The 72089-nt window shown below is 43.3% G+C and overlaps 1 protein-coding gene across 1 annotated transcript; it reads right to left on the bottom strand.

Moving 5' to 3' along the window:
* Positions 1-34954: 34954 nt before the first annotated feature.
* Positions 34955-55157, bottom strand: TNFSF15 (TNF superfamily member 15). Its single transcript, XM_082843003.1, has 4 exons — positions 54918-55157; positions 40393-40435; positions 39391-39438; positions 34955-35954 (listed from the first exon to the last, which is right to left on the bottom strand). The coding sequence occupies exons 1-4, from the start codon at positions 55140-55142 to the stop codon at positions 35500-35502; spliced, it is 771 nt and encodes a 256-aa protein (XP_082699129.1). The 5' UTR covers positions 55143-55157; the 3' UTR covers positions 34955-35499.
* Positions 55158-72089: the final 16932 nt, after the last annotated feature.

The following is a 72089-nucleotide window of genomic DNA, read 5'->3' as shown; positions in this document are numbered from 1 at the left end:
TTGGTGTATTTCTCCTTGGATTTATCCTGTATGGGACTCTCAGTGCTTCCTGGACTTGATTAACTATTTCCTTTCCCATATTAGGGAAGTTTTCAACTATAATCTCTTCAAATATTTTCTCAGTCCCTTTCTTTTTCTCTTCTTCTTCTGGAACCCGTATAATTCGAATGTTGGTGCGTTTAGTGTTGTCCCAGAGGTCTCTGAGGCTGTCTTCAGTTCTTTTCATTCTTTTTTCTTTATTCTGCTCTGCATTAGTTATTTCCACTATTTTATCTTCCAGGTCACTTATCCGTTCTTCTGCCTTAGTTATTCTGCTATTGATCCCATCTAGAGTATTTTTCATTTCATTTATTGTGGTGTTCATCATTGTTTGTTTGCTCTTTAGTTCTTCTAGGTCCTTGTTAAATGTTTCTTGCATTTTCTCTATTCTGTTTCCAAGATTTTGGATCATCTTTACTATCATTATTCTGAATTCTTTTTCAGGTAGACTGCCTATTTCCTCTTCATTTGTTAGGTCTGGTGGGTTTTTATCTTGCTCCTTCATCTGCTGTGTGTTTTTCTGTCTTCTCATTTTACTTATCTTACTGTGTTTGGGGTCACCTTTTTGCAGGCTGCAGGTTCGTTGTTCCTGTTGTTTTCGGTGTCTGTCCCCAGTGGCTAAGGTTGGTTCAGTGGGTTGTGTAGGCTTCCTGGTGGAGGGGACTAGTGCCTGTGTTCTGGTGGATGAGGATGGATCTTGTCTTTCTGGTGGGCAGGTCCACGTCTGGTGGTGTGTTTTGGGATGTCTGTGGACTTATTACGATTTTGGGAAGCCTGTCTGCTAATGGGTGGGGTTGTGTTCCTGTCTTGCTAGTTGTTTGGCATAGGATGTCCAGCAGTGTAGTTTGCTGGTCATTGAGTGAAGCTGGGTGCTGGTGTTGAGATGGAGATTAAATGTCCTCTGTGGCGATTTGCTGACTGTGATCTACAAGGCCCTGCATAACAGGACCCCACCTGCCTTTAACCACGCCCCTCCAGGGATTCTCAGGGACTTTGCACTGGCTGTCCTTGTGCTCATAATGTTCCTCCCAGAATTTTTTGTGCCTCACTCCCTCCTATCAGTCTCAGCTCAAAAGTCACCTTCTTGGAGAGGCTTCCCCCAACCGTAGCAAGCCTGAACCCTACCCCTGCTCCCATCACTCTCTCCATTGTTCCTGTTGTCCACTCAGAGCATGTACCACTATCCAAAATCATATTTGTTTGTTTCAACCCAATTAAGAAATGGGCAGGAGAACTGAATAGACATTTTTCCAAAGAGGACCTCCAGATGGCCAACAGGCACATGAAAAGAAGCTCAACATCGTTAATCAGAGATGCAAGTTAAAACCACAATGAGATACCAGCTCACACCTGTCAGAATGGCTGTCATCAAAAAGAACACAAATAATAAACATTGGCGAAGATGTGGAGAAAAAGGAGCCGTTGTATATTGTTGCTGGGAATGTAAATTAGTGTAGCCACTGGGGAAAACAGTATGGAGGTTTCACAAAAAAACTAAAAATAGAGCTACCATATGACCCAGCAATTCCACTCCTGAGTATATATTAAAAAAAAAACCAAAACACTAATTCAAAAAGATACATGCACCCCAGTGTTATTAGCAGAGTTATTTACAATTGCTAAGATAAGGAAGTAACCTAAATGACCATTGACAGATGAATGGATAAAGAAGATGTGGGGTGTGTGTGTGTGTGTGTGTGTGTATGTGTGTGTGTGTGTATGTGTGTGTGTGTGTGTATGTATGTATATGTATATACACGCACAGTAGAATACTATTCAGCCATAAAAGTAATAAAATTTTGCTATTTGCACCAACATGGATGGACGTGGAGGATGTTATGCTAAGTGAAATAAGTCAGACAGAGAAAGACAAACATGGTGTGATACCACTTATATGTGGAATCTAAAAAATACAACAAATTAGTGAGCATAATGAAAAAGAAGCAGATTCACAGATATAGAGAACAAACTAGTGGTTACCGGTGGGGAGAAGGAAGGGGGAAGGGGCAATATAGAGGTAAGGGGTTAAGAGGAACAAACTATTAGGTATAAAATAAGCTACAGGGCTTCCCTGGTGGTGCAGTGGTTGAGAGTCCACCTGCCGATGCAGGGGACACGGGTTTGTGCCCCGGTCCGGGAAGATCCCACATCCCGCAGAGCGGCTGGGCCCGTGAGCCATGGCTGCTGAGCCTGCGCGTCCAGAGCCTGTGCTCCACACGGGAGAGGCCACAACAGTGAGAGGCCTGCGTACCGCCAAAAAAAGGAAAAAAAAAAAGCTACAAGGGAGAAAATGGCAGCCTGCAGGGGACCTCATGAGGAGGAATAGTCTCTGGAGCTTCTGCCTTTAGTGTCTTTGTCCTCACAGTGAGTCACAGGCACCCCTACCTCCCCAGGAGACCCTCCAAGACCTGCAGGTCCTATGGGAACTTGTCTTCCTGGTGGAACAGTCAATAGAGCCTGCAGACACTTCATGAAATCCATTTCTTGACCAAGGGCCCTGTCTGTAGGGATCAATGAACCCCCAGAGTTTTGGAGGCTCTCATCCATGAGCCAAGCACTTGGAATGGAAGCCATGTGACTGACAGGGTCTTGGTGCTCCGTCCAGGTGTCAGCCCTGTGTCTCTGAGGTCAGAGAGCCGAGTTCAGGACATTGGTCCACCAGAGACCTCCCGGCTCCAAGTAATATTAAACGGCAGAAGATCTCCCAGAGATCTCCATCTCAGTGCTAAGACCCAGCTCCACTCAACGACCAGCAAGCTATAGTGCTGGCCACCCTATGCCAAACAACTAGCAAGACAGGAACACAACCCCACCCATTATCAGAGGGGCTGCCTAAAATCATAATAAGGTCACACACACCCCAAAACACACCATCGGACGTGGTTCTGCCCACCAGAAAGACAGGATCCATCCTCATCCACCAGAACACAGGCAGCAGTCCCCTCCACCAGGAAGCCTACACAACCCACTGAACCAGCCTTAGACACTGGGGTCAGACACTGAAAACAACAGGAACTACGAACCAGCAGCGTGCGAAAAGGAGACCCCAAACACAGTAAGTTAAGCAAAATGAGAAGACAGAGAAATGCACAACAGATGAAGGAGCAAGGTAAAAACCCACTAGACCTAACAAATGAAGAGGAAATAGGCAGTCTACCTGAAAAAGAATTCAGAGTAATGAGAGTAAAGATGATCCAAAATCTTGGAAATAGAATGGGGAAAATACAAGAAACGTTCAACAAGGACCTAGAAGAACTAAAGAGCAAACAAACAATGATGAACAACACAATACATGATATTAAAAATTCTCTAAAAGGAATCAGTAGCAGAATACCTGAGGCAAAAGAATGGATAAGTGACCTCGAAGGTAAAATAGTCAAAATAACTACCGTGAGCAGAAGAAAGAAAAAAGAACGAATAGACTTGAGGACAGTCTCAGAGACCTCTGAGAGAACATTAAACACACCAACATTTGAATTATAGGGGTTCCAGAAGAAGAAGAGAAAACAGAAAGAGACTGAAAAAATATTTGAAGAGATTATAGTTGGAAACTTCCCTAATACGGGAAAGGAAATAGTTAATCAAGTCCAGGAAGCGCAGAGAGTCTCATACAGAAAAATCCAAGGAGAAACACGCCAAGACACATATTAATCAAAGTATCAAAAATTAAATACAAAGAAAAAATATTAGAAGCAGCAAGGGAAAAACAACAAATAACATAGAAGAGAATCCCTGTACGGCTAACAGCTGATCTTTCAGCAGAAACTCTTGTTAGCCAGAAGGGAGTGGCAGGACATATTTAGCAGCACCCTGGACGCCAGTAGCCCTTCCCGGTTATCTCCATACACCGCCAAATTCCACTGCGAGAAAAACCACGCAGTTGAGAACCACAAACTACGCAGATTGACAGAGGGTCCCCAAGGCATTAAGCCCAGCTGCCCACAACAGTGAGTAATTCAGTGACATAGTCTTTATTGGCTTTTCTCCCGTCCCTCCTTTCTATAATACTTCATGGGGTCACCTTCCAAATAAACTTCTCACCTAAAAACTTTGCCTTAGGTTTGCTTTCAGGGGAACCCAAACTCAGATATTAGATTAACAGGTAGTCTTTAATTACATAAAAGATCCCAACCTATGGAAATTTATGTCACTAACCTCCTAAAAGTAAAATAAGACTCACATGTGATTCTAAGACCTTCAGATAAACCCTCATGGCTCACTGGAGACCTGGAGACCACACTTCCAGAACCACGGCCTGGATGGCGACACTGTGCAAGAGGAAACTTGCTTGAGTTCTCTCACTTCCATCAGGAGGGTGAGTCATGCCACATACCATGAATGGAGGACATCTAGGATTTTACGGGGTCAGGAGCAGTGGCTCTCAACGCATCTTTGACTTTTCTGAACCAGGATTACTGAGAGTGAGGTCTGAAACTGTGTATTTTTAATAAAATATTCTTTGGTAGTCCTGATGTATGGAACGTCACATCCATTCCAACCTGCCCATTCACAGGTGCGGGTTCTGAGTGAGGCTGATGGGGCAAGCAACTCACTCAAGGACCCACAGAAAAGATGAAGCTGAAGAATCAGCACTAAATCCCAAATCTGGACATCGAGGCCCAGCACGTGGCAGCTGTGTTGCAGCTGTGGACTCCCTGCTATCACTGCTCCATTCCAAGGGACTGGGGCTGGTAAGGTGAGAGGTGGAGAAAGACGGCAGGAAGGTCCTGACTGCTGCCCTGCTCTGGAAGCTGCCCTTAGCAAGAACCCAGATGTTCTTTGATTCATGCCAGTGGTTTGCACAGAAAGTTCCTGCTCAGGAAACGAAGGTCATAAAAGCACAGTGCTAGGAGGCAATCCTTCACCCAGAGACCTGTTCCCCTGCCAAAATTCTGGACTCTACTTCCGTCTCCATTTCATAGCATTAAATACAGGTAATTTTTCACCTTCTTTGATCTTACCATCCAGGTATACTCTTTGCTCTTTAAAACTTGACTTCATAAAAAACATTTCCTTTCTTCTTTCCTTAGGTGAACCAGGCCAAAATAATTATAGAGTAGAAAGAGAATAAAGATGCATTAACAAAACTAATCTAGAACAGTACCAAGGGATACACCAAGGAAAGGAGAAAACACCCACTGCGACCAAATTATAAAGGGAAAATAATGACAGCTAGTTTTTATTGAGATACTAAGTAGATACATCTTATCTACTTGTCAGAACAACTTCATGACACAAGTTATTATTGTTATCATTCCTATTTTATAAATGAAGAAAACGGATCCCATAGAGAATAATTCACAAGCTCAAGACCATACAACCCACCAGGGAGATGAATCAAGAAGGTCAAGTTTCAGAACCTTACTTTCTTCAGAATTTCAGATATGCTTTCCTGAATACTCAGACTCTTTTCTAAGTCCCTGCACAGATCCTGTTCCACTGGGACACATTACAAGCATAGTTCTTTCTAGATGCAGTTCAACCCTTTGGCTCTATAAACTGGGTGTCCTTTTTCTAGGAAGGAGCCAGAAAAATGTCATAATTGAGGCTTATATTTTTCCAAAGATGCAGCTAGAAGGGCTCAACAGATTAAAGCACACCTTTCTTCAAACAGATATGGAAGCTGAGGCCCAGAGGGTGCAAGAGGTTTGTTCAAGGTCACAGAGCAGACCAGTGCCAGAGGCAGCTCAAAGTTCACTGTCTCCTGGTACCCAATCCAGCTGCATGAGGAAGAGCAGAGAGAGAGAGAGTAAGCAGTAGAGCCAAGTGGCCTCTCGCATATTTTGTGGCTCTGTGACCTCCCAGAACTTGGAGTCCATGATTTCATAAATGGAAATATACACACACTTTCTCAGTAAAACTAAATTGATTTCCTGTGGGATCAAATGGCACGCACTTTGCATTTACTCATAAAGTTCTCAGGAACAATGAGAGCCCTGGTGTGATTTGTTTCTCTGCTTCCTCCCAAAGGTTCCAGTTAAGTGGAACCGGGAGGATAATTTCCCACGTGGCCTCAGTGGGATGCTTTTGACTTTTGCTGTGACCTGAACAGACACTGACAGCCCAAAGCAACCATAAATGTTCTTTTATTTTTCTTCAAAGCAAGTGATGTAACTCCCCTGCCTCCACCCCACCGATAAACACACCCCTAGTTCACAGTGCTGTGTTCTTGGCCTGTTGAAACTAGAAAAACACTGTTAATGGAGCCAGATGTGATTTTCCTAGCTGATTCTGGGATTATGGGAAATATGGTGCCACTGAAGGAATAATTATGGACCCCAAAACTCTCCTAATTTAATTCCAATTATTATTAGTCCATCTTTATTTTTATCATTTTGTTGTTATTAACTAGGTCACTGTGGGTAGGGCCTCAGCAGTAGTATTTTTTTTAAGTTTCCCAGTGTGCACCATCAGGGTTGGAACCATTGGTAATGAGATGAGTTACATTTCCCAAACTTGCATATAATTAAAAAAAAGAAAATCACCTTGTATACCTAATAAAAATTCAGAACGCTAGGCCCCTGTCCAGATCAGCACATCTTGGATGAAGCTCTGGAATCCGTGTCCTTAACAAGTACTTCCAGATAACTATGCCATTTGGGAAAGTTTCAGATCTGCCAAGTTTGGGAACACTGAGTGATGGCACAGATTTGTAAGTACACCCAAGAGAGACATCTGATGACCAGCAGCTTAGAAGACATAAGGAGGTTTCCATCAACTACAGAAGCAAACCCAGTCCTAGACCAGGAGTGCCCCTCCATAAGACTCTTCCATGAGGCAAGCCCCTTTCCTTCCCTACATGCCGACAGTGAGCAATGATTCACCTCCACAACCCAGCCTGGCCCCTTCCTCTCAACTGAACTCTCTTAAGCCTGCCTATCCTTCTGGGTTTAAGTCCAGTCCCAGAATCCCTTATTATACCAACCCACACTGATTTCTCCCTTCTCTGAGCTCCTACATCATGACAACTGCCAATGATGACATCGTAACTGTATTCATCCTGATTTGCTTAAAGATTCCACACAGGTGTCTTGCCTCCCTAGATTATAAATCCTTTGGGGGCTCTTCTAAGACTAGAGTAGACCCTGGGTATCACTGACAAAGGGAAAGCTGCATGAATGAATGCCAAAGTTAAGCTTTGGGGGGGTAGGCTATCTTGCTCCCCACTATATCCTCAATGCTTCACCCAGCACCTGGCACACAGAAAGCGTTCAACAGATAGCCACTGTATACGTGAACAATTAAATGAATATATTTCAAGCTTTAAATATTTCAGCACATACACAGAGTTGAAATCATGATCTTAGAATCTAACCTAAATATAACTCATGACTTGGATCTGTTCTAGTCTCTTTATACCCGTGGTTCTCACACTTTGTGGTCTCAGAACCCTTTTCCATTCCTAAAATGATTGACGATCTTAAAGAGCTTCTGTTTATGTGGGTTACACCTATTGATATGCACTGTGTTACGAATTAAAACTGATCACTTGAGAATATTTATTTTAAAATAACAGTAATAAACCCATTACATGTTAATGGGTTAACACAAACACCATTTTTATGAAAAATATTTTTCAAAAACAAAAATAACTTAATGAGAAAAATGGCAGTGGTTTCTGGTTTTTTTTACATTTTAGAAATTTCTTTGATGTTTGGCTTAATAAAAGTAATTTATATTGAATGGCTTCGAAATGACTATTTATCTCCTTAGTGGTCAGTAAAAATATAGCTCAGAGTTCACTTCGGGGTGCAAGTTCAGAAATTCAACTGCCTGAATTTAAATCCTGCTTCCTCCACTGACTAGCTTTGTGACTTAAAGCAAGTTACTTAAACTCCCTTGCCTCAGTTTCCCATATCTATGATGAAAATGATCACTGTACCTATCTCTTAAAAGTGTTATGAGGATTAAATTAATTCACATATGTAGAGTGATTAAAATAGTGCATAACGTATAGCAAATTGTCAATAACTACCGGTTATTATGTATCTATTAAAGTTTCGTGAAAGGAACTAGAAAAGTAAATTTCTACAATTGATCCCACTCCCCATAATTTAGCATGACTTATAAAGACCTGTTTGTAGTTGTAATTTCCAGGCTGAATTCACTTAAACTAGCCGTATGCTAAAAGGATCGATTGATTGAAGTACCGTCATGGAGCCGTCTGCTGACGAATCGAACATGAGGCTTGAAAATCCACACCACAAACAGACTGTGGGAAACACCTCCTCTTCCAAAAGTGTTCTTGCAGGCAGTGGTCATCAGCCTTGCTCCAGCAAGTGCTAAATGGCAACTAAATTTAAGTTCACCCCTAGGGTAACTGCACGCCAAGAGGAATTGTTAATGTCAAGCATTTCCTGAGCACTGACAGATTCAGCAAGCTCACACTGAACACCACTCCACATAAACTCTAGGAGGCGATGCGGACTGGTGGAAAGCCCCACACGTGTGGGAAAGTGATGCAGGTAAGATGTCCTACACACTCAGACACACACAGTAAAAATGCTTATGAAAGAGGAAGGAGAAGGTCATTCGTCTTGAGGAATCTGGGAAGACTTGGCTTAGGTGGTAGCTCTGAGGTGGGTGCTGAAAAATGGGTGAGATTTCACCAAAAGGACATGATAGAAAGGGAAACGGCGCTGGCAGAAAGCAGGATTAGGCACGGTAAACTGATATAATAACAGCACAAGGCAACAGTGAAGAGGGATTATTTGGAATTGAATGGAACAGGTCTTATAGGCTACGCTTAGAAGTCTGGACTTTACTGAATAAGCAAAAGGTCAGCCTTAAGGGCAGAAAGCCGTGTCATCCACACCTTGGTGTTTCTTCACTGAGATACTGCAGGACGGAGGAAAAGGAAGGCACTAGAGGAGAGGAAAACAATTATGAGGCCATGGCAACAGTCCAAAGGCACATATACCTTCCTTCTATAGGGTGGGAGTGGGACAGGCCAGACGCCTTTCCTTATTTGGCACAGGTCCCGGTGCCCAGGTGGGCGTTGCCCAGGTGGGCATTGCGCAGGTGGGCTCAGGAATTCCATAACCATGGCAACATGGTGGCGAGGTCGAGGAGGGAGATTAACAGTCCAAAGGGAGAAGTGGTTGGGGCATTTTCAATTGAAACAGGATATTTATTCTAAAAGAAGAATACAGTAGACTGGGGACTAACTAGATGGTGGTGGGAAACTATTCTGTGCTAGACCAGGGATGTGTGCATTATAAAGGTAAGAATTTTTGAAACAGCTCCAAGAAGGTAAATTTGGAAGGTATACGGGACTGCGGAAAAGAAAGAAGTCAGCATTGCCTGACTCAGAGTGAAGGAATGGGGAAGGAAATAATACTCCCACTAGAAAAAAAATAAACAAAAAACTCTTACAAATCAATAAGAAAAATGAACATACCAGTAGAAAAACAGGCCATAGATATGAACAGGCTAATTATAAAAGAAAAAATAAAAATGGCTAAGAAATATGGAAGAAATGCCTAACTGAATAAAAAAGTAAACATAAACAAAAATATAAGATATCACTTTTTGCCTCTAAGATTGGCAAAAAATATAAAGATTGGTAAGGCAAACACTTGGTTGCCTACCCAACAGCATCCTTCCTTGCCAACAGAACTCTGGATCTGTTGAGTTATCCAGACTCTTCAGACTGCCTTTATTTTCCTAGATCCCAGCCAAGCCCCATCCAAGTAAGGAAGAACTTTGCTATAGTATGAGCCGAAACTGGTGATTCCATTCACTTTATCAGTGACTGACTTGGGAAGGGACATATGTTCCAATTCTGGCTAATGATATTTGACAGAAATGTCGTGGTCCAAACGCAGGTTGGAAAAGAATTTCCAGACACGAGGCAGAATGTAAACAAGACAGAATTCATTAGAGGGAAGGGTGACTGCCAGAACAGCAGGCCGACTTCCTAGTAGTCTGGGAGAGTCGAGCCCGAACATGTGATATCGATCAGCTTTCACAGCCAGAAAACAAAGGAATGGTCCAAGGTGAAAATTCTGTTTACTGACTGGTCGAGGCACATGTACCTTCCTTCTATAGGGTGGGAGTGGGACAGGCCAGATGCCTTTCTTTATTTCGGAGAGGTCCCATTGCCCAGGTGGGCTCAGGAATTTCATAACCATGGCAACATGGTGGGGAGGGCAGGGAGGGCGATTAAGAGTCCGGTAGGGGAATCGGGAAGATGGTGGAAGAGTAAGACGCGGAGACCACCTTCCTCCCCACAGATACACCAGAAATACATCTACACGTGGAACAACTCCTACAGAACACCTAGTGACTCTGGCAGAAGACCCAGACCTCCCAAAAGGCAAGAAACTCCCCACGTACCTGGGTAGGGCAAAAGAAAAAAGAATAAACAGAGACAAAACAATAGGGACGGGACCCGCACCAGTGGGAGGGAGCTGTGAAGGAAGAAAGGTTTCCACACACTAGGAAGCCCCTTCGCGGGAGGAGACTGCGGGTGGCGGAGGGGGGAAGCTTCAGAGCCGTGGAGTAGAGCAAGGCAACAGGGGTGCGGAGGGCAAAGCGGAGAGATTCCCGCACAGAGGATCAGGGCCGACCAGAACTCACCAGTCTGAGAGGCTTGTCTGCTCACCCGCCGGGGCGGGCGGGACCTGGAGTTGAGGCTCGGGCTTCGGTAGGAGCGCTGGGAGAGGACTGGGGTTGGAGGCGTGAACACAGCCTGCAGGGGGTTAGTGCGCCACGGCTAGCCGGGAGGGAGTCCGGGGAAAAGTCTGGACCTGCCGAAGAGGCAAGAGACTTTTTCTTCCCTCCTTGTTTCCTGGTGCGCAAGGAGAGGGGACTGGGAGCGCTGCTTAAAGGAGCTCCAGAGACAGGCGCGAGTCGCCGCTAACAGCACGGGCCCCAGAGATGGGCATGAGACGCTAAGGCTGCAGCTGCTGCCGCCACCAAAAAGCCTGTGTGCGAGCACAGGTCACTATCCACACCTCCCTTACGGGGAGCCTGTGCAGCCCGCCACTGCCAGGGTCCCGGGAGCCAGGGACAACTTCCCGGGGAGAACGCACAGCGTGCCTCAGGCTGGTGCAACATCACGCCGGCGCAACATCACGCTGGCCTCTGCCGCCGCAGGCTCGCCCTGCCCTCCGTGCCCCTCCCTCCCCGCGGCCTGAGTGAGCCAGAGCTCCCGAATCAGCGGCTCCTGTAACCCCGTCCTGTCTGAGCGAAGAACAGACGCCCTCCAGCGACCTACACACAGAGGCGGGGGCACATCCAAAGCTGAACCCCCGGGAGCTGTGAGAACAAAGAAGAGGAAGGGAAATCTCTCCCAGCAGCCTCAGAAGCAGCGGATTAAAGCTCCACAATCAACTTGATGTACCTGCATCTATGGAATACCTGAATAGACAACGGATCATCCCAAATTGAAGAGGTAGACTTTGAGAGAAGATTTATTATTTTTTCCCCTTTTCCTCTTTTTGAAAGTGTGTATGTGGATGCCTCTGTGTGAGATTTTGTCTGTATAGCTTTGCTTTCACCATTTGTCCTAGGGTTCTATCCGTCCATTTTTGTTTTTTTTTTTAATTTTTTTCTTAATAATGATTTTTTATTTTAATAACTTTATTTTATTTTATCTGACCTTCTTTTCTTTTCCTTCCTTCCTTCCTCCCTCCCTCCTTTTTTTCCTTTCTTTCTTTCTCTCTCTCTCTCTCTCCCTCCCTCCCTCCCTCTCTCTCTCTCTTTCTTTCTTCCTTTCTACTTTTTCTCCCTTTTATTCTGAGCCGTGTAGACGAAAGGCTCTTGGTGCTACAGCCAGGAGTCAGTGCTGTGCCTCTGAGGTAGGAGAGACAACTTCACGACACTGGTCCACAAGAGACCTCCCAGCTCCACATAATATCAAACGGCAAAAATCTCCCAGAGATGTCCATCTCAACACCAGCACCCAGCTTCACTCAACGACCAGCAAGCTACAGTACTGGACACCCTATGGCAAACAACTAGCAAGACAGGAACACAACCCCACCCATTAGCAGAGAGGCTGCCTAAAATCATAATAAGTCCAGAGACACCCCAAAACACACCACCAGATGTGGACCTGTCCACCAGAAAGACAAGATCCAGCCTCATCCACGAGAACACAGGCACTAGTCCCCTCCACCAGGAAGCCTACACAACCCACTGAACCAACCTTAGCCACCGGGGACAGACACCAAAAACAACGGGAACAACGAACCTGCAGCCTGCAAAAAGGAGACCCCAAACACAGTAAGATAAGCAAAATGAGAAGACAGAAAAACACACAGCAGATGAAGGAGCAAGGCAAAAACCCACCAGACCTAACAAATGAAGAGGAAATAGGCAGTCTACCTGAAAAAGAATTCAGAATAATGATAGTAAAGATGATCCAAAATCTTGGAAACAGAATAGAGAAAACGCAAGAAACATTTAACAAGGACCTAGAAGAACTAAAGATGAAACAAACAATGATAAACAACACAATAAATGAAATTAAAAATACTCTAGATGGGATCAATAGCAGAATAACTGAGGCAGAAGAACGGATAAGTGACCCGGAAGATAAAATAGTGGAAATAACTACTGCAGAGCAGAATAAAGAAAAAAGAATGAAAAGAACTGAGGACAGTCTCAGAGACCTCTGGGACAACACTAAACGCACCAACATTCGAATTACAGGGGTTCCAGAAGAAGAAGAAAAAAAGAAAGGAACTGAGAAAATATTTGAAGAGATTATAGTTGAAAACTTCCCTAATATGGGAAAGGAAATAGTTAATCAAGTCCAGGAAGCACAGAGAGTCCCATACAGGATAAATCCAAGGAGAAACACACCAAGACACATACTAATCAAACTGTCAAAAATTAAATACAAAGAAAACATTTTAAAAGCAGCAAGGGAAAAACAACAAATAACACACAGGGGAATCCCCATAAGGTTAACAGCTGATCTTTCAGCAGAAACTCTGCAAGCCAGAAGGGACAGGCAGGACATTTTTAAAGTGATGAAGGAGAAAAACCTACAACCAAGATTACTCTACCCAGCCAGGATCTCATGCAGATTCAGTGGAGAAATTAAAACCTTTACAGACAAGCAAAAGCTAAGAGAATTTAGCACCACCAAACCAGCTTTACAACAAATGCTAAGGGAACTTTTCTAGGCAGGAAACACAAGAGAAGGAAAAGACCTACAACAACAAACCCAAAACGATTAAGAAAATGGTAATAAGAACATACATATTGAAAACTACCTTAAATGTAAATGGATTAAATGCTCCAACCAAAAGACATAGACGGGCTGAATGGATACAAAAGCAGACTCATATATATGCTGTCTACAAGAGACCCACTTCAGACCTAGGGGCACATACAGACTGAAAGTGAGGGCATAGAAAAAGATATTCCATGCAAATGGAAACCAAAAGAAAGCTGGAGTAGCAATTCTCATATCAGACAAAATAGACTTTAAAATAAAGTATTACAAGAGACAAAGAAGGACACTACATAATGATCAAGGGATCAATCCAAGAAGAAGCTATAACAATTGTAAATATTTATGCACCCAACCTAGGAGTACCTCAATACATAAGACAAAGGCTAACAGCCAAAAGAGGGGAAATCGACAGTAACAAAATCATAGTAGGGGACTTTAATACCCCCCTTTCACCAATGGAAAGATCATCCAAAATGAAAATAAATAAGGAAACACAAGCTTTAAATGATACATTAAACACGATGGACTTAATTGATATTTATAGGACATTCCATCCAAAAACAGCAGAATACACTTTCTTCTCAAGTGCTCATGGAACATTCTCCAGGATAGATCATATCTTGGGTCACAAATGAAGCCTTGGTAAACTTAAGAAAATTGAAATTGTATCAAGTATCTTTTCCGACCACAGCGCTATGAGACTAGATATTAATTACAGGAAAAAATTCTGTAAAAATACAAACACATGGAGGCTAAACAATACACTACTAAATAACCAAGAGGTCACTGAAGAAATCAAAAAATACCTAGAAACAAATGACAATGAAAACATGACGACCCAAAACCTGAGAGATGCAGCAAAAGCAGTTCTAAGAGGGAAGTTTATAGCAATACAATCCTACGTCAAGAAACAAGAAACATCTCAAATAAACAACCTAACTTTACACCTAAAGCAATTAGAGAAAGAAGAACATAAAAAACCCAAAGTTAGCGGAAGGAAAGAAATCATAAAGATCAGATCAGAAATAAATAAAAAGGGAATGAAGGAAACAATAGCAAGGATTAATAAAACTAAAAGCTGGTTCTTTGAGAAGATAAACAAAATTCATAAACCATTAGCCAGACTTATCAAGAAAAAAAGGGAGAAGACTGAAATCAATAGAATTAGTAATGAAAAAGGAGAAGTAACAACTAACACTACAGAAATACAAAGGATCATGAGAGATTACTACAAGCAACTCTATGCCAATAAAATGGACAACCTGGAAGAAATGGACAAATTCTTAGAAAGGCACAACCTGCCAAGACTGAATCAGGAAGAAATAGAATATATGAACAGACCAATCACAAGCACTGAAATTGAAACTGTGATTAAAACTCTTCCAACAAACAAAAGCCCAGGACCAGATGGCTTCACAGACGAATTCTATCAAACATTTAGAGAAGAGCTATCACCTATCCTTCTCAAACTCTTCCAAAATATAGCAGAGGGAGGAACATTCCCAAACTCATTCTACAAGGCCACCATCACCCTGATACCAAAACCAGACAAAGATGTCACAAGGAAAGAAAATTACAGGCCAATATCACTGATGAACATAGATGCAAAAATCCTCAACAAAATACTAGCAAACAGAATCCAACAGCACATTAAAAGGATCATACCCCATGATCAAGTGGGGTTTATTCCAGGAATGCAAGGATTCTTCAATATATGCAAATCAATCAACGTGATACACCATATTAAGAAATTGAAGAAGAAAAACCATATGATCATCTCAATAGATGCAGAGAAAGCTTTTGACAAAATCCAACACCCATTTATGATAAAAACCCTGCAGAAAGTAGGCATAGAGGGAACTTTCCTCAACATTATAAAGGCCATATATGAGAAACCCACAGCCAACATCGTCCTCAATGGTGAAAAACTGAAAGCATTTCCACTAAGATCAGGAACAAGACAAGGTTGCCCACTCTCACCACTCTTATTCAACATAGTTTTGGAAGTTTTAGCCACAGCAATCAGAGAAGAAAAGGAAATAAAAGGAATCCAAATCGGAAAAGAAGACGTTAAGCTGTCACTCTTTGCAGATGACATGATCCTATACATAGAGAATCCAAAAGATGCTACCAGAAAACTACTAGAGCTAATCAATGAATTTGGTAAAGTAGCAGGATACAAAATTAATGCACAGAAATCTCTTGCATTCCTATACACTAATGATGAAAAATCTGAAAGGGAAATTAAGGAAACACGCTCATTTACCATTGCAACAAAAAGAATAAAATACCTAGGAATAAACGTACCTAAGGAGACTAAAGACCTGTATGCAGAAAACTATTAGACACTGATGAAATAAATTAAAAATGACACAGGCAGATGGAGAGATATACCTTGTTCTTGGATTGGAAGAATCAACATTGTGAAAATGACTCTACTACCCAAAGCAATCTACAGATCCAATGCAATCCCTATCAAAATACCACTGGCATTTTTCACAGAACTAGAACAAAAAATTTCACAATTTTTATGGAAACACAAAAGACCCTGTATAGTCAAAGCAATCTTGAGAACGAAAAACAGAGCTGGAGGAATCAGGCTCCCTGACTTTAGACTATACTATAAAGCTACAGTAATCAAGACAGTATGATACTGGTACAAAAACAGAAATATAGATCAATGGAACATTGTAGAAAGCCCAGAGGTAAACCCACGCACATATGGTCACCTTATTTTTGATAAAGGAGGCAAGAACATACAATGGAAAAAAGACAGCCTCTTCAATAAGTGGTGCTGCACAAACTGGACAGCTATATGTAAAAGAATGAAATTAGAACACTCCCTAACACCATACACAAAAATCCACCCAAAATGGATTAAAGACCTAAATGTAATGCTAGATACTATAAATCTCTTAGAGGAAAACATAGGCAGAACACTCTATGACACAAATCACAGCAAGATCCTATTTGACCCACCTCCTAGAGAAATGGAAATAAAAACAAGAATAAACAAATGGGACCTAGTGAAACTTAGAAGATTTTGCACATTAAAGGAAACCATAAACAAGTTGAAAAGACAACCCTCAGAATGGTGGAAAATATTTGCAAATGAAGCAACTGACAAAGGATTAATCTCCAAAATGTACAAGCAGCTCATGCAGCTCAATATCAAGAAAACAAATAACCCAATCCAGAAATGGGCAGAAGACCTAAGTAGACATTTCTCCAAAGAAGATATACAGATTGCCAACAAACACATTAAAGGATGCTCAACATCACTAATCATTAGAGAAATGCAAATCAAATCTACAGTGAGGTATCACCTCACACCAGTCAGAATGGCCATCATTAGAAAATCTACAAACAATAAATGCTGGAGAGGCTGTGGAGAGAAGGGGACCCTCTTGCACTGTTGGTGGGAATGTAAATTGATACAGCCACTATGGAGAACAGTATGGAGGTTCCTTGAAAACCTAAAAATAGACCTACCATACGATCCAGCAATCCCAGTACTGGGCATATACCCTGAGAAAACCATAATTCGGGAAGCGTCATGTACCATAATGTTCATTGCAGCTCTATTTACAGTAGCCAGGACATGGAAGCAATCTAAGTGTCCACTGACAGATGAATGGATAAAGGAGGTTTGGTACATGTATACAATGGAATATTACTCTGCCATAAAAAGAAACGAAATTGAGTTATTTGCAGTGAGGTGGATGGACCTACAGTCTGTCATACAGAGTGAAGTAAGTCAGAGAAAAACAAATACAGTATGCTAACACATATATATGGATTCTCAAAAAAAAAAAAATAAAAGTGGTCCTGAAGAGCCTAGGGCAGCACAGGAATGAAGACACAGACCTAGAGAATGGACTTGAGGACACAGGGAGGGGGAAGGGTAAGCTGGGATGAAGTGAGAGAGTGGCATGGACATATATACACTAGAATAGATAGCTAGTGGGAAGCAGCCGCATAGCACAGGGAGATCAGCTGGGTGCTTTGTGACCACCTAGAGGGGTGGGATAGGGAGGGTGGGAGGGAGACGCAAGATGGAGGAGATATGTGGATATATGTATATGTATAGCTGATTCACTTTTTTATCTAGCAGAAAGTAATACACCATTGTAAAGCAATTATACTACAATAAAGATTAAAAAAAAATTGCCTTCTACGTAATAAAAAAATTAACTCATCATTGGTGAGTGATTTATCGTTGCTTGGCTAACATATGAGCCAATTGGAACTTACTTTTATTGTGGCTTCATTTTCGTTTCTCATTTTTGTGAGGACATTGTGCTGTGAGGACATTTGTTATTTCTAAATTTTCTAGTTCTTCTGACCATTGCTAGCTCACGCATGGGGAATATTGTTACAAATGCTTAGTCTTGTGATGTTGACATATATTGTATTCTTTTCATACAGTTATAGTGCCATTGTATAATAAACACACTATATTGCCATCTATTTGGCAAAAAAATAATCCTCCACTGTATCTTAAAGCGAGACCTCGGAAGTCCACTTGTTTTTTTTTTAACATGACAGATTTGCATTGGTAATATTAGGAAAAGCTGCATTACAGGTATAAGTATGAAACTCAAAATGCTCTAAGTTATGACTGCATTACTGTGATTTACAGTTTACTGCACAGCCGTTAGAGGTGATGGGAGTGGCAAATACCGGTTCTGTTGGTCTGCTGTGCCATTATTGTGCAAAAGCAGCCATAGATGCTGCCTAAGCAAATGAGCATAGCTGTGTTCTATGCAGTGAGTGTTTTTATGGACAGTGAAATTTGAATTTCATATAACTTCCCACATGTTGTGAAATGTTATTACACTGTTGATTTATTTTCAGCTATGCAACATTAAAAAATTTTTATCTTTATCAAGCCATTTTACCTTGTGGGCTGTACAGAAGTAGACAGCAAGCCAGATATGACCTGCTTGTTGTAGCTTGACGAGCTCTACTTTAAAGTCAATTGTCTTTTTTTTTTGGCGTATAATTGCTTTACAATGTTGTGTTAGTTTCTGCATCACAGTGAAGTGAATCAGCCATATGCATACACACGTCCCCTCTCTCTTGGACCTCCCTCCCACCCATCCACCCAACTAGACCATCACAGAACACGGAACTGTCAATGGTCTTTTAAAAAATTAACAAATAAGGGAAAATTTCTTTTATATTCCCTCTTATATTTGCCATTTCTGGTGTTTTCATTTCTTTGCATAGATCTTTGTTTCCTGTGGTTTCATCTTCCACAAACCCGAAGAAATTCCTTTAATATTTCTTTCAGTGCAGATCTACTACTGATAAATTCTCAGTTTCAGTATATTTTAAATGGTTTATTTTGCCTTCATTATTCCCACCCCCCCCCGTTTTATTTTGATGTGGACCATTTTTACAGTCTCTACTGAATTTGTTACAGTACCGCTCCTGTTCTATGCCTTGGTTTCTTGGGTGTGAGGCACGTGGAATCCCAGCTCCCTGACCTGGGATCCACCCTCCTGCCCTGTCCCCACACTGGAAGGTGAAGTCTCAACCACTGGACTGCCAGAGAAGTCCCCATTATGCCCTTTTAAGTATTTTTATTTTCACAAAGACAAAAGAAAAAAGCAGTACACCAAATAATGACAATATTAATAACATTTTAAGGAAATTAGAAGCAATTTGTAGTTCTATTATGTAATCACTCATTTATATTCCATCTTGGCCGTCATAATATCCAATACTATTAATTTCCAATTAGCATTCACACTGCTTATTAGATACATTTTTCTCCTTTCTTTAGTTCCAACATGATGCTGGTACATTTGTTTATGTGATAATGCACATGTCAAGAGGTGTGTGTAAATAGGTGTATGTGTGTGGTATGTGCATGCATGTTTTGGTCCTCTACCCACAAGTTTACGAATGTCAAGAAAATCTGGAGTTCCTCTTTTCTGGATCTTCTTTTGTGTTACACCCTCTCAGTTGTCTCCATCTTCATCAAGGCTTCGTGGAAGCTAAGGTCTGCTTTAATTCCAAAACATTATATTCCTCTGCTCTCAATTTAACTCTTTTTTAAATAACTATCAACCAGTTGAAGTTATTCAGTTAGATGAAAATTCAAATTCTTAAGGTTACCAAAATAAAATTCATGTGTGCTTAAAATTCAGCACATGGAACTCTCCATTAAGGAGAAGAAAGTGCAGAAGAAAGTGCAGTGGCTTTAAAGACTTTTTTTGGTGATCAAGTTTAAGCTGAAATATTTTTGTATGTTTCATAGTTTTCATATACCTCAGGAATAGAATTAACATTTTTTGTAGAATGTTTATACTTCAATTTCAACTTAAAATTTTATCTTACAGACTGGCTATAATTAAAAACTAAAAAACTACTTAGTGTAAATATTTAAAGATGTATAATATATGCATTCCTGCCTTTCAGGAAGCTATTTTCCAGTTGAATATTCATTCAACACATTTTTGTTACATAGTCACTATAGTTAGGACGCTGTGTTAACTGCTGGGATTCTTCAGTGAAACGGCAGATATTCTACCTTATAAGCACTTAAAAATAAACTATGCAAGGTGACATGAAGGAAACAAAAGAGATGCAGGGCTACATGTAGAGTTTCAGGGAACTCTTCACTAAGGTAATCAATGAATGGGACGACTTTGAATAATGACTGATAAAAACATGGGTGAGAGGGATGGTCTCTGTGGGTCATCTGAGACAACAGTAGATTCATTTCAGGTTACTTGTAGCCATATGGAATCTAGTTTCCTTTCGTTCAGTCTTAGAAGCGTTCCTATGTGTGGCTGCTGAACTGGAGCTATTGCCTATTGCTACAGCTGAGCTGTATTACCTGCTGAAATGTTAGTTCATCAGTGCCCTGAAAGAGCTGCTGCTGGGAACTGTGGTCCAAAAGACCTAGGGTAGCTTCTGAAGAGTCCACTGGTACCTGAATGCCAAGACTGTCAACTATAAAAAGTCCAGATCAACTTGTTCCAGGTGTCCAGATTCTGTGTTTCAGCATTTGAAAATTCTTCAACTAGGGCTTTACTACCTATAGAATTAGGAAGAGGCCACAGTTCATCTGGGGGGTTAGTACTGGGGCCCAGATGCTCAACTACTTCAGTTGAGAGACTTGATGACTTCTAGGAGTACACTTAAATCTTTGCAATTAACCTCCATTCCATTTGATAGATTTTTAAAATTTATTTATTTTTTGTTTTTGTTTTAAATTTTTAATTTATTTTTTTACAGTAGGTCCTTGTTGGTTATCTGTTCTAAATATAGCAGTGTGTACATGTCAGTCCCAAACTCCCAATCTGTCCCTCTCCCCGACCCCCAGAATCATTATCATCATCTCCTTTTTTAAGATCTCTGTCCCCAACTCCATCACTTTCTCCATGGCTCCTATTGCCCATATAGAGCATGTGTACTATCCAAATTGTGTTTTTAAAAGATTCTCCACTCCCACCCTACTAGAATGTTAGCTTCTTTTTTTTTTTTTTTTTTTTTTTTTGCTGTACGCGGGCCTCTCACTGTTGCGGCCTCTCCCGTTGTGGAGCGCAGGCTCAGTGGCCATGGCTCACGGGCCTAACCGCTCCGTGGCATGTGGGATCTTCCCGGACCGGGGCACGAACCCGTGTCCCCTGCATCGGCAGGCGGACTCTCAACCACTGTGCCACCAGGGAAGCCCTAGAATGTTAGCTTCTTGAGAGCAGAGACCATGCCTATGTTGTTAATGGTTATAGTCAGGACACATAGAACACTGTCTGGTACAAGGTAAGCACTCAACAAATACTGGGTGAATGAATGAGCTGAATGCATTGGCCTCCTAAAACGATATCAAGCCCATATGTCCTTTCTGTTGATATGTTGTCAATCACAGGAAATTCACCCTAGTGAAATTCTCTGGAGTATTTTAAAAAGGGAATCCTAGTTACTCAGTTCACACAATGCTTTCTGATCGCAGAGGCAGTATCACATTTACTGCATTGTTTCCATGAAAAAAACCCTGTCCAGATTTTCTCTGTACCATAAACTGGAACACTGAATGATGAGAAGTTTCCCATGCAGTCTCTTCATTTATTGTCCCCCAAGAAATGTGCCTTTTTGTCGCTTTTGTTAAGGCTCCCAAGGAATCTTTTTCCATAGAAAAAGTTTTCAAAAAATTTTGGTAGTCAAAAGCTATTTCTGGGCGAACAAGTAGAAGAAATTGCCCTTCTGGTCGTGTGTCAGTAAAGTTATCATCATGAGATTTTAACCTGAGATTTTAACCTAAGAGCTTGAGAGTCATGGTTCATTTCATCCACAGACAAACCTAGACTACTGCAATTCTCTCAGGTCTCCCATGCTGAAATCTAATCTCTATTTTGCCTTCATTTCTGAAGGAGAGTTTCACTGAATACAGAATTGTGTGTTGATATATTTTTTCCTTCAGCAATTTAAAGATGTTATTCCACTGTCTTGTTTCTGTTAAGAAAGCGGATGTCATTCCTATCATTGTTTCCCTGAATGTAATGTGTATTTTTCTCTGACTGCTTTAAGATTTTTCTCTTCTCCATTCATTTGAATATGATAACCTTCGTTTGGTGTTTTTTTCTTTTTAAAAAACATACCCTGTTGGTGGCTTTAAGTTTCTTTGGTTCATGTGTTGCTTTTTTTCCATTAAATTTGGAAAAATTTTGCTATTATTTCATGTATATTTTCTGCTTCAGTGAATTTTCTTTTCTCTTTTGGGGACTCTCATTAAACATATATTGGACCTGATTTTGTCCCGCAGGTCACTGGGTTTCTGTTAATATTTTCAGTATTTTTTCTTTTCTTCTGTCTTAATTTGGTTCATTTCTATTAACCTGTCTTTGAGTTCACCAATATTTTTTTTTCTGCAATGTCCATTAAGCTGTTAAACCCATCCAGCAAACTTTGAAATTCGTGATGTGGTATTTTTCAGTGCTAGAATCTTCTTTTGATTGTTTTTGTAGTTTCCAGTTATCCCCTGAGAGTCCAGATGTTTACTTGTCATGTCCATCTTTTGATTTAAAGCAATGACCATATATATAATATCAAATAGATATTGTCCCCTATTTCCAACAGCTCTGCCATCTCTGGGTATGTTTCAGTGATTTTTTTTCTTTCTGGCTGCAAGTCACATTTGTCCTGACTTTCGCACATGTCTGGTGATTTTTATTGTATGCTGGATATTATGGATGCTAGGTTGCTGAGAGCCTGGATTTTTGTTGTCTTTGAAAAATGTTGAGCTTTTTTGTGTTTTCTTTTGTTTGTTTGTTTTGTTTTGTTTCTGGAAGTCTTGATCCTGTCAAGCCATGTTCAAAGGGCTTGTTAGGATGAGACTCATGTCTACTAACATTTATCCGATTCCTAAATGTGGTCTTTCTAGGGTCTCAGCTGAATGCCTGGGCTTACAGTCATCTGTCTCTACTCTGGTTGGTCAGAATTCCATCCTGTCACAATAGTGTGTGACTTCTGTAATCTCCATTCAGCTCTTAAGCTCCCTGTAGCTGTTTGCTGTGATGCTTCTGCATTTGCACAGTTTAATATTCAACGAAAGGGACCTGCGTGAAGATTCCTGCAGCTTCGCTATACAACATCCTTCTTTCCTGTATCCTTTCGCACAAATTCTAGCTGTCCCCAAACCTGCTGTTTCCTCTACCTTGTAAGACTGCTGCTTTCTCTTTGGGTACCACTTCCCTGGGTCACTGTTTGGAAACTGCATAGGCAGGAAGCTGAGATGAATGTGGAGCACATCTCACATATTTCCTTTCTCTCAAGATCACAGCCCTATGTTGTCTGTTGTCCAATGCCCAAAAGCAGTTGCTTCATATACTTAGTCCAGTTTTACAGCTGTGATGACAGGAAGTCTTTTAGTCATTACTCTGCATGGCTAGAACTGGAAATCCCAATGTCTTCTTTATCTTTGTTCTCTCAGGGTAGTGCTTAGAGCTAGGTGCTGATGTTGGTTGAATGAGTGCACAAGAATTCTGTTAAGTGACCTGGATAAGGGCATGCGGTGGAGCATTACAGGGACCCCATGTCTCTAGCCTCTTGCTTTTCTATGCTGTATTGTAAGGGGCTTCATTTTCTTCTCTCTGTGGCTATGAATTGGGGCCCAGCGTTCACCTTTGCAGAAAGAAGGCTTAAGTTCCCCCCGAATGACTTTTTCTTCCCCATTTTATGAAATTGACAACCACACTTGTGATGAAACCACTTTTAACCTTTCAGGATTCACTTTGGGGGACTATGGGGGAAGCACAGGCAAATGTCCAGTGTTTTTCAGTACTCTCTTCATAGCTTCCTTCTTCATTTACCAAAGCCATGGAACATTGCTTAGAGCATCTGTGTGATTCAATCAGGGGCTGCTTTTCTGTCTTCCTGAATAATCCTAATGATTAGCCTGGTCCATCTGGAGCAGCTATTGACTGGCTCACACTCTTTCGAGTTAACGCTGAGCCATCAATTTCTATTTAAGCCATTTCCTGGGAGTGACTGTGGGGGAAGTCGGGTTAGAAGATTGTGTCAGGTCAGAAATGTAAACCCTGGAAGGAAGAAGGCCTCTGGAAGCTGAGTTCTATTGCTTATGAGGTGAACAGCAGTGGTCAGTTTTCTTACAGCTTTCTAAGCCTCAGTTCCTTCATGTGTAAAACGGGAATATTAATACCTATCTTCTAGGTAAGGTTAAATGAGTTAACAAGTGTAAAGCGCCTTGTGTCACGCCTGCCTCAGGGGAGGTGCTCAGTAATGGCAGATATCCCTCCCTTTCTCTCCCCTGTCCTTCTTTCTTCTTTTGGACACTTGGTGGAGGATGGCTGTGCCTCTGAAGTGCTAGGGCTCATGAATATATGGATGGGGAGAATATCCTAGGGGGTTCTAGGTATTTTTGCTGTGAGCTTCTTTGCTATAAACATCTTTGCCATGAGCCTTTTTGCCGAAAATATTTTTGCCGCATAACAAATTGATGGTAAGGCAGTTTTGCTGTGAAAGATAAGATAACTGGCTGACAGTTTGTTTTGACAGTTTGTTTTCAAATGGTTGGAATGAATAGCGTTCTTCCCAGTTAGCGACGTTATTGATGGCTTTATCAAGTTGACAGAGCATGATGGTTTGCCCCAAGAGTTGGTTTCTTATTTTGAAACACACTACATTGGAGGTGAAATGGGCCAAGGGCTTTGAAGGCACAGAGTTGAACCCACCTTTCCCATGGGATGTCTATCAACGGACATGTGCCAGTATGTCAAGAATAAGCAACAGGCTTTCACTGTGCAATACAGAGCTCCGTCACAAATATGCGTCCTAGTACTTGGAAATCTCTCTTAACGACAGAAGAAATTTTAGCAAAAAGGAAAATGTATGATGTGGTGAACGAGGAGATGAATCAATAAGCCAAAAAATGTATATTACTGTGAATGAAAGACTTGGAAGACAAGTTCTTAGGTACAACCCACAAAATAAAATCAGTTCTTTGTGCAGTATTGCCATGAATCTACGCACATTTTAAATATATTCAAATATTTTGTATTTTGCAATAAAGTCTTTAACTTTGTTATTCATTTTTCATGTTTCATTATGTTCTTAAGATTTGAGTTTTTTTGAAATTTTTTGAAATTTTTTATTATTATTATTTTTTTTGCGGTACGCAGGCCTCTCACTGTTGTGGCCTCTCCCGTTGTGGAGCACAGGCTCCGGACACACAGGCCCAGCGGCCATGGCTCACGGGCCCAGCCGCTCCGCGGCATGTGGGATCTTCCCGGACCGGGGCACGAACCCGTGTCCCCTGCATTGGCAGGCGGACTCTCAACCACTGCGCCACCAGGGAAGCCCTGAAATTTTTATTTTATGTTGGAGGATAGTTGATTAACAATGCTCTGTTAGTTTCAGGTGTGCATCAGAGTGATTCAGTTATACATATACATGTATCTGTTCTTTTTTAAATTCTTTACCCATTTAGGTTATTACAGAATATTGAGCAGAGTTCCATGTGCTATACAGTAGGTCCTGGTTCGTTATCCTTTTTAAATATAGCAGTGTGTACATGTCAATCCCAAACTCGCAATCTACCTCCCTGTCCCCCACCCTTCCTCCCTGGTAACCATAAGTATGTTCTCTAAGTCTGTGAGTTTGTTTCTGTTTTGTAAATAAGTCATTATGTCCTTTTTTTTTCTTTTCAGGTTTTTTTGAATTTCTGAATTTTATTTTATTTATTTTTTTATACAGCAGGTTCTTATTAGTCATACATTTTATACACATCAGTGCATACATGTCATGTCCTTTTAAATGTCCCTTTTTTTTTTTTTTTTTTGCTGTATGCGGGCCTCTCACTGTTGTGGCCTCTCCCGTTGCGGAGCACAGGCTCCGGACATGCAGGCCCAGTGGCCATGGCTCACGGGCCCAGCCGCTCCGCGGCATGTGGGATCTTCCCGGACCGGGGCACAAACCTGTGTCCCCTGCGTTGGCAGGCAGACTCTCAGCCACTGTGCCACCAGGGAAGCCCTAAATGTCCCTCTTTTTTAAATTATTTTATCTTTTATGGCAAAATTGCCTTACAACCAATTGGCTATGTGGCGAAAAAGCTTGCAGCAAAGATGTCTATGGTAAAAATGCTCACAGTGAAAATACTGGACAAGGTCGTGGAGACGTGAGAAGGTCCCAGTGTGTTGGTCCTTACTCCTCTGTTCCTGCCTGCATCATATCTGCAAGCACTTACAGGGATTTAATTTTGCTGTGTAGACTTCCAGAGTGGGACATGTCTGGCCCTTCTGCTCAGGGACCACACCCTCTAGGGAAGCACTATAGGGGCTGGGAACACTGTATTGGTGTTGCTCAGACATGGCTCCCTTTATTCCTGTGAATCCTTGGGCCTGATGGTTTCCTCTCTAGGCCTCAGTTTACTTCTCTATAAAATGGTTACTGTCATCCAGACCCTATTCTCCTCTCCATGGAACTCTTGGGAGAAGGGATACATGCCACTAATTTTTTTTATGGTGTCAGATTGTGTTTCTTAGTGCCAGGGCAATAACTGGGAGAGTTCCCTAGCACAGGAAGCAAAGTCCAGTTGGGTGTCACTTCTAAAAAACCGCAGAGAGTGCCAAGAAGCGTTCTCGATCCCCACGCAGTGGTACAGGAGAAACGTTTCCCATCTGAGAGCATGGAATGGAGCTCCAGGGATTGCTGGGGTGGTTGTTGCCAGCCGGGCCAGAAGAGTCCAAGGTGCCGCTCGTTTGCTTTTGGCTCAGGGACAGCTGGCAGCTGGCCAGTGCTCAGTCATCTTGTTCTTTGCCCCTGAACCTAGTAATCAGCAATACCCGCTGGCTGAGTCATGCTTGCTATCAGTCAGTAATTGTGTTGTGGAGCCATCAGTCCAAATGTTACTAAATCAGACACACTGAATCACCTATGTGGGTCCCTCTTGTTCTCTATCTTCGCACACTGTTTGTTTCCTTTAGATGATGGCTTATCAGAATGTATTATTATTTTGTAATTCCTTTATTGTACCCCCCTCACGGTTTCAACTCAATAGCTTGGAAGCTTGGTGAGCTCAATAGCCATGCCGATTTCACTCACAACTCCCAGCGGGAGCCTAACACATGGAGGGTGCTTGTTAAATATCAGTTGAATGAATGAATAACCAAATCTGCAGCTCATCATCTACCCTACCCCATTTCATTATAATCTTATAATTTCCGTAATTTGCTTTCGCTTCCTTAAATGCGGAAGAAAAGAAATACAGGGAGCAGAATCTCAGGTCATTTTCTGACAGAATGTCAGCCGCCATTTATTGAGCTCTGAGCAGGGGCCATGCACCTTCATGGGCAATATCTCATTTTATCTTCACAGGGACACCTGAGGCATGCACGATCGTCATTCTCATTTTGCAGATGAGGAAGGTCAGGCTCAGCTAGACTAACTAATCTGTCTGAGGGCTCACAGCTGGAGCAGGGTGGCGTTGAGAACATAAGGCGGATCTGTCTAGCTTCAGGGCCTTGCTTTTTGCTTCATAGGCCAGTGCTTCAAAAATTCTGGTTCAACTCTGGCTGCACCTTGGAATTACCTAGGAGTTAAAAAAATACAGTTGCTTGTCTTGCATTGTTGGAGATTCTGATTTAATCAGTCTGGGGTAGTGCCTGGACATCAGGTTTTGTTAATCTAGCCCCATTCCCCCACCCCAGCTCTGGCCAAAGTGTAGTCAAAATTGAGAACTATTGCCCTGTAAAGCATGAGATAAACATACAGCCAGACAAGCCGCTTTGCTTGGGGACAGAGCCCCCTGGGAAAGGCTTTGATGACGGTTCATCATGGTCCCCTGGGATGAGCGCACAACCTGGAGAGGAGAGGGATCTGGGTAGGATGTCCCCTTAAAAAGAAAGACCTGATCTTACTCATCTATAATATGGCGATGATGACAATTCTGGCATTGCTCAGCTGGGATTCCGAGAATCTTAGGCTGGAAATGAACTTAGAAATTCACATTGTGGCCCAGAGACGTTAGATGGCTTGCCCAAGGCCACACAGTGGGTAAGAGGTAGAGACGTGGGCAAAACAGAGAAGCAGAACATGACGGTGGATAAGAGGTTGGGATTAGGCTGACTGATGGATCCAAATCCAGATTTATCACTCTGGCTGTGTGCCTTTGAGAAAGTCACTGTGCTTCCCTGAGCCTCAGATTCCTCATTTACAAACTAGCCATACTGGTAATAGTATCTACCCTCTAGTGTTTTGTGAAAACACTAAGAGGAAACTGTGTTTGCAACATGCTTAGCATTGTGCTTGGCCCTGGGTAGGTGCTCACATCTTTCTGGGGTTGACAAAAGCAGAATGGAGAATCAAGACAAAGGCAAAATGGGGCTCTAGTGGTAGGTGGTGATATTGGCAACACCCTGGGGCCAGTAGAGAAGGAAATCAAGTGAGCTGGAGCTGGCGTGAGGGATGAGTGTGTCCAGGTTTAGGGCGTCCCAGCCGGGGTAAGTTTGAGCTGACAGGACAGTGGTGCTGCCAGTGTTCCTATTCCAGGTACCAGGATTAGGACATCAAGTGGGACGTGGTATTCAGGAAGGGAGGGCATCCTTGGATCCCTTCTCAGGTTAGAGTGGTTGTTCAATCAGTGGTATTACACTGCACAGAAGACCCAGTCATGTTTGGAGGTCGGTTCCTGAGAATGCCAATCTCTGTGGGAGCAGATGTGTTTTACTGATTTGAGACTAGGAAATCAGCCTCTGACTGAGGATTAAATGAGATGATGCAGTGCTTATCTAAGTGCCCACTGAATGTCAGTGATTGTTATTTACTGCTAACAATAAACCCTGAGAGTTGGGCACTTTTATCCTGCCTGGGTTCAAATGTTGACTTAGCTGAGTAATTCTGGGCAGGTAAACTTAATCTTTTTAGGCTTCATTTCCCTCATATGTAAAATGGGGTAATAGTGCAGTCTCATCACATTGGGAAGTAAGATGAACTGTCTGAAGAGTTGAGTTCAATGTGTTCCATAAGGTAAGAACACAAAAAATGCCAGCTCTAAGCACTAGCGTTAAAGTCCAACCTCAGCCCGTGAGGGGCCATCCCTGTTAAGTGGAATGGTGAGTGGGCTGCCATACCCGGTGGAGAATTGGGGTGGGAGGGGCAGAGGGGCATGGGGAGTGTTGTCAGCATGGAACAGCGTTCACCGACCCTGGAGTTGAGGTCTCAATTCCAGCTACCTTTCCATTTCATGCCCCGAAGGGGTAAAAAGTCCCTGTGTGCCAAGTGTAAGGTACATGAAGTGTACAGTGCATGGGAAATTTTGCTTTCCCTTGCAGAAACCCTCTCCTCTACCCCCACACACTGAAAAAGGGAAGCTCGTTTGAAAGTCAAGCATTATAAGCATAGAATATTGAGACCAGTTTCTAAACTACAAATGGGAGGGGCTTTAGCTCACTTTATCCACTGCTACTCATGATTCTCACAGGAGGACGTTGAGATTCATAGGAATGAAGTGGTTGGCCCAAGGCCTCAGAATTTGCCAACTGGCAGACCTGGGCCTGGAATGAAGATCTGTTGACTCCAATCCACTGTGTTTTCTACAATTCCACCCTGGAGCATTATTATTATTATTATTATTATTACTACTGTCATTTTGGTGTGTACATGTGGGTGAGTGGAAGCAATGTGAACAGGGATGGTAAATAAAGATAGTCAGACTATCTAACAGTTGGTCAGTTTTGTCTCCTTGATCTAAAGTTGCTAGGGATGAAGAGTCTCTGAGAACTGAGTGCAAAAGTTGTGTTTGGTGAGCTGGATTAGGAGAACAATCTTTTTCATCTGGAGAACTGGCATTATGACTTTTGTAGACATTTGGCTTTTAATAAATTCAGGGCAAATAATTCATTTCTTTACATAAGGGTAAAAAATGTTTTGTTCTCATCACTCCCAGGAGTTGGGTACAAGCTAAAAGTGAGAACTGAATTTCAGAAGGACACTACTACATGCTTAGATTTCCCACTGGGAGGGGAAATTTTGAGACTGAGTTTTTGGAGGAGAGCGTTACCCTCTTCTCCCTTAATCCATGTCTCATTTTACCTACAGCTATTAGCTGGAAACACATGAAATTTCAGTGTGACCCTTTTTGACCCACAGAAATGGCAATTTAATATGGTCCCACCCTGTTATTGGCTGAGCATCAATGGTGACTAACTACTGCTCTGGGAAATGGAAAGAGATGGATGAGTTGAACCCTTTTAATTCTTGCTGATTGCCGTTTCATGAGTGGCAGCATGTATAGTGTCAGAGAGACCTGGGTCCAAATTCTGGCTCCATCAAGTACTAATATGACTCTCTCTGGCCTTTCTTTCTCTTTTTTTAGGGTTGTTTGCTGTGAGTTTAAGCCACTTAACCACAGAGTCTCCTAATTCATAAAAGGAACTAAGTATATTCCCTCCTTCTCTTCCTTTCCCTCATCTGACCAGAGTGGCACAATCTGTGGGGTTTCATAGTCAGTTTGTCATAGGATTTATTATGACCTGTGAAAATCAGTTGCCATTTTGAATTCAAATACATGGAGAACTAGAGGCATTTTAAAACCCCAAGAGGTTATCCTTAGACCTTAATCTAGAAAGAAAAATAAATGAACAGATGGACAAAAGAATTGATCTAATTATTAAAATTCTGCAGCTTTCAATGCCAATTTATTAAGTTACATCTATTAAATGCTTTAAACACGTACGACATTTCATTCACAGTGATTGGAATCCATACAGTAGTGCTGGAAGACAGGGCACTTACGTCAGTTAAATACATATCCAGCAACATACAATATGCAATTTACCTTGGGTTTGTGATGTTTTAACATAAAACATAAAATCAGTAAAAGCACATGGGGCTTATCATTAAAACCACATAAACACCTATACTTGTTTAATCTTTTCACCCCTGAAACAAAAGGGGGGAAGTTACATATTTTAATGACTTTACAAATAAAGTCATCTGATTAAGTTCAGCTACTTTATTTACTCAACATTGTGTGTCTCCTTCCTCCTGAACACATATGCAACATGGTAGTGGGACTTGCCTGTCATACTCCCTCTTGCCTTGGCTCTCCAGCATCTAGGTAAGTGCTGCCATGTGACATATGCTCAAGAAAATAACTGAGTCGTGGATGACATGGAAAGATTGCTGGGCTGGGTGTCAGGAGATATGCATTCTGGCCTCACACTGGTACTAGCTAGTGTCTGGCATTGGGCCATTTACGTCACCTTTCTGAGCCTTGCTTCCTTCATCCTTAAAATGATGTAACTTGGAGCAGATAAGCTCTGCAGATCCCGTCAGCTCTAAAATTCCATGATGTGCTCTATTGGTCAACATCTCAGAGTCACTGTGTTGGACAATCTCTGAACAAGTGGGAAATGGCAACCACTTCTAAGCTAGAAGTCCAGAACTCTTGACGAGACCTGTCAGGTTCTTAATGATCAAATAGAACACACAGAAGTCAATTGAAAAATGACCGTGTAATCAAAGATTTGGAAAAGACCTCAGAAATCCTTTGGCTCAATCCTTTCTCTCACCTCAATGAAGGAATGGTTTCTACAAAAGCCTTGAGATGAGCCCTTTGCTTGAATGTCTCCTGGGACTGAGCAATCACTATCTGGGGACATTCTATTTTGGGGTGGAAAGTTCATTTGGATATCAAGCCAGAAATGGTAACCCTGTAACTTCAACTTATTAGCCCTAGCTTTTTCCTCTAGGGAGACACGGAAGAAATTTCTTCCCCCTTTCTACGTCACCCCATAGATATTTGATAATATTTCTCATGTCTTTCTCCAATTTCTCCTCCAGTTGTTATTAATTACTATTTAATAAGAGCAGAGGGTAATTGGGTGAGCCTAGGATTATGATTCAGGGGGAACAGTATCCTAGCTCTAGATCACCATTAACTCATTGTGTGGTCCTGAACAAGTAAGTCCTGTCTGAGCTGGTATGGTATTTTCTTCTTAAAATGGGTGATGGAATGGATGGCAGGGGTAAATGTGTCTCAGAGCTTGGAAAGTTGTAAATATGGTTAACAGAGTGGAGCAGGGCATAGATGCGACTACTCTGACCCTCACTCTCTCACTGCTGGAGCAAAAGCATTCAGGGGTTAACAGTCCACTGAATTCTTCCCAGGCCCAGCGGTCAGTGTGATGCAATAGCTCTTAATATCCAGGACAGCGGTACATTGTTTAAAAAATTTCTCCTAAAAATGGCAGAATACTTCCAGGACTCTGGGTCTTGGGAGAGTAAGAAGTCTTGAGGCGAGTGGCTTCTGCATGTGTTTTGCAAGGTGTAACGTGTAAAGAGTCCTGTGCTGAAGAATTAATCCCCAGTGTCACAATCATGGAAACACGACAGGGAGAGGACTTGGGAAAATACCTTGCGAGAGAAACTTGGTAACAGACCTGCCGTGTGCACAGTGAGCTAGTTGAACTTTTATAAGCCAGAGGGGTTATTGACGATCGCAGAGGTGGAATTTCCTCTGGGGTGACATAGCCTAGACTGAAATAGAGGCAAGGGCTCTGGCATGCCTAGTTATTGAACTGAACCAGACACCTTTCTGGATGTGAAAGTGTACTTTTTCACATTCTACAGTATGTTAGTCAAAAAAAGCTAGGAATTTTAGTAGCTTAAGCAATTTTGTTCCAAATAGATCTAAACCAGGGTCAAAATACTAGTGACCCCATGCATTTTGATCATGGCTTCTGTATTGGCTGAGAAACACAGGCTTTTCAAAACATCTGGGTTATCCATAAAGTTCTAATATTTTCATGGGTGTTGATGGTCAAACTCTAGTCCAGGAGATAATAAACCTTTCTCTACATGTGGCTTAAATAATGGATTTTAGCACAGAAAGTACCTTTATTTTCCCCCCTTTTATTTATGGAGAACTATCCTTGAATAGCTATTTAAAAAAACACTTAGAGTAAACACAAGTCATTTTGTTAATGATCATCCTTCATCAAATGTCACCCATTTTCGTAATGAGAAAATATCCATGTGTCTAAAGTTAGCTAATTAATTAGCTAATACAACCAAAATAATAAAGGATCTGCAGACAGTGGAGGTGCTAAGCAGTTAGAATGAATACGTCTGAGACTAAAATAATTTATCTTTGTATCCCCAGGGCAAGTAGGTCCTCAGTAAGTGTTTGTGGAATTGATTTGAATTCAGCCTTTTCAGAGACATGGAATTGGTAAAACATTTTCTCCCTAAATTAACTATTTTCTAAAGCACATAAGCATGCTCCTTTTCCCCTTCCAAACCTTTGGATGCACCCCATTTACTCCTTTTAGGGGACCATCACATTCTTAAAAAGCATTCTCCCACCTCACTGTCCCAACTAGTATGCTAAGTTTTGCTATGGACATAATGCCTAGGAAACAGAAGTTCTGACTTGAGTTCCACTAGGAACGTCTGGCTGGGCCTATCTGAACAGTAAAAGAAATATCAGAGAGAATTTAACAAATTCAGCAGGGAAGACTTGAGCACAATACAATCTTCAATAAACAAGCTTATGACAGGAGCAAAACAAATGTGTGGCAGGGATTTTTCCAAAGCCTCAAGTCTTCTAGGATAGTAGGAAATTCCTATTTGTTGGATAAACTTCCAAATTCACCAGATTCCCTGTGGAAGAGAGGGAAGGTTTGAGGGCCCTTGGTATAGGGGTTCCTTTCAGTGGAGGGGACTCTGGACTCTTCTATGCATGCAGATCCTTTGCCATATCCCAGGTTGCTGGGTGTGCTCATGGAGATGCAGGCAGAGCATTTTCCTTCCCTAATAGGGTGTTAGTTCTGATCTTGGAGCCAGACTGGAGTCATTGATAAAGCATTCCTGATTTAACAATAAATATTGTTCTAGGAGTCGGTTGAGGAAGCATTCTCTCATCAAGCTGGGTTTGTAGTTACTGAGGAACCTTTCCTTTCTGCTTTAAGTAAAGGGTAATTAGTCTGTCTGAGATGCCCTTTCCCTGAGGCCATCCGCTGCCTGCCCACCTCCTTTCAGGAGTCACTCAGGCTTCACTCCCCTTGTGAAGTCACTTCTGAACCAGGTGGAGGTGACCGTGCCCTGCTCTGTGCTCATGCTGGGCCTGCGCTGTTTTGAGAAGCTGAGGGCTTTAGAACCTTAACCTCCCAACTCAGAAATTAGAAGTTAATTTTTATTTAATTATAACTCAACAGATATTGATCAAGTACTGCTACACCAGTCATCATGTTCAGGAACCCCATAATGCATGTCTCTGCTGCTGTAGTCTCCTGGTGAAAAGAGTAAGTAAGAGTGATGTCATTGCCAAATTTGCTTTCAGACCAACCTGTGAGGTCTCTCACAATAGTGAACATTTATTATAGAGACCAAGGTGCTGGAGATCACTCCGCATGTCACACTGACATGCTCTCAGACTTCACAGAATGCTTGAAGTTAGCATGTTTCATCCCCATGAGCTCATTTGATCCTGGGAAACAGATTGGTGGATTCCTCCTTTACAGACAAGTCAACAGAGGCTAAGAGAGCAGAAATGCCTCTCCAACCCTTGACATATGAGTGCAGAAAACTCATACAGATTAGAGGATATGAACTCATTGAAGCAATGGAAGGACCTTCTCAATGTTCAGCCTCTTCTTCAGGAAAGATGCCTTGGCTGGGCTGATTAGCCAATTCCACATTTAAATCCCTTTGAATATTTTAAGAGAAAAATACCCATATACCGCTCTGCATATAAAGTTGTGAATCAAACCTCAGAGCAGATCTCGGTTAACATTTCCAGATTTGATGACTGATATTCCCCCCCCCCCCCCCCAGGGAATAAATCCGTTGTCTCTTGGCACCAGTCAAGTTTGTTATATAATTGGTCTGTTAGCTAGAACTCTGTCTTCAAGTTTTTTGAGTGACCTAATCAGCTGGTTATATTACATAGTCAGGAGAGCTTCAGAAATCTTCTGTAACAGTGTCTGATTTGTTAGAACTTAGAATTAGTCCTTGGAATATGTAGAGCGATATTTGACCAGAAGCCATCTAGTGGTATTCATATACATTTGGGTAGAGTCTGTCTCAAGTCTTCATAGTGTCTTTTGGGTTAAGGTAGCACACACATAAAAGGCGCTCAAGAACACTGTTCTGAATAGATGCTATTGTTGTATGTATTTCGACATACACATGTGGAACTCACACTTGCTTGTTTTGATGCATGTGTACATAGTAAAGAGAAAGGTGGTTTTTCTCACTTGCCATAGATGGCGTGAAAATCAGTTTCTTTTTTTGAGAACATTTATGAGAAATATCAGCTCTCTTTTCGTTTTTGTAGGCAAGGCATTAAAGTATGTGTTTAGAGGAACTGACATAGGATTTTGCCTCTCAAGGGTTTACACGGTTTTCTAGGGCATTAGGTTTTGTTTTTAAGGTTCCTGAACCGAAGCAAATACTTCATAATAAAATTGAACAGTATCTGGGCCCTCTGGTGACAAATGTGTAGTAGGAAGGCGTGGAAATGTTCCATTCATCTGGTGATCAGTGTTTTAATGTTTAGAAACTCACCACTCTTCCAAGAAACCATGATAATAGGTCTGTTCTCTTATGCCTTTTTCCAATTAGTATTCTCATCAGTAAGGCACATAAAGTGTGAACTTTGGGCCCCTAAATTTCATGGCTTAACCACTGTCTCTGTGGATGTTCCAAAAAAACCTTCTAGTTATAATTACATATGAATGAGGAAAATTAGGAGCTAAGAGGCAGAGGACCTTCACACAACGACATCTGCCTTGCCACTATAGCAAGAAGGCTCCGAAGAAGGTTTTATCTTCTTTTGTGTAATCCACCAAAGAGATGTCACTGACGTTCACCATGAGCTTGTCCCCTTCATTCAGGGAGAACATGGCCCCTAGGTAGATGGGTTGGAACCAGTTGCTGCCTATTTCACACACTGACTTGGTCCCCATTAGGAGCTGGGTCGGCTCAGGGTAGCTGTCCGTTACCTTGGTGATGACCACGATGATGGAGTCTGGCTTGTTTAGTCGGCTCCCTTGGCTGATTTCACCACACTCGGATGTGGTCCCTCGGAATGTGACCTGGGAGTAAACAAAGTAGTCTCCTGACTCTGGGATCACCAGAAATTTGTTGGTGTAGTTCATCCGGTTCTTGGTGAAGGCCAAGCCAAGTTCATGTTCCCAATGCAGAGCTGGGAACTGATTTTTCAAGGACTGCGTGGGAGTTTGTCTCACAACTGCAAAGACAAGAGGGAGGTTTCATTTGCTTGTGTCAGAACCTGTGGAATTTGCTAAAAAGAGTCTTCAATCATTTTCAAAGAGTAAAGAGATTGGATAAAACCAACAGCTAGCAAGTTCCTTGAGGAGGAATGAGTAGAGGATGTGTGAGTGGACATACACATCTGTTCAGAGAGTAGCATCTTAGGTAGGTGACCTCAAGCAAATTGCTTTGCCCCTCTGAGCCTGAGTTTTCTTATTTGAAAATCTTGAATTTTTTCCTGAGCCCTGTGATCCTGGAAAAGAGTTAAGGTTAAAAAATCTCTTTACTCCTCTGTGTTTTGGAAAACAGCTTACAACAAAGAACTCCTCTTCCCCAGTGACCTAGATAAAACTGATGGATGACCTCCCTTGTTTAACTGTGCCAAGGCCAGACACCAGCCCCTCCCAATTCCCATTCTTTGCTTCATAAGTGATTAGCTGGACTGTTTTATCCTCACTGATTCATTGGAACAAAATGTTTTTTAACCAGACTTTAGTTAAGTTTCTCTCCTTCCTCCAGGCCCCTGAACTTCGGCCCACCCTCAACCTGACCCTCAACCTGAACCAGCCTCCTGAAAATAGGCTGGCCTCAGGGTAAAACATTCTCTGAGCCTATCGAGCCAACCTTTCATCCCACTTCCCCACACCTGGTTCATTTCAGCTTTGTGTCCTCCTCTCTATAAAAGAAAAACCCTTTTAGCCTAACTCTTGAAACACTTGCAGACTTTATGGTCAGAGGTTCTCCTGACTGCAGTAGTCCCTCACCTCCCCTACCTCCCCACCTTGTGATAATCCTTTTGCTTAAAGTATTTCTTTACTAAGCAAAGATTTGCTTTTTTGATGTACCTTTCCTTAAAAAACAAACAAATAAGAAAAAAAAAAAAGAAAGGAAAAGGAGATAATAATACCTGTGGAAAGGATTAAGAGATGGTTAATTTTTTTTTTTTAATGTGGAATTAGGAATATCCTCTAAACTACATTTACTTTTGTTAGGCTTCTGGTTTCAGAAATGCTCTGCTACAGAAAGAGGGCATTGCAGAGAGAGTGAGTCATGTTCCTTGTTACTCCCTTCCAATGCATGGTCCAAAGCCACATGAAACACAGGCAGTAATTAATAAAAAATTAGCTTGCAGAACACCAGAGATCCAGAAGATTTTGTAAATGCTTCTCCCACATCAACAGGGCCAAAATGTAAGACAAAATATAATTGAGTTGTGGAGTGAAAGGGACTGGGGCTCCGGGCTTCCGACTCTGTATCATGTAGGTTCTTCTCTCTGAGTCTCACTTTCCTGTCTGTGAACTGGAGACAAAGCTCCCTTATAGTGTTGTTCTGAAGATCAAATGAGTGAAAGAGACATGGACATATTTATCATGGTGGCTGGATACAGTGTTACTCAATACATATTTATTTTCTTTCCTCAAATAAACAACATCTTTCATTTTGACAGATTAAAAAATAAGCCTGTTTCATTTTATATATTTTTATATGTTTTTATGTTTGCATTATTTACAAGTATATGTTATATAGAACATATGAATGAATGCTTTTTGTGAGGTTATATCTATAGCAGAAAAGAAAGAATAGAATCACACCATTGATTCAAACCAAATAAGATAACCTGCAATAAAACTAATACTTTCCAGAAAAAATTAAAACACATTTTAATTTCCTACAACCGCTTTTGAAATCCATAGCAATTACCATTATGCACCGTTGGCCATAGTTTTGGGATAGGTCATATTTAAGTAAGTGTTCAGCAAACTTCTCACCTGGTAATTGACCAAAAACCTGGTTCCTGGATTTTTCTAAAGTGTCTTTCCCATTGCTGACTAGACTATGGCTTCTTTTGCAATTATGACACATGTTCAGAATGTGTGCGTCTCCCCTGGCCCCTGCACTAAGTGGCCCCTGGAGAGCTCTGTTGCTTCTTTGCAAGATCTGTAAAGGGCATTTTTATTAGTCGCCTCTTATAGTCTCTACTCCTTCTCTGTGGGTGATGCGATAGATTTAACAAATTCATCTCAGATGATTAAAAGCAAAAATCATGTATTTTCTAGACAAAGCAAGTTCTATTAACTTGGTATGCAATTAGGCCAACACAGCAGCAAGTAGGAGATTGGGTAGGAAGTATTTGTAATGGAAACAGTTGGAGTCAGTCTCAGATCTCAACCCTCCTAGTCCTATGACTTGGGATAAGTGAATTTAGTTGTCTGAGCCTCAGTTTCCCCATCCTGTTTTGCTGATACGCAGATTAAAAGAGATCCTGGATGTAAACTGCCTACCACAGTGCTTGGTACATATTAAAAGCTCAGTAGAACCTAGATTCCTTTCCCCGTTTCCACTCCCCCCATTCAATAGGAAGAGGATTGGCATCTCCATACTCAGTTTCTAGGATTTTCCTGCCCAGCCTGTTCAATAACCCCCATTCTTAGATGCAAGTGGTAAGTGATGGTGACTGGCATCTCCCTGGTCCTAATCCTCATTCAGGACTCACCGCCGTTCCCTCTTGCTCAAACGTTAAGACAGGTGTTGTGGGCCACAAGGATATCCCCTTCTGGGTTGCAGGTTTTCTTACAGCTCAGAAGAATATGCTTGTTTTTTAACTTTCTAGTTTTTCAATGGATTCAGCAAAGTTTATTTATTTATTTTAAAATTTGTATTGGAGTATGGCTGCTTTACAATATTGTGTTAGTTTCTACTGTGCAGCAAAGTGAATCAGCTATACGTATACATATATCCCCTCTTTGTTGGATTCCTTCCCATTTAGGTCACCACAGAGCACTGAGTAGAGTTCCCTGAGCTATACAGTAGGTTCTCATTAGTTATCTATTTTATATGTAGTATCAATGGATTTTTAACACGTATTTCTGCACTGTCTTGCTCTTTTCTCTGGAGTCGTAGAAGTATATGTGACTCCAGATGTGAGGTGTCAGGAATTTTGACACTAGACTTGGGAATCTGGCCAACTGGTGATGTTAAGAGATTGCTCTTAATCTCTTTACATCAATGGAAATTCTTTAGAAATACCTACCTGAATCTAAGTGTCCAATAACTTCTTGAATGGACTCAATAAATTGGCTTAGGGGAGCTTTCATCTTTGACTAGGTTCAAAATTACGTGAATCTCTGAATCTGAGGAAAGCCATTTCTGAATGACTGAGTGTGAGAATGAAAGAGAGAAACAGTAGATAAGGAAGAGAGCTGATAGAATCTGGAAGAAAATGCCCAAGAAACATGGGGCTTTGGACACTTCGAGAGAGGAAGACATCTGAAGACCCTGACTGAGAGGAGGAGTCTGTTACCAAAGGGTGTGGTTTCCAGTTTAAAGCTACAAGAATGAGTTTTGGCAAACACTGAAAGAAACCTCAAGCCCAGGGCCCATAGTCTCCTGGAAAACACACCCGGAAGAATTACCTGTCAGGTGTGCCCTTGGCTTATCCCCACCGGCTCCAGGAGGTGCGTCTGTAAGGAAAGGAGAAAAATGCTTTCTATGAGTCAGAGGGTGATTGGAGTGAAGACAGCCTTTGGTGAGCTGCGTGGTGCCTGCAGCTGGAGAGAAACCTTCCTCTCCTGCAGTTTGGTCCAGGTCTTTCTTGGGGGTGGGCAGGGACAAGGCAGCCTCAGGAGAAATAATCTTGAACACAAATGAACCTTGGCCCCATGACTTTGGACAAGTTATCCATCCTGTCTGAGACTCTGCTTTCTCGTATGTAACATGGGTACATCAATTCCTCCCATGGATGACGGGTGCTCAGAACGATTCCTGGCACATGCTTGGTGTTCAGCAAAGCTCACCTCGCCTCTCCTTTGCTTCTGTTGGTTCTGTGGGAGCTGGTTGGCCTCTTGCCTTCTTCGTAGTCCCTTTAACCATATCCACTGAGCCATCTGGATGTCCTAACAGAACTAGGTGGGGACTACTCTGTAGCTATATGACCTTGGCAAATCCCTTTCCCTCTCTGGACCTCTGTTTCCCTATCAGTTCTCCAGAAGGCCTCAGCATTTCCTTTTGGTTCTCAGAGATGACTATACTGGACAAGTGTGTTCTAACTACAGTGATAAAGATGATGTTATTGATGATAAAAGGAAAAATTATTGCATACTTTTGATGTGCTAGGTATTGTTCTAATATCTTTAAAGGAATTAACTAATTTAATCCACACTAACCCTGGGAGGTAAGTACTATTATAACCACTTTTATTGGTGAGTAAACTGAGACAGAGAAAGGTGAAATTATTTGCCTAAAGGCTGTCAGCTCCACAGGCCATGGACTTGGCCAGGGCACCATTTTGCCGCCTTAGTGACTAGGGAGGAGCCTCTCTTTTCCTCTGGGTCCTGCCTCTTAACTTTCCATGTATCAGACTATGAGAAATGTGCTTGTTCCCCACAAGAAAAGGCATAAAATATGAACACACTTACAAGATCGCTGATATGAAGGTCCAAGCTCCTGTCCTTTTGGAGTCTATTGGGAAAGAAAGATATGGTTCATATTATCTTGTCAGCATATTATGGTTCATATTATCTTGCAGCTGCCCATGTTATGGGCGTGTTTAAGATGCTGCTGCTACCCAGCCTCAGTACTCAGAGATAAGGGAAATGGGAATGAGAATATTGGGTTGATGGGAATCTTGCACCCAAGCTCTCTTCTTTCATCTTCCAGCACCCCAATGACCTTTCTCTCTCCTATGCTTGTCTCTGAAGCTTAACTTTAAAGTTTTGTCCTGAGAGCTTTTCCTGTTCCATTCTAGGGCACTCTGTCATCTTATCATTGCTTCTTTTATTTGAACAAATAGCCTCACTTGCTTTATTTTCTTTTCTTCAGCACAATTTAAAAATTGGAACTGTTGCAAAAAGTGATACCAAAAAAGGAATAATGACTATGCTTTCTTTCTCATCAACCTCCAAAATCCTGCCTTGTTTCCATGCAATATATGAAGACTTTTTTATTCTTGCAACCCTAGTTTGTGAGCCATTTCAGATACTGCATGGTAGTTAAAAAGAGTAACTGCTTTGGGGGTAGACAGACCTGAATTTGAATCCTGGTTCCACCATTTATTAACAATATAATCTTGAGCAAGACACTTCCGCTCTGAGTTTTGGTGTCGTCATCTGAAAAATGGGAATGATAACAACCCCAGCGATAGATAACTCCCAGATTTGAGATGAAGAAAATGTATGAGTCAATGCAAAGAATGCATGGAAAATGTAGAACCACCACTCACAAGACCTGCGTATAAACTCAGGAGCAAAACCAAGCTCTTAGTTTAGGAATGACATCACTCTCTTACATTTTCCAATGTTCTCTTCTCTGATACAATTTTGACTCAATCCAGAGTCTTCTCATTTGATCCTCATAACTACACAGTCCCCAAGACCACTGATCCTCATGTCACCATGAACACTTGTCATTTTACATCTTAAAATTTGTGTGTGTTTGTGTGAGTGTGTGTGTGTGTACTTGTGAATGAGAAATTGTATGTCCATGTGAGTATGAGAGAAGACAGCTTCATCAGTGGAAGAGGGTATGAGTCTATGTGTTTTTGCATCTGTGTGTCTACGTGTGTCTATGGTCTGGTGTTGTGTGCGTGGATTCTCTACACGCATGTGTGGTTGTGTGGATGCAGCTGTGTCGTTGGTGAGTCTAGGTCTGCGAGCAGTCCTGTGATAACAGTGATCTTATTAGAGCCCAGAGCACCAGGCTCTTTTTACTCCAAGACATGTTACCTAACCTCTACTGGAAGCCCTCTTGAAGGCAGAGATCTTGTCTTTGAATGCCTAACTGACTTTCTCCCCTTTCCAGTGCTCTTTTTTCCACTTCCTAGTTCTGTTGATGGCAACACTACTGCCTCTCCTCAGTTACCAAGCCTGAAATTTCTTTCTTTCTTCTTCCGCAAACCCAAGCTGTCATTTCTATTTTGGAGTTTTTCTCATTCATGCCTCTACCCCAGGCCTCAGCACGCTGCTCTCCGGGATTCTTCCCATAGGCTCCTAACAGAGCTTCCTCCACCTGGGTCCTCCTTTTCCTGAACCCATCTCTTAGCCTGCCTCCAGAGGGCTTTTTCTAAAGCATCCCTTTGAGACACGTCTCTGTTCATAAACCTTCAATGGCTCCCCATAACCTTTAACACAGTCCCGAATACTTATGTTGGCATTCAAAGTGCCAACTGCCATCCCAGTCTTGGTACCTACTGTTTATCCTTCTCCAGGTTCTCTGTACTCCAGCCATGAGAGGCAACCACGGTGAATGATTCAAGGGACATGAAAAGGCAGTAAGTGTAGCTACCGTTTATTCACCGAGTAGTGGCGCTGGGCCGTGCTAAGCCCTTCACGTGCCTCATCTCCTTCAGCCTGGCAGTGACTCTCCACGGTGGATGCTATTTATATCCTCATACTGAAAATTAGGCTTAGGACATTGAGAAACCTGCCCAGTGTCTTATACCTGGAAAGCGGAGGAGCAGGATTTTAACCCAGGTCAACTGACTCCAGAATCCCAAGCCCTCAGCCATTGCTCCTTATAACTTCCAGGCAAGCCCCTCATCCACTGAGGTGGATGGATAAGTACTAGTGGTTCCCTGCACTGTGACAGTGGGGGAAACAGAGACCGGAAAACAGGAACCTGGCCCAGAAGTGGGAGAATCAGGGGGGATTACACCTGAACTGCATCTTATATATACTCACAGGTATATAATACTCACAGGTATTAACCAGGTAATAAAGATAATGACCATTTCAGACAAGGCTAAAAGCTTGTGCAAGAGTTAGGAGGCCCAACAGAGCACAGGAGCAGTTGGGAAACTGCAAGAATTTCTGCTGCCAAGTGAATATATTATATGCTTTTAGCATAGGGTCATGAGTACCATAGTCTTTGAAAACCTAAACCCAATCGACATGACTGCTTATCCAGCATCAATAACTTTGATGATCTTGGGAGGTGGAGAAGCAGCCTAGAAATGGCCTTATTCTGTAGACTGTTTCCTTACTTGCTATTGACAGAGCTGACAAAGGACTCGATGCTTTGGCAAGGCAGAAATCTGCAGGTGAACTCTCAAAAAATTTGGAAGAGCCTGGTTGCATCCCCTTGTGTAGGAAATGGCTGCCTTGGTTGGCCACCTTCTACCTCATTTAGTTCTCTGCTGAGAAACCTTCTTGAACATCCTACTTATTTTTGTCTAAGCAGACCCTCAGCTAAGAGTCTGGAGCATTTCTTCTGGTTCAGAGTCCCATTGTCATTAGCAAGAATTTGAGAGTGAACACATTTCCTTATTTGCTCTGCTGGATTTCTGTAACTTAGACACATTTTATTTTCATATATGGATGGATGTGTGTGGGTTTTAAGTGGCCCACCCGGAATACTACTAAACTTCTGGAGGCTAAGATAGTGCCTGTTGGCAGGTTTGAAGAACACAACATTCCAAGAGTCTCCACGAAGAACATCAGCTGGGACCCTGTTTCCAAGAACAACATCTAAAGGCTTCCATTGCTGTTTCTCTTAATAATCACTCTGTTTGTCATGGGAGGAAGATTATTGTGATAAGAAGCAGGAATGAATGAAGAGGAGATTTGAGAGGATGAGCTAGTAGGTCTTTGAGGACAGGTTTATGCATGTGAGCTGGCTCAATGCCTGCTCTCAAGATGGTTGCTTATGAAAAAAGTCAATAAATGGCTTACTGTCTTCCAACTCTGACTCATGTCTATCACTTCTGATTATTCTGGGATACCAAGGAGATGATGGCTCCCGAGAGATGCTGGTCACTGCACCGTTAGCTTCCAAATCTGAATAGACATGGAGTCCAAGAACACCCCTGAAGAATGTGATTTATTTCCCCTTACATACCTTCTCAAATCACTGGCTGAGAACCAGGGTCCAATTTTATTTCCCCTTCGGAGCATTTATTACTCCCTCAAGTGATATGACTTATTTGTGTGCTATTGATTTTCTCTCTCTAGCAGAATTCCAGCTGCCTGTAGAATTCTGCCTGTCTTGCTCACCACTATATTTGTAGCACCTCAGACAGTGCCTGGCACTCCCACTGGATTATCCAGTTGGCAAAATACACTGATGCTCAGGCACCAGTGAGACAGGCAGAAAACAGAGCAGAAGATGGAGTCAAATTCAGCTTCAGTGACTGTAGCCAGAGTTTTACAATTAAAAAAACTAGGAAAGAGACCCTGTAATTTTAGAATACATGCAGAGTTTTGAGTTTTTGTTTCAATTTAAAAATGTGATTATGTAGAGGTGGGTAGCCATAATCTTTTAGTACTGGGGCCTCCAGAGTTTTTCATCAGGCTCTGCTTGGAGCATAGCCATGGCTCTAGAAATGTTGGTTGAGAGTGGTGACAGTTGGCCAGGATCAGAGCCAGAAAAGGCAAATGTGTCTGCCGATGGGCATACATGTTAGTGGGAGAGTGGGTTGCCTGCCACCCTGGTATTTATTAGCCCGAGCAAAGTAAGCTGGTGCTTTTCACCCCTTAGTTCTGACAGGTCAGGGAATTTTCAGTCTCACTTGATTTTATTTCCTTTTTGCTTTTTGCTTTTTTTGGGGGGGGGGGGTTGGCTGCATATAGATTGGTAAACCCCAACTCAAACTAACCATGACCTATTACTTTAAGCATTTTCGGAATTCTCTAATACTTCCAACAGGGAACAAAGAAGGATGGAGGGAAGGAGGAGACTACTGTCTAGCTGAGGGTTTCCCTGTGCCAGGTCCTTCTGGTGTTTGTGTGGGCTTCTCAGCTAGTAAGTACTCCAGGGGCTCTCAGAAGAGGTTATCACCTGATTATAGTCTTTGTAAGCCAAAGGCAAAGAGTACATGAAAGGCCTGGGAGCTAAACCTTTAGACCAAGTACAGACTGGCACATATCAGGAGCCCCGTAAACATTAGCTGACTACATAATGGATGAGCCTGAAGCGATGTGGTCTTTGAGATTCTCTTATTGGCATTTCCCCAGAAAAATCCCCTGAGCCTATTTTAACTAATGACCCATTTAGCCTTTCTCCCATATTCTGTACTCACTCTCTAGTATATTCATAAACAGGAAGAGATAGCTATTTCTTGCCGTCATAAATGCCACAATTGCAAAGGCATAAACGTTTTATGATCCATAACATCCTCCCAGCACTTCTAGGAGAAATACACAGACATTTGCCTTTTCCTCTTGCAATTTCCTGTTTGTACTTGCACAAGGATACATCCAACCTGGACGTGTTTGATTCCAAGGTGGTTTCATTTCATCCTCCTCTAAGGTGCACTGGACGGTGGTGTTGTTTTTTTCCCCCAGATCTTTATTGGAGTATAATTGCTTTACAATGTTGTGTTAGTTTCTGCTGTACGACAGAGTGAATCAGCTATATGTATACATATATCCCCATATCCCCTCCCTCCCACCCTCCCTATCCCACCCCTCTAGGTCATCACAGAGTATCTAGTTGATCTTCCTGTGCTATGCAGCAGCTTCCACTAGCCATCCATTTTACATTTGGTAGTGTATTTATGTCAATGCTACTCTCTCACTTCATCCCAGCTTCCCTCCCCACTCCCATGTCTTCAAGTCCATTCTCTACATCTGTCTTTATTCCTGCCCTGCCACTAGGTTCATCAGTACCGTTTTTTTAGATTCCATATATATGTGTTAGCATACGGTATTTGTTTTTCCTTCTGACTTCACTCTGTATGACAGACTCTGGGTCCATCCACCTCACTACAAATAACCCAATTTCATTCCTTTTTATGGCTGAGTAATATTCCATTGTATATATGTGCCACATCTTCTTTATCCATTCGTCTGTCAATGGACATTTAGGTTGCTTCCATGTCTTGGCTATTGTAAATAGTGCTGCAGTGAACATTGTGGTACATGTATCTTTTTGAATTATGGTTTTCTCAGGGTATATGCCCAGTAGTGGGATTGCTGGGTCATATGGCAGTTCTATTTTTAGTTTTTTAAGGAACCTCCATACTGTTCTCCATAGTGGCTGTATCAATTTACATTCCCACCAACAGTGCAAGAGGGTTCCCTTTTCTCCCCACCCTCTCCAGCATTTATTGTTTGTAGATTTTTTGATGATGGCCATTCTGACTGGTGTGAGGTGATACCTCATTGTGGTTTTGATGTGCATTTCTCTAATGATTAGTGATGTTGAGCATCCTTTCATGTGTTTGTTGGCAATCTGTATGTCTTCTTTGGAGAAATGTCTATTTAGGTCTTCTGCCCACTTTGGATTGGGTTGTTTGTTTTTTGATATTGAGCTGCATGAGCTGCTTGTATATTTTGGGGATTAATCCTTTGTCAGTTGCTTCGTTTGCAAATATTTTCTCCCATTCTGAGGGTTGTCTTTTCGTCTTGCTTATGGTTTCCTTTACTGAGCAAAAGCTTTTGTTTCATTAGGTCCCATTTGTTTATTTTTCTTTTTATTTCCGTTACTCTAGGAGGTGGGTCAAAAAGGAACTTGCTGTGATTTATGTCATAGAGTGTTTTGCCTGTGTTTTCATCGAAGAGTTTTATAGTGTCTGGCCTTACGTTTAGGTCTTTAACTGGACGGATCTTTACATGCAACACTTAGAGTGGTACAGAGCAAAGAATGTGGTGTTTGCAGCCCAGCAAATGTGGAAATCCCATCTCTATTATTTCCTAGTTGTCACTTAACCTCAGTAAGACTCAAGTTTCCTCATCAATAAAAGTAAACAATGGGGCTTCCCTGGTGGCGCAGTGGTTGAGAGTCCGCCTGCCGATGCAGGGGACGTGGATTCATGCTCCAGTCCGGGAGGATCCCACGTGCCGTGGAGCAGCTGGGCCCGTGGGCCGTGGCCGCTGGGCCTGCATGTCCGGGGCCTGTGCTCCGCGGCGGGAGAGGCCACAGCAGTGAGAGGCCCGCATACCCCCCCCCCCCCCACACACACAAAGTAAACAATGATTCTTTCCACACACACACACACACAAAGTAAACAATGATTCTTTCCTCCCAGGACTGTTGTGATGGCTAAGAAAGACCAGACGCATAGAGTGGATAGCCAATTCATTTTCCTTCTGTGTTTGTGCTCAATCAATCCTTGTGGTATGTGGTTTTGGTTCCATATACCTTCCCCTTGGTCCCACCACTGTAGTGGTAAACAGAGCCACCTGTGTGTCTCTTTATGACCAGCGGCACAGAGATCATTTCAGAGCTCTGGACGGCTTCCCCCTTCTCCCAACAGGAAGGGCCTCCTCAGTCCACAGTTTGCTTCTGGACTCCTGCCGTTTCACAGTCTCCAGGAGTTTAGGGAATGGGATATCCCTCCACCCGTTCATACTCCATGCTTGTTGCCGCTGTCAGCTCCTGGGCCTCATTAAGGACACCAGGCTGGGAGATGACCTCTTACAGCCACGGTGCTGCGGCTGCTGGGCTGCCTGTGGTCTGTTAGATGAGGAAGCTGGGGTTGAGCGATGTGCGTGTTGATTTTAAAGGGGGAATGAATGGATCGTGGAATCACCAGCCAGGAGCTGCAGCGGAGGTGTGGGATTCACTCTCCCTGCTCGCTTGCCCTCCCTTCATTTCGACAGCGCACCCTCACCTTCTCTGGATTCTCTGCCCTTTGCCCCTGGCCTGACCTTGGGAGTGAGCTGGGCTTCTCCTCCAGCTGTGCCAGGGCTCCCTGAGGCTACAGCAGAGGCAGCCACTGAGTGCTCAGTGTTTTGCAAAGGGGCTTATCGTTACCATTCTCATCCAACAGAGGGAATAGCTCAAGTGAAGTAAAAGGCTCAGATGTGGAGTCTGTAGAGAAGTAATGTCTGTGGAGCGTCTACCTTATGGCAACAGCTTTCCGGACTTCTTCTTGCAGAATTCTCAGCAAAATGCTATGAAGAAAGTGTGTTACACTCCCCATTTTGTAGACAGGTAGTATGACTTAGGGAGGTCAGGTACCTTGTGCATCTCTCCATCCTTCTCTCCAACCGGGGAATGCTTAGTGAGTGCCTCTGTATGCCAGGGATAGCTAGGTGTCCCCAGGGGAGGAAGGGAACTAGCATTTATGAGCACTTGCTATGTGAAAGGTATTTTCTAGGGTATCATTTTTAAATCCCCCTGACCACCGCCAGCAAGGGAATAATTTGCTGGGTTTATACTCAGAGGCACACTAGCGTAGTGGTTAGGAGGAGCATACACGTGGGTTTGAATCCCAGTGTCACACTCTGTGTGACTTTGGACATGTGGTTTCGATTTTCTAAGCCTGAGATTCATCTTCTTTAAAGTGGAGATAACAGTAGTACTTTCTTCATTGTGCAGTTTCAAGGATTAACTGAGATGATGCATGAAGTACCAACGGTAAACATGTAGTACACGTGTTATATGCCAGACCTCACATTAAGAACTTTATATCATGATCTCATGTACTCTTCTCAAAACGCTAAATATGAAAAAACTTAGAATGGAGTCTGGTATATAATAAATTATTATAAGGCCACAGTTGTGATGTGGTGGGGCCATGGCTTTCCTTCTAATCTGTGTACCTCTGAAGCTTGAGCTGGCCTCACTGTGGGGTCCTGCTGGTCTGGATGGAAACCAGGGCGTCTCAGGGGAATGTGTAGGAGAAAGAAGGTGCAGGGAACAAGGACAGGGAGCCTTGCGTGGATTTTCGGGAAGGGTCGAAAGTGAGATTGGAGGGGACCAAAGAGAGGTGAGGAAAATGTGTGCAGATGATTCTAGAAGTAGGACTTGGAGGGAAGGACAGAGACTGACAGTGGTGCAGCCCTGGGAAGCAGTGCCTCCCTTGGCATCCCTGACTCTGCATTGCACAGTGCTGAGTCCCCGTTCTGTGCTGGGCTTGGGCTGAGCCAGTGTGGTGCATTCAGTTATGCCTGGAGCATAGAGTCCTGTGTTCTGGAGCAGTGCTCGGGGAAGACAAAGGCCTGGCCTCTGGGGACCTGTGGGCCAGAGCGGGGGCGGTGGACCCGTCCTGAAGGCAATGGATGCCACTAAGGACCAAAAGAAGGCCCAGGCCATGGTCAAGTGCAGCCGGTAAAGGATGGATTGGAGCGTGGGTTGAGGGTACAAGACCAGGGTGGAGAAGGAGGCACGAAGATAGCTCACAAATATCAGGGGCCAGGAAAAGCCCTCCAGTGCCAGAACCTGCTCTCTGGACTGGTGATGGCAGATTCCAGGGCAGCTGCAGAATTCGTTCTCTTTGACATAATTTCCATGAGCAGGGAAGTTCCGAGGACATAACTGTTAAAATTGCTAATCCTCCACCCCCTGCCAGATACTTTAAGGGTTTTATTTCTAATTATCTCTGTTTCATGCATTAAAAAACTGAGGCCAGGAAGCTTAGGTAACATGGCTTAGAAGTGGCTAAGCCAGAAATCAAACTGGGTTTGAACTTTTGACCCATGGTTTTTCCACGTTGCAAATCTATCTAGCATTCTCCAGGAGTCTAAAGATCCTAAAACATTTTACTGTGCCGCTCTCTCTATATTTTTTATATATATATATATATATATGTATGTATTTTTAAAATATAATATATATGTATGTATTTTTCTGTATAGGTAACATATACATTTTGTACAAAAGGATATAGGTTCAAAAATGTGTCCCCATTTCCCTTGTTACCCAGCCACCCAGTTTCCCCATCTGGATGCTAACAGAGTTACCAGACTCCTTGTTCATCTTCCTGAGATAGTCTATGCCTTTATAAATACATTCATATATATTAATGTGCATTATTTTTTCAGAAAATGAAGTGTTTCACATTCTATATGCTGTTAATGTACTTTGATTTTTTTCACTTAATATACATCTTCAAGAAATTCCCCATCCTTACACGTAGAGATGCTTCATTTTAATTTTCCATTGCATGAAAGGACCATGATATATTTAATCGATGCTATATTTATGGTCACTTCACCTAAAGGCAGTTAACCCAACCTTCTCAAATCTGATTTTGATTTCTGCTCTGCAACTTACTGGATAATAAGTTTGTCATGTTGAATCTTTCCTTACACAACCCCTGAAGGAAGAGTCCAGTTTAAAATATTTTTTAACAGTCCTGGTGACCGTTTTTGTTGCTGCTAATAAAATCCTGGAACATTACTCACAAGTTGCTGTTGCTTTTCCACAGTCTGGTCTAGGGACCCAGCAGGAAAGGAGTTGGTCCTGTTTTCTGGTAGAACGAGGCCAGGCAACATAGAAATAGTATCTAGTTCTAGGTCTGCCCCCAACCTGCTCTGTGACCCTGAACTTTTCCTTCCCTTCTCTGATCCTTGGTTTCTTCAAGTGTAAAACGAGGAGATTAGACTAGATCAAGGGTCAGCAAACTTTTCCTGTAAAGGGCCACATAGTAAATATTAACTTTGCAGGTCATATGGCCTCTGTCACAAATACTTAACTCCTTTGTTTAGTGTGAAAACAGCCAAGGCAGTACGTAAGCAAGTGGGTGTGGCTGTGTTTCAATAAAACTTTGTTTATAAAACATGCAGTGAGTGAGATTTGGCCCATGGGTCATAGTTGCTGGCCCTGGGACTAAGGGCACTTCCATCTCTTAATTTCTATAAATCTGTGAAGAGCTTTTCCACTTAGGGGAAAGAAAGGGACAAATACCCAGCTAGTGCCCATATTGCAAGCACTTGTGAGGGGCTTTACAGAGATTCCTTAGAATCCTCACTGCACTTCAGTAGGGTGGGTATTATGGGAAGACTGAAACTCGGGGAGCTTCTGTACTTTGCTCACTCTCTTCCTTTCAAGTCCTTTTGAGCCTTCTCTTCTCAAGCCTCAACTCCCTCCTAAATTAGAGTAGAAAAGATTCTCAGGGATGCTGGCCTCCTCTGGTTGCTACAAGGATGGAATGAGGAAGTCCCTTAGGGCAGCCCTGGCAGAGGGAACGGCCCCGCTGAGGACCGGGGACAGGAGAGCACTGGAGTCCTGAGGGAACTGAGGGAAGCCGGGGTGGCTGAGAGGCCAGAGGCAGGAGAGAAGGGAAAGGGGTAGAAGATGAAGCCACAGAGGTGACACAATGCAGTGAAAGCTTCCAAAGAATAATTTTGGCTCCTGTGTGGAGAATCAAGACCAGGCCCATCTTTACAGAATTTCCTGTTTCACAGAATACTCCTGTTTCCTGTCCTCCTCAACACATGAGGGTGATCCCCTCATTCATCCACAAAAAGGGCAGATGGAAAGTATTTTCGTTGATCGAGAGCTTGACTGTGGTTGGGGAGGAGGTGGGAGGGAGGCAACAGGGAAGCCGAGAGAAACCAGATTTGCCAACTGAGACTTGGCTCCGTCCCTCCCCGCTGTGACCTTGGGTGCTCACGCAGACGCTCTCTCTCCAAGTTCCTCGTCTGCCACACGCCACTGCTCACCGTCTTACTGCATCTCTGGGTTGGTGTGAATATCCAGCGGGATCATGTTTGTGAGAGCTCTCTACGAGTCTGAGGTGGGAGCTCATATCATGTCGTTATTATTGTCATTATTATCATCAGCTTATCCTCTGCTGCTGCCGAGCCAGCTCTTCAGGCCTGTGAATGTATCTGAAGGTCTGTGTGGCCCTCCTCTCTCAATTTTTCTTGTGTTAGGATTGAATTGCCTTTTGCCTGGCCACTGTGGGAATGGAAACCTCATTCCATAAACAATCTCAGATTCCATGGATCTCATGAAGGCTGTGGGCAGAAGAGGAGGACTGTGGGGCTGCGTGCGGGAGGTGAAGAGGAGGGGGGCGCAAGGCCGGGACACGGGGGAAGCGGGTGTAGGTGGCGGCGAAGGTGGCTATTGGCCCCTAGGTGAGTCTGGGGGAGTCCACGCGGGCAGACCACAGTGGGGCTTTGTATTTGCAGAGCTCGTGGAATGTTCCAGGCTTTGAGGGAGACAGATCTGAGTTTGCGTTCTGGATCTAGGTCTTACTAACTGTGGGGTCTAGATCATAAGAACAAGTGCAAATGAAAAATAAGAGGCTTAGTTCCCCCTGTTGAAAATAAGGGACGAGATTTCTTTCCCTTCCTTTTTCCTAGAGCATTTAGGTTAGAAAACTTGTAAGTACTTTCTTCTTGCTTTGAAATGTATTTAAATCCTTTTGAAGAACAGATAGGCCTTTTCTTCCCCCCCTGCCCCCCGTGACCTGGGAGCATCTCTCTGAAATGTGAACACCAGGAGAGGTAACGCCCCCACCTCCCAGTTTCTGTAGGAAGACAGGTGCCTAATTTAGGTGGGCACCTTGCTCCAATTTGCCAAACTACCATAAGGAAATTAGAAGTTGGTTTTTCCCCTGGAGAAAGCCAATTACCTAACACAGATGGTCACTTCAATTACGAGGAGAAGTTTGGACAAACTCTGCGTGACAAATGGTGCTGTCGAGTCCTGTTACTGCGTACTTGTAGCTCTCCCCACATTCCCAACATATAAACTGCTCCTGCACATACCTTATTAGTGCTGTCAGAGAACTGATATTAGTATCTTTTTTTGGTAGAAAGAGAAGCAGACTCCAAAAAAATAAATAAATAAATAAAAGCCATGTGCTTATTTACACAGCTGGAGGTTATGGAGCTGGGAGTCAAACTCAGATGACTAAGAGTCCTGACATTTCGTTGTTATGTCCCCAAGCTGTCCCGGTGACCTGGTTTTCCCACTTGAATCCCATCTTCTTGCATCTCTTTTGAGCTGGTTATTGTCTGTTAGCCCCTGCGGATCCACTCTATGCCCTGAGCCCTCACTGACCTGCTGGCACACTTGCTCCTTGGCTCTTTTGAGCCCGGCTTCCAATTGAGTCTGCAAGGGGATGAGAGGCTGGGGGCAGACTGATCAGAGTTTTCCCTCGCTGCTTTCTGTTCCCTCCCTGCTGCTTTGGCAGATGGCCTTCCTCAACTCAACCCTCAGCTCCTCCAGGCAGGCCTTCTCCTACGTTTTAGGTCTCCTTGGGTTCCTCTAAAACTTTTCCCTCTATTTGCCTCTTCAGGCCAAGGGGTGGTGACCAGCTTCATACTGTTGGTAACCCCAGGATGCTTCCGGCCCTGCGGTTCTCATTAATCTGTCTGCAACTCAGTAAATTGACCTTTCTTTGAACTCTTTAAGCACTCTTACTTAAATCTCTTCTTTGAATGGGCCAGGTGTTTCTTATCAGTACTCCCATTGTTTCATGTGCCCCAGCCTTAGCCCCATTTTCCTTTCTTTTTCTTCTGACTAAGTTATATAGCTTGGCCAAACCACAGCTCCAAAGGTCCCCATGACAGAATGGGGTATTGGCCTTTGCATCTCTTTTTTTTTTTTCCGGTACGTGGGCCTCTCACTGTTGTGGCCTCTCCCGTTGCGGAGCACAGGCTCCGGACACACAGGCTCAGCGGCCATGGCTCACGGGCCCAGCCGCTCTGTGGCATGTGGGATCCTCCCGGACCGGGGTACGAACCCGCGTCCCCTGCATCGGCAGGCGGACTCTCAACCACTGCGCCACCAGGGAAGCCCAGCCTTTGCATCTCTTGAGTGCCTGCAACAGGGCAGGCATGCAGCTCCTTCCCTCGAGGGGCTTCCTGGGCAGCGCCAGCTTGTGCTTCACACTCTCTTCCTAAGCACATCACTGGCCTCCACTGTACCGTGGCATCGCACCTGATGGACTTCTAGATCAACACAACATGGGCAATCTCAGACATCGTTTGGGGCAGAGGCAGTGTTTTTCATCAGAACGCAGGAGAGCTCAGGTTACTGGAAGCCACTTAATGCCTCATTCAAGAACAGCCATCTCTTTCTGGCTAAAGAGGGACTGAGTCCAGAATGCTGACTGCACGCTGCAGTTTGACTTTGTTGGAACCAGCCCCATGGCGGTCTAGGCATCACAGCCTGAACCCCCGTGCCCTCCCATTCTCCTGTAACATGAACAGCATTTCCAGTTGTCTGCATATTTCTACATTTCCTGAATGATGGCATGTGGCCATGGATGTTGCTGTCTGAATCTCAGTCTGTTCGCTGACCCTCATGGGTGGTGAAAGTTACACATTAACCATGGCTTGCTTATGGTCTCTGCTTTGAAGTTGCCAGCAGTGCTTAGAAAACAGGTTTCCAATTAAACCAACTGAAAAACCTGTTTTCCCCTCTGGAATTTAATACTTTGGACCGAGGTTGAATTGCCTACCAGAGATTATGTAGGAGAGTTGTTTTTGTTTTTTTTTAAAGGGTATCCCTTGAATGACACATTCTTCAGGTTTTAAGGTTTTTGAAGTTCCTAGTCTAGAACTAAGTTTTCCCCATCACCTGTCAGCACCTGCCCACCATTGCACCATTGTTTTCCCTAGACCCTGTATTCTTTTTTGACTAAGCTCCCTGACGTCCCACCCCTACCAAGACCAGAGATAAATAATCAGGTAGGAGATTCTTTCTTGGGCTTCGAAAAAGAATATTTCTAAACCCAAGAAAGGGGAGTTGATTGAATTATAGCATCTACATACATAAGAATACAATACAACCATCTGTATCATCATGCTGCTGTGAATTTACTAACAAGAAACAAAATCATAATAGGAGACTCAAAACAATCCCATCTTATTAAAAAGTATGGAATTATATATCCCCAGATGTTAATAATGGTCACTCTATGCAGTTATGGGTAATGATAATTATCTTCTTTTCCTTATCTGTGTTTTCCACCTTTTTTCAATGACTATGTATTAGTTTTGTAATTTAGGTTTTTTTTTTAGTTTTTCATTTTTTTTAGAGAAAATGAATGTTCCCAAATTATCAGTGCACTATGATTATAATTATTTAAAATAAGTGGCTTGTGGTTGTTTCCATATAAACCTAAAAAGGCACAATTCATCCCCCAGAAATACTGAGAATAAAAACCAAATTGGAGTTCTCCACCTTTCACATTCTACCTTTCCTTTGCATATGGAAGCAGGGACCATGATGGACCAAGAAGGTCTGTCCAGAGCTGCGATAGCAGCCAGGTGGCCCCAGGGGGGTCTGCTGATCCCCCAGGTCACTGCGGAGTCTTGCTTACCTGAAACACACAGGCCTCTCCTTGGGCCCGGAGCTGGCCAACGAGCAGGTAGGCGGTGAGTCCTGCCAGGATAGGGAGCAACACGAGGCAGCAGGTCAGAGCGCAGCGTGCACTGTTGCTCCTGGATGCTAGCCCAGCTCTGGCCTTGGGCCTGCAGCCTCCGTCCTCAGGCAGCATTTCGACACTGGCTGTTTCCCCAAAGCCCGGCCCTAGATCCTCTGCCATGCCCCTGATGGTCCTAGAGTTGCCTCTAACTCCTTCAGAGCAGAGAGACCCCCCCATTAAATAGAAGCCCAGCTCTCACAGTGGGTGAATTAATCACTGCCTACTCCTCCCCCTGCCCTCCCCACTCCACTTTCCACAGCACACTGTGCCCCACCCTACCCTGCTAGGGAATGCACCGCCTACAACAGAAACCAAGTTTGGTTTAAGAAAAAAAAAAAAGAGAAGGAGAGAAGAAGAGGAAAGCTTTCCCAAGCATATTTATATATACAGTGTGCTCATGTGCACCTTCCTTCATTTACAGAAGGAAGTTAGGAAAGTCCCTGGAGGAGGAGAAAATAAATTCATCAAGTCAGTGGGAGGGGCCAATGAAAATCTACCTGCTCCCTGAACTGGAGGCCTGCCAGTGTGCCAGTCTGGGGAGTGTGCTTCTTCCGGAAGTGAAAGTGAGTATGGGTGGTGTGGCTTGCAGACTGGGAGATGGAAACCACGTTCGCATCACCAGTTTGCTAAGTGCCGCCAAGCCCTCTGTCTTTTTGAGTCTCCTAGGAGCTCGTTCCCATTGCACAGATGGGACTACTGACGTTCTGGAAGGAGAAGGCACTTGCCCTAGGTCAGCCAGGGATTAAGACGGAGGAGCCAGGAAGAGGATCTAGTTTTTCCAAATCATGGTTTAAGGTTCTTGCCTCTACTACACGGTTGCCTGTGAAAGGAAAGCGTATTTCTAGCTTGTGTTGACCAATTGCCTGAGGAAAGAGTATGAGGTCATAGAGGTGACTGTCCATAAGGGGAGGACATTGACTTCTACTCTCTGATGAGTCCAAAGTTGACTGAGCTTACAGTTGGGTGTGTACGGGGGCCACAACATGTAACAAAGGCTAAGACTGATTAAACGCTGGCTTTGGGCCAGTCACTCTTCTGAGTGAGTTAAATGTATCCATGAAATTATTCCACCCTGAGATAATCTTTTGACATAGAAATGTTGTTATTTCCACCTGACAGATAAGGAAACTGGAGCGTAGAGAGTACGCAGTAAAGCCAGGCTCGGAACTGGGGCAAGCTGGTCCTAGAGCATCCTGCTGATTACGCTATACTGTATGTGATGCTATACAGCGCACCTGCACAGACACCCATACCCACTCTACCCGGAGTAGGTCATATCCTGATGATTACGCTATACTGTATGTGATGCTATACAGCGCACCTGCACACACACCCATACCCACTCTACCCGGAGTAGGCCATCCCTTCCAGTTAGGGGTTGGGAGGCTTCCTAGAGAAAGAGGTGTATTGGAACAAGGTCTGGAAACTTAGGGACGGTGATAGTGGACAAGAATAGAGGGCCCTGCAAAAAGATGGGTTACAGAAAGAGGAAAGCTTAAGGATGTCCTGTGGCATTTGGTAGAAACCAGTCTGACTAGTGCCTCCATTCAGTGGCTGTATCTGCTTATATCATAGCCTAAACCCTTCAGGCTACTTGGAAAAGCCTTTCATGACCTGCCCACCATCATCCCTCCTTGGCATCCAGCTCTTCTCTTACTACGTTCTAAGCTGCAGTTGCTCCAAATGCACTGTGGACTAGCTGCACTGTTATATCTGCTGTTCCCTCCACTGGGAAATCTTCCATTCCTTTCCTTTCATATCACCAAGCTCCCATATTTTTTTCAACTTCATGTAGAAAACTTTCCTGCATCTCCCTGCCTCCAAGATGGGGTGAGATGCTCATCTATGTTCTTACAGCTTCCCATTCTTCCTCTGTGATTGACTACTTCATACTGGACTGTGATTGATTGTTTTTCATCACCCTGATTAAGGTAGCAAATCTAAGAGGGCAGTCACAAGCCTTCCCTGTAGCTTCTAACATAGTAACTGTCACACAGAAGACTCTTAACCAACATCTATTGAAATAAGCATCTAACATATTTTCAAAGAATTCCAGCAAAGGATGATTTTTTTTGTGTTCCGTGGTTACCCATTCTTGGTTTAACAAATCAAATAAGAAACTTTTCCTTGAAACTAACCTAACTCTTTGCTGTTGTAACTTTTAAACACAAAATCACACTTAACATCAAATCATCTTGAAGGGATTTACAGGTGTGTTCTTACCCTTGTATTTCTTTTTTAGAAAGTTGCTGTGCTTGATCAAACCAGGGTCTTAAACGTGGTAAATGTATGGGTTCAAATGAAGAGATGTGTATTCTCATCCATAATGCAAGAAGGCCTTAAAAGATGGTGAATACTAAAAACACCAGACTGGGGATTTGGATACCTGGGTTTTAGTCCCTTTATTGTGTGACCTTGAGAACTCTAGCAGGCTCTCCTCATTCTAATGTATCTAGCTATCTGCAAAATGTGGTAACTAAGCTTGTTATAATTCTGTTTAAAGCGAGGGTCAGTGGATTCTGAGTTTGTGCCTGGGGAACTTCTGTGGGAAGAGGATAAGAGTTTTAGGGCATGGACCTACAGACCTTTATTTGAGATAACTGTAGAGGTAGATTTACATATAGTTGTAAGAAAAAATAGAGAGAGATTCTGTATACCCTTTACTCTGCTTTCCCCAAAGACAACATCTTGCATAACTATAATATTGATATAATACCACAACCAGGAAGTTGACACTGATATTCAGATTCTATCAGCTTTATATGCGCTTTTTTGTGTATATGTATTTAGTCCTGTGATGTTTATCACATGTATAGAATCCTGTGACCAACGCCACAGTCAAGATACAGAAAATCTCCATCAGAAAGATCCCTCGCGCTGCATTTTATGGTCACAGCTGCTATCCTCCCCCTCTTCCTCCCTTAATTCCGGGCAACTACAAATCTACTTTACAGCTTGGAGTTACCTTATTTGCCAATGTAATATAAATGAATCATGTGGTCTGTGTCTTTTGGGGACTGGCTTTTTTTTCCCCACTCAGCATCACTTCCTTGAGGTCTGTCCAAGTTATTGTATGATTAATACATCATATCTTTTAATTGCTGAATGGTGTTCCATGGTATGGATGGACCACAGTTTGTTTAACTAGTTACCCACTGATAAACATTTGGGTTATTCCCAGTTTAGAGTTATTATGAATAAAGCTGCTATGAATACTGCTGTACAGGTTCTTGTGTGAACACGTTTTTATTTCTCTAGTGTAAATGCCCAAGAGTGAAATTGCTGGGTCATCCAGCTGGTGCATATTTAGTTTGTAGGTAACTGCCAGACTCTTTTCCAGAGTGGTTGTATCATTTTATTTCCCACCAGCAATGTGTGAAAGAACCAACGTCCTCTCAGCATCCTCTCTCTAGAATTTGGGGTTACTACTCTTTTTTTTTTTTTTTTTGCGGTACACAGGCCTCTCACCATTGTGGTCTCTCCCGTTGCGGAGCACAGGCTCAGCGGCCATGGCTCACGGGCCCAGCCGCTCCGCGGCACGTGGGATCTTCCTGGACTGGGGCACGAACCCGCGTCCCCTGCATCGGCAGGCGGACTCCCAACCACTGTGCCACCAGGGAAGCCCCTACTGCTCTTTTTTATTTTAGCTATTTTGTTAAGTGTAGAGTGATATCTCACTGTGGTTTTAATTTGCATTTCCCTAATGGCTAACAACATTGAACATCTTTTCATGCACTCATTTGCCATCTGTATAACCTTTTTGGTGATACAGACATCTATTTTGGCTGCTACAAGGTACTTCTCCCTTCCTTCTTGATTCTCAGTGGATTCTAAGGCAGAGGTAAATAGCTTACAAATAAATAATGAGCTATTGTACTTGAGCGCTTACTATTGGGTACAATATAGTGTTCTAGGTGATGGGGTAAAGCAGTGATGAAAACGGATAAAAATCCCTGGTTTCATGAAGCTCATATTCTAGTGGGCGGAGATGGCCAGTAGACAGCAAAAATAAGTTACATTTATAGTATAGTAGATGACCTTAGTGCTTTAGAAAAAAATTAAAAAACAGAAAAGAGAGCCAGGGAGTTACCTTAGTTGCAGTTTAAAATAGGGTGGTCAGAAGAGGCAACCTTTCCTGAGAGTGGACATTTGAGTGAAGACCTGGAGTGAGGGGAAGCTCTGTGGGTGTCTGGTAGAAGATTTCTCCTGGCCTTGAAGCAGGTGTGTTCAAGGAGCATCAAGGTGGCCAGGATGGCTGGAGCAGTGTTGGAGGAGGGTGACCACACAGGACTTCTGGGGTGAGAGTTGGGTAGGACTTGGCTTCTCCTTCAGTGAGTTGGGGAGGCTTTGGAAGGTGTGGTGCAGAAGGGTGGCAGGTTCCGATTTCAGCTTCAAAAGGATGATCCTGTTTGCTCTGTTGAGAGTGGCCTGAAGACAGGAGGGTGGCATCAGGGAGACCATGTTGGAAACTACTGCAGTTTCCTAGGTGAGGAATGATGGTGGATTGGATAGGGTGGTGGCAGGGAGGATCGCAAGAAATGGCAGATTCAGAATATATTTTGTAGTAGAGCAGATATAATTTCTTATTGAGCTGAATGTGAATGAGCGGGAAAGATAAGAGAGAAGTCTGAGTCCAAGTTCTTGGTTGGAACATCAGAAGGATGGAGATGCCTTTCATGGAGACAAGGAAGACTGGGGGAGGGAGTTCAAGATCTCGGATCAAGATGTGCATCCTTGGGGCTTCCCTGGTGGCGCAGTGGTTGAGAGTCCGCCTGCCGATGCAGGGGACACGGGTTCATGCCCCGGTCCGGGAGGATCCCACATGCCGCGGAGCGGCTGGGCCCGTGAGCCATGGCCGCTGAACCTGCGCATCTGGAGCCTGTGCTCTGCAACAGGAGAGGCCACAACAGTGAGAGGCCCGTGTACCGCAAAAAAAAAAAAAGAATGTGCATCCTTTAAGGTGATTTAGACACCAAGTGGAGAGGACATGATGAGGAGACAGTTGGATGACTGGGGTCCTGGGGAGAGGCTTGGGTGGAGATATTAAATTTTGGGTCACTTCTGAGGCAGTACCTATCACATAGTTAGTGATTTAAAATGGAGGCTTCTTTTGTAATCACAGGTCCTCAAGTCCTTAATGCAAAATCCTCGGGACCAGGTTTTAGAAAAGCATTAAATTGAATATGAAATTGCCAATATCTGACTATTCTTGACGTACAATAATAATAATTTTATTATTTCACTGTACTATTTCACTGTAATAGTACATTCCAAATGCCTTATATTATGTAACACTCCCAGTGCGGTCTGGAAAAGTACTCTATAGTCAAGCATGGAGGTATTTCTGTAAGTCCAACATATTCATACTGAGTGGGATTTATCTACACACACACACTCACCCTTTCAGGTCAGCTTTGCTGCCAAAGGCATCATAACAGTGTTTTACATTTGTGTCTCACATTTTTAGATTTTGGATTGTGAACTTGTATTATTATCATTGTTGTTATTATTATTTTACCATTCTGTGTGGCATCCACAGAGTTGAATGAGCGGAAGGTACTGAGGGGCATATTTCAGCTCAATTTTAAGCCTGTGTCAGTACTCTTCAATGATAAATCATGGTGCTTCCAAAGGTGGGAGCTCTCTGTCTTATCAGTAAATACAAGACCTGAATAACCACTTATTGGGGGATATTTTAGGGGAAATTCAATCATTCGAGAGATGATTGGAGTTGATGTCTTTTACAGTTCTTGATCTCACTGAGACAGGATGACTAAATCCTTTCTACTCTTCAGGCCTCATTCTCTGCATCTGTAAAATGGGGACAGGGAGTTGAACTTTGTGAATGCTGAGGTGCTTTTGGCATTAACGTTTTCAGGGTCTCTCTGATTCTCTGTATCTTCTCACTGGTTTTCCCCCCCACCCATCTCTACACATCCTTGTCTGCTAAGTAACCCTTGTCCATACTGTACCATGGCAATTTCCCCACGATGTGCAATGAGGGATTAGCATGGGCAGCTGGGAAAGGGAGGCCGAGGTTCCCCTGTTGCTTCCCAAATTGGGAAAAAGTCATTTTTCAGGAATTACTTCTTGACCTCTAAGTGTGTTTTGACTTGTGCAGCATCCGCAGTCTTCCTGGGAGATCGCTAATCCAGGGCACAGCTTCACCTTCCTGGCATGGTGTTCTTGTTGCAGGGCCTCCCCTTTCCAGTTCTGTTGGGAAATGAGTTATTTGATAAAATAATTTTTCTTTTTAAAAAAAAATATTTATTTATTTATATTGAAGAAGAGTCGATGTACCATATTATATAAGTTACAGTGTACAATATAGTGATTCACAATTTTTAAAGGTTTATAGTCATTATAGAATATTGGCTATCTTCCCTGTGTTGTACAGTATATCTTTGTAGTTTATTTTATACATAAGTTTGTAGCTTTTAATTTCCCATCCCTATATTACTCCTCCCCTTTTCCCTCTCCCTGCTGGTAGCCACGAGTTTGTTCTCTATATCTGTGAGTCTGTTTCTTTTCTGTTATGTTCACTCTTCTGTTGTATTTTTAAGATCCACATATAAGTGATATCACGCAGTACTTGTCTTTCTGTCTTACTTATTTCACTTAGTATAATACCCTCCAAGCCCATCCATGTTGTTACAAGTGGCAAAATTTCATTCTTTAAAATTTTTTTTGGCTGAGTACTATTCCATTGTGTGTGTGTGTGTGTGTGTGTGTGTGTGTGTGTGTGTGTGTGTGTGTATACATACATACCACATCTTCTTTATCCATTCATCTGTTGATGTACTCTTTGGTTGCTTTCATGTCTTGGCAATTGTAAATAATGCTGCTCTGAACATTGGCGTGTGTGTATCTTTTCAAATTAGTGTTTTTGTTTTTTTCAGATATATACCCAGGAGTATGTATCACATGGGTCATATGGTAGTTGTATTTTTAGGTTTTTGCGAGCCCTCCATACTGTTTTCCACAGTGGCTGTACCAATTTACATTCCACCAACACTGTACGAGGGCTCCCTTTTCTCTAAATCCTCGCCAGCATTTGTTATTTGTGTTCTTTTTGATGATAGCCTTTATGACAGGTGTGAGGTGATATCTCATTGTGGTTTTGATGTGCATTTTCCTGATGATTAGTGATGTTGAACATCTTTTCATGTGCCTGTTGGCCATCTGCATGTCCTCTTTGGAGAAATGTCTATTCAGGTCTTCTGCCCATTTAAAAAAATATATTTAATTAATTAATTAATTTTCTTGGCTGTGTTGGGTCTTAGTTGCAGCACGTGGGATCTTTCTTTGCAGCACACGGGCTTCTCTCTAGTTGTGGCGTGCGAGTTTTCTCTCTCTCGTTGAGGCGCATGAGCTCAGTAGTCATGGCTTGTGGGCTTAGTTGCCCCACAGCATGTGGGATCTTAGTTCTAAGATCAGGGATCGAACCCGTGTCCCCTGCATTGGAAGGCGGATTCTTTACCACTGGACCACCAGGGAAGTCCCTTCCGCCCATTTTTAAATTGGGTTGTTTGTTTTTTTGATGTTGAGTTGTATGAGCTGTTTATATATTTTGGATGTTAACCCTTTATTGGTCATATCATTTGCAGATATTTTCTCCCATTCAGTAGACTGTCTTTCATTTAGTCAATGGTTTCCTTTGCTGTGCAAAAGATTTAAGTCTAATTAGGTCCCATTTGTGTATTTTTGCTTTTATTGCCTTTGCTTTAGGAGACAGATCCAAAAAAATATTGATACTATTTTATGTCACAGAGTGTTCTGCCTGTGTTTTCCTCTAGGAGTTGTATGGTTTCCAGTCTTACATTTACACCTTTATGCCCTTTAGACTTATCAAAATTCTCAAGCAGGTTAGAGCCAACTGGTCCACTCCTAGGCACCTGCTCAAAAGAAACTCTTGCACACATTCAGCAGGAGGTACGTACAATGACCTTTGTCATAACAGTCACCACGGTAGAAAAAACCTGGATGTCACCAGGAAAGGTGGTGAATAAAGCATGGCAAAGCCACCCAATGGGCATTATACAGCCTTCCAAATGGAGGAACAACGCAACATGCCTCCATATGGATGAATCTTTGCAAAATGATATAAAGTGAAAGGTTATGTACAGCAAGGTTATATAAAGAGGTTATATCCAGCAAGATTATATAAAGTTAAAAACAATGCATGTGCCTGTACACACACAGAAATACATACGATACAACTAATTAAAAAGGAGAATAAAGCAATGATGAACACAGGACCCAGGATGATGGATACCTGAGCTGGGGCAGTTAATGGGTGGCAAGAGGTTTCATGTAGTGTCATATGATCCCCTCAAGGTCCTGGCTTTCATTTTACATCATTGGTTAATTGGTATTTACAACGTTATAACTAATTAATTAATTACAAGGCAGTCCAAGCATGGACCATGATGTGTGTGACATGATCCAGGGATTATGACAGTTCCAATTCTGTCTTTTTGAGATCCAAAAAGAGACAAGAAATAAGAATCAGTGGGTGCTGCATCTGGTCCTAATAGACTTTCCAACGAATCACGTGGATGGGTGTTAGTACATAGATTTCAGGGTATCTGTTCTGGCCTCACAGAGGAATGTTTTTATTTCTTCTTAGTTCTTGATTCTGGTCCAGCAGCTGATGTTGCTAGATAAATGAAGTCTTGTTGAACCTGGTCCCATTGTTAAGTCTTTCCTTAAATCAGCATTCCTTTAAAAGGGCCAGGAGTTATGATTGTATATTTGTTGACCACTTGATTATGGTAAGAAAATGGTGGAGAGCTGTCTCTGGACAGATGACATGTTCTGGTTGGGAGGAGAGTGCTTGGGTGAAGAGAGGGTTGGAGCAAATTTGGAGCAGGCAAGATGGACACTGAGTTGTCTTGGCCAAACAACTAGACTCTTTCCTTGAACTCTTTCTTCCTTCTCTGGCTTTTATAGTATTCAATCAATAATGTTGCTAAGTTGTGAGGCCTGGCTGTGGCTGTGGGCATTCTCTGATTCCTCAGATACCTACTCTGTGGCCCAAACTCAACCAGAAACTGGATACACAGATGTGACCCAGATCTGAGGCTGAACACCATTATTATTTTGCCCTTGTCTTATTCTCTCTCAACATGGACAGCATTGGCTCTTAGTGCAGCATTGCATCAAGTGGATCTTGCAGTAGAGGAGCAGAGGGCTCAGATATGCAGCTGCATTCACAGTGGTAGCCCCAGGCAAAGTTAGAGCTCCCTCCTCTCAGTATGTCTAGCCCACACCTCAGTAACTGAAGTCTTACCACACTGCATTGTCATGGTGCATTTACACAGCTCTCCCGCCCACTAGCCTGTGAACGTCTTAAGGGTAGAGACTATGCCCTTTTCCTTAGCAAGTCTTCCAAGTTCAGGACAGAGTGTAGATGCTACATGAATGTTGAGGGAGCATCATGCATTTCACCTTGCCATCAGCGCCCAGTGACTGGGACCTCAAAGTGCGGACAGATTATCACTGTTTGGAGGAGTCCAGGGAAGCTCAGAGATAAGTGGGGGGTGGTTTGGTTTGGCCTTTGAAGTGGATTTCATGGATGGAGATGGAAGGGGAAAATGGGGAGGAGTGGTGGTGATCGTGGGGTGGGGATATTCAAAGTAAATAACAGCTGGAACTGCGTGCCTGCTGATCCATCATATTTGGTGGCAAATATCAATAGTATTGCTGTCCCGGGGTCTACCAGCTGCAGGTCGGCCAGGGAGACGAGGAGGGGCCTGGGGTTTGGGTGGTGAAGAGGTAGAACAGGAATAAATGTTTCCCCATCAGCACCTTTGTTCCAGCTCTGCATCAGGAACTTCCTATACATGATCTTATTTGATGCTCACACAACTTTGGCAGGTAGGCACTATGACTCCAATTTTTAAAAGTAGGAAAGAGACAGTAGAGGGGTGATGCAGCTTGCTCAGAATTACCCCAAAAGTGAGTAGTAAAGCTGGAGTTGAAGTTGAACCCACACCCCCAAGTTCCTAGCGTGTGCTCTGCTCCCTCTGCCATCCTGTCACACTGCCACGTGTGGAGGGTGTGGCCAGTGGAGGTCAGGGTGAGCACCAAGGCATGAGGCAGGAGCCATTAGACACATCCAGAGGACTGTGTGGAGGAGGGGCAGGAGTGAGGCTGCAGCAGAGGGCTGGGTCGCTCCTGAGGCCGGGGTGGGTGTCCGTGGTCAGGGACATTCTATGTAGAGTCTGTAAACCTTCACCCTTCATCCCCGAAAAAGTCCACAGTGGCCACACCCTTGTCATGGGCTTTCTGGGGAATGTTTCTGGAACTGGACAGAGAGCTCGGGCAGGGAAGGAGGGCGAGGCACTGCCCTGGAACCAGGGCCAGAAATGATTCTGGAATTTAGAAGCGAGAGGTTGAGCACAGGTTTTCAGCCTTTGGGGCTGGAGATGAGTAATGTCTGGTTGGGGGAGGAGCTACAATCTAGGGATGAAAAGGAAGTGATAAAAAGAGAATCAGAGGCAGAAGATGTGACTGAACAAGCAAATGGTTTTAGTTCCAGTTCTGGTGGGAGAGAAGCCCAAGGACTAATTTCAAGGGGTCGTCAAAAAACGTCTGAGTGGTATATTGATGGAGACAGTGTATGTGGGGGAGAGATAGAGTGAAGATTGGGAGAGAGGAGGAAAGATTCACAGGAACAGAGAGACAGACTGAGGTGGAGGCAGAAACATACAAAGGTAAAAGAAAAACACAAAGACACAGAGACAACACTCTGGAGATCCAGATGCACATAGAAACCAGGGCAGTGAGAGAGAGAGAATCAGAGAAGCAGAGAGATAGGGACAGAGACAAAGAGAGAAAGGGGAAGCTACCCAATGGATAGCTGTGTTTAATGGAAAAAAACATATAAACTTCCGGAGAAGGACTGCATCCTGGCCCTTTGGGCTTCCTGGGAGGAAGGGTTCTTTGGCTTACCTGAGGTGCTGGATAGTCCTAAGTCTCTGTGCTTTCCTCACTGACAGGTGGAAATGCTGGGGTAAAAGGCCACCTACAATATAGACTTCCCCTGTAACCACAGCATCCCAGTCCCGGAAGAGGCCTCAGTGCTGTCTCCTATCGTCCCATCTCACACCTCTGCTTACAGCCCTCCAGTGAACTGCACAGACCAACCACTTAGTACTAACTCTCAGAATATTATTCTTTAGGCTGAGCCACCTCCCCGCGACTTTCAGTTTGGGAGCATCACGTGAGCAAATCTGGTGCTGCTTTTCCACTTGGCTCTTCAGGTCGTTGATGACAATGACTGTGTTCCCACATGGTCTCTCTTCTTCAGGACCATGATCTTCGGTTCCTTCACTGGTGTTACCCGTCAGGACAGGCTAAGTTATGCTGTAGTAACAAACAATCCCAAGATCTCCGGCGTTCTCAGGAACAAATAGTTATTTCTTATAGTAAAGAAAAAATAATCTTCTAACTGTTAAAGAAAAAAAAATTATTCATGACCCTTGTTAAAGAATAGTAAGGAGACTTTATTCAAGGAGGATGGTGGTATTTCGATGGGTGTAGGGGCCACCACAACAAAGCCTTGCAGAGACTGGACCCGACTCCAAATATAGCATATAGGCAAGTGGGAATTTATAGCCAAGGAGCAGGGTGGGGATCAGTGGATGGAAAGTTGCTAAGGAGAAATACCAGGAGTAAGGGGGATTCTGGCTGACAGGACCTAACAGGATTCTCACTGAAGGCGGGCCAGGGTGACCACACCGTCACCTGGGCGGGGGGTGGAGGATGAAGACCTGAATAAATATTGAGAGCCATCAGATATGCAGGATGGAGGATTCTGGCTAAACTGACTTGGCAGGATTCTTGCTAAAACTGGACAATGCAAAGATGAGCACTGAAGCTCGAAAGTCAGAGTCTACTTGGGAAGACAGTTCCCTGGAGCCTGAATAGAGTTGGCCGAGGAGAGAATCTTTGTCATTTGCTCACGCTCTATGTTCACTGTGGGCCAGAACAACGGCTCCAATTCATATTCATTCCAGGACCCAGGCTGGTCAAGCAGCCTCTCTCTGAGCTCCTGGGAGTCCACTTAGGAGAGGAGGCTGGGCGCACAGGACAGCGGAGCATGCGCGTTGCCTTCCGTCCGCGATGTGACGCAGCACGCGGACGCCCTCCGGGTCGTCCCCGGCCCCAAGCCAGGCGCTGCCGTGTGCCGACCGCCAGAGGAAGCGCACCTTTAATCTGATCGTTCTACCTAAGTTCTACTGGGCTTTACCATTCAGTGCCTTTTAAAAATCTCATCACTTGGGGTCTAGAAGCAATTGGCTCTTCTGTAGCTCCAAGATGGAAAGGGGCATCTTATCTTCTTTGGGCTTTGAATGAATGAGAAATAAACCTTTATTGTTTTAATCCACTGAAATTTTAGGACTTATCTGTTTTGACAGCTACTGTTAATTATTTTAATGCAGAAATTGGTAAGAAGTGGAGTGCTCCATAACAAAAACATAAAATATATGATATCTTAGTGATCGGGGACAGGTAATGGGTAAGTGAACTGGAGACTGGAAAGATGGAGGTAAGAGTATTCAGTGACAAGGTGTTTGTAACGTTGTTGCTTGTGGTGACTTGAAAATGCAGAGCTTGCGCTTACTGTACTTGTCATTCCAGGGAAGGTGTAGGAAAATAGAATGATGGTAGCGTGGCTGCATTTGGCAAGGTATTTATAAGTATGAGATGAGCTCAGAAAATTCTAAGGTGGATTGCAAGCAGAAATTAAGGAGAGAGAGTCCAGAAATGTGAGGCCTTGAGGGTGGAATAGCATACTACTTTAGACATCACACAATAAGAGATGGGATTCAATAAGGATTTAAATGGCAAAGGCCCAGCAAAACCTGTCAGTTGGAAAAATGATGCAGGGCATACATCAAGTGAAAAGAGCAGACTTCTCATTGATTTTTCCGTATAGTCTCAAGATAGCTGCCATTGGCTTAAGAGAGAGAGAAGCAAGGCATGAGAAAGCAAGGAAAAGGACAGATTTGAGAACTATAGCTTAAAAAGAACTTCGGTTGTGGTCAGTGGAGATAGATCAGAAACCTGTTACATTACTGGGTGAAATGCAATGCCAAAGAAACCGTGAGCCTGGCCTAGAAAATCTTTGAGGCTTAAAACAACCCTTGGGATGCCAACCTTCCACGAACAGAAAGTAGACTAAGAAAAAGATACAACACCCAGGAGGGCATAAATCCCTAATACTTACTTCGTAAGTGTCTAAGGAAGGTCATGGCTCCTAAAAGGGGGACCCTGGGGTCATGAGAACAGTGGATAAGCATTGGTTGCTCTGAGAGGAAATTTATTCCCCCTTACCCAGAGCAGGAGGCTTCCTGAAGTCTGCCCAGCAGGATTTCAGAACTGCTCCGGATCTGTGACTCTTGTATGTTTCCCATTCTTTCCAAGCAGGTATGTTTTTTTAAAAAAAATTTATTTTACTTTATTTTATTGGAGTATAGTTGCTTTACAATGGTGTGTTAGTTTCTGCTGTACAGTGAAGTGAATCAGCTATGTGTATACATATATCCCCTCCCTCTTGGACCTCCCTCCCACCCCACCCCCATCCCACCCATCTAAGTTGTCACAGAGCACCGAGCTGAGCTCCCTGTGCTCTACAGAAGGTATGTTGATTGTGATTATCCTGCCCCTTTTAGCCCATTGTATTTTGGATAAGTGGTGTGTATGTTGGGGGAGAGGGATGGCTGGGAGAGAGGGATATATAATTTGTCCTTTTAGATCTTATGTGTAAGGTAGTGATTCTAAACTGGGCAACATTTGGCAGTACCTGGGCATTTTTGATTGTCACACTGGGGGAGGGATCTACTGGCATTTCTTTAATAGAGGCCAGGGATGCTGCTAAACATCCTACAATGCACAGGACAGGCCCCCCCCACCGCCAAACAAAGGATTGTCCAGTCTGAAATGTCAATATTAGGTCTAGGGAATACACTTTGGTCTAGGGAATAAAAGTTGTAGCATCCTGACCTAATAGCAAGATTAGTGAGCTTCACCTGCAAATAAGAAAGCCTGAAGTGGAGTTGGTGCACATTCCTTCCTTCAACACTTAACTGAGTGCCTGCAAAGTTGGGGTGGGGTGGGGTGGGGAATTGTCAGGTGTTAGTGCTAGTTGCTGCAGTAGACAACCTCCCTGAGTCTTAGTGTCTTAAACAATAAAAGTGTGTTTTTCGCATCATGTCAAGGAAAACCTGTTTTTCTCCCGAACAACTAATATGTTTTTTTCTTAGGGGCATTGTGAGCCCAGTAATAGATTGATTTTCCTCCTTGAGTTGGCTACAAGGAAGCTCATCATAACAGCTGTTCATTGCTGTTTACTCACGTTCCCTGGCTCATCTTCCGATTTGACACTCATTTGCCCATGACTTCGATTTTTTTCCATCCCCGCCCCCTAACATTGCATGTACTTTTGTTTGTTGCCTCAAAATACCTTTGGGGATGAGGTGAGCTATAGGGTAAATGAGTGACTCAAAAGCATTCTTGCTGGAAGATGGCTGCTGTTAAAGGGAAATTAGGGAAAGAGTTAAGTATCCCTTTCCTTCTTTAAAAAGGAAAGTGGAGCTTTGGGCCCTAGCTTGAAAATTTTCAGAATTGAAACTGCTGTTTGGGCTTGGGATCTGCAAATAGCTTTTGTTTTTCATTCTGCGGTTTTACTTACCCCTTTTGAGTTGCTGTTTTAACAATCCAGACTCCCATTTGCTTCAGCTGGCAGAGGGAGACAAGAAAACCTTTTCTCCAAAGTCTTTTGGGGAATCACTGCATGCAAATGTCTTTGTCTCAGAAGGAAGCTGTCCTGAGGTTAAGTCTCTGTCCGCTCCTGAGAAAGCAGCATTCAGAGTTGGTGTTTTTCCTTTTGCTTTTCTGTTTCCAAATATGAAACAGTCAAGGAGTCAGGAGACCAGTCACAAACTCGCCGTTTCTGATCTCTGAAAAAAAAGTGGGCTGAGAACCCACCCAGCTTCACAGTTCTCGTCTGTGTACCAAAAGAGTAGGCTAATCAGTGAAATGTGCTTTCTGATGACTTTGGCTGAGTGGAATTTTAGTGACACCCAAACCGTGTGTTCAGAAGAAGCTAGCTCTGCTCCCTGTAAGCATGGAAAAAATGTTGGGTTTGGAGGCCCAGGCCAGGGTCTCTCTGGTGAGCTTTGAGAAGTGGGTCAGCGTGAACCTAGGGGCCCCACCGCCTGGCTTCCAGTCCCTCCTGCATCTCTCAGTTGTGTAATCTTGGGCAAACCACGTTGCCTCCTTAAGCCCCAGTGTCTTCATTAGCCACAGTGGGATGACAACAATAGAACCACGTGTCATAAAAAGTAAATGACATATTACTCATAAAGTGCTGGGCACATTATGCAACATGTATTCGTGATTGCTTCCCTTAATTGGGTAGGACACTGCTGGATTGGAGTGTGGCCACCAGAAGGACTGAGTCAGGATGGCCTCACCCTGGGCCCCTTGGACCTTCCTTTCCCCTCTTCAAAGAGGTCGGAAAAGAAGTGCCCCAAATGGGGAGCAGGAAGGGCATAGAAACATCCTCATGGAAAGCTTCCAGAAGTCCAGCTCTTAATCTGCAGAATCCTCTTCCTCTCCATGTAATCCCTCCTTGGGACATGAGTTGCTTTCCCTTTTGTCTTTTTGTGCAATGAATAGGTTAAATTAGATCATCTCTAATCTAACGTATTTCATTTCACCCCAGTTTAGATATTTTGCATTAAATTAAAGCAGGATTTCTCAACCTTGACGTTATTGACATTACTGGGCAGATAATTCTTTGTTGTCCTGTGTATTGTAGAATGTTTAGCAGCAGCGCTGGCCTCCACCCGCAAATGCCAGTAGCATCTCTCCCCCAAGTTGTGACAACCAAAAATGCCCCCAGACATTGCCAAACGTCCTGAGGGGTAGGGGCAGCACAATTGTCCTAGTTGTACACCACTGACTTAAGAGTACTTAAGTGTAATAATGCTGGTCACCTTTATTGAGTACTACTTTATGCTCGCCACAGTGCTGAGATTTCCATGCTGGAATCTTATCCAATCCTCACAATATCTTGTGAAGTAGGTATTGATAGCTTCTGCTTAGCAAATGAGGGTGTTGAGCTACTAATAAATGATAAAACTGGGATTTGAACCCATGTTTTCCCAACATCAGCACCTGTAATGCTTCACCACTTTAAATGTTTAGAAACACAGGGGCAGTCTTTTGAAAAGTACGGCAATAGGGTTTATTTAGTAAGAACACAGAATTTGGAAACAGACAGACCTCATTTAGAATATCAGCTCCAAGCTGATGAGCTCATCATCATCTCCTCAATGAGCTCCATTTCTTCCATTGTTAAATCGAGGGTAATACCAGCCTCGTAGGTTGCTGGAGGAGAGAGACACCTGGCACTCCAGGTCCTTCTCCAGCTAAATGATATGCTCGACAGTGATGGAGAACACTGTTGACATTTCTTTCATTCCTTCCCTGCAGCCCTGGGTGTGCTGTCAGCAGTCCTGAGGTGGATGAAAACCTCATGCCATAGTATATCACCTCATTACTGGTCCCACCCTCATTTGGGTGTCTACACCTTTCTTCTGAGCTCCAGACCAACGTAGACAGTGGTCTTCAGAAAATCTATACTCAGTACAACCAGAACTGAAATAGTCATGCTGTCCCTAATCTACTTCTCCATTGTGTCCCCTTCCTCAGTGACCCCAGTCACCTAAGAGAGGACTCTGGGAGTCATTCTTGACTTCTCCCAGCTCCTCACTCCCCGTAGCCAAGCAGTAACCAGGTACAGTCCATCGCACCTGCTGAGACCTGCCTGCATTTATCTGCATCTCTCATCCTCTCTGCCTCTGCCTATGCCCCTCGCAACCCCCTTCTCCCGCCCCGCCAGCCAAGTCACCATACCTTGCACCAGGGTGCTGACAGTGCTTTCAAGCCAGTCTCGCTTCCTCCACACTTGCCCTCACAATCCATCCCCAAAATGTGGCCAGAATAATCCTTCTCAGTTGTGCTTGTGCGTCTGACCAAGTCTCTCCCTCC

This window comes from Leucopleurus acutus (assembly GCF_964270905.1).
Source record: "Leucopleurus acutus genome assembly, chromosome: 7".
Taxonomy (NCBI): domain Eukaryota; kingdom Metazoa; phylum Chordata; class Mammalia; order Artiodactyla; family Delphinidae; genus Leucopleurus; species Leucopleurus acutus.
Note: the sequence above shows the minus strand (reverse complement) of the source record. Positions and strands in the feature narration are given on the sequence as shown.

Bases quoted from the DNA above. Each gene is read 5' to 3' on its own strand.
- TNFSF15 (XM_082843003.1), bottom strand. From the start codon at position 55,142: ATGGCAGAGGATCTAGGGCCGGGCTTTGGGGAAACAGCCAGTGTCGAA. The intron at 40,436-54,917 runs GTAAGCAAGACT...CTTTCCCAATAG, and splicing joins GAGAGGCCTGTGTGTTTCAG to ACTCCAAAAGGACAGGAGCT. The intron at 39,439-40,392 runs GTAAGTGTGTTC...CTTTCCTTACAG, and splicing joins ACCTTCATATCAGCGATCTT to ACGCACCTCCTGGAGCCGGT.